Here is a 72,089-nt window from a genome sequence, read left to right on the forward strand (position 1 = left end):
TGAACCCAGTGTTTTAAATCCAAATCCGAGCCCCATTGTCCGATTTCCAAAATAAAATCGCAAAAATACCAAAAAATGATTTTGAAAGGATCGGGCGGCTCATCCGGCACTCTGTTGGATTCTCGACCCTATATTTCTCTGCTCAAGGTTGTAAACCTCGAATTTTTCTCAAAAATTCGGATATAAACCCATTTCTGAAGAAATCGTCTTAAAATAGCTTTTAAATTCTCAGAAAAATTCCTTTTTTGTAAATATTTTTATAAAAACGCAAAAAAAATAGTTTTAATCTTTGGTTTCTCGTAAAACTTTAGGATTTTATTCTAAATATACAAAAAATTGGAAATAACATAAAAAAATCAAAAAATTGGAAAAAACTACAAGAAAAGCAAATGATTCTCAAGGCTTTAAAAAGCTTCTTGCTGAAAACCTCAATTTTGAACTATCTTGCAAAAATTTCTTTTTAAGGGGAGCCTCTTTTAGGAAATATCACAAAAAGCCAACGGTTTGCTCCCGCACTTTTCCTCCTTCTCTCTCCATCGCAGATCTTCAAACGACCTCCTTCTCTCTCAGCCTTCCATCCTGAACAAACCCACTCTCGAACCCTCCATTTGCCCTTTAAGAAGGGGCTGCTATCGATTCTCAGGTGGAGAGCAATATCCATCCATCATCTATTTTTCTTTTCCGCTGGTATCGATCATCTAACCTTCACATTGCGCTATCAGCATTTCTTCATCCCAATCCTCGAGCAACTTCATCGGGTTCTTTCTCAGAACGGAAATTTTCAATCCATCCTTCATCGATACAACCCATCTTCAGGCAGGAGGTTCCTCCTCAGCATCCATCTTCTCGAGCCACGCTCACACTGAAGGAAGTTTATTAAGCCCCTGCAACAATCGATTCCTGAACATTCCTCATTCTGTGCATATTGATCTGCCTTTTTCAACCGACGGAAAAGAGTGCATCTCGTTGCAGAAATTTCTAGTAATTAGGTGAGAGCTCCTTCCATTTCCCCTTTGTAATTTTGAGCTCCTCATTTATTTTGTTTCTTTGGTTGTTATTTTCCTTAAACAAAGCACTCCTGTGATCCTGATGTTGCTTACAGCAAGATCGGGCTACACATCGTGCGATAATGAATGGAATTCTTTAGATTTCGACATTTTATTTCTGTAATCGTATATTTTCCTTTGGATTTTCTATTTTCTGTTGTATATCTCTCTATTACCTCCGTTCTGATGTGGATTTAACCCCTATTCTCTGAACACATATTCGTATCATCACTCTGACTTTGATGATACTTATTGCAAAAAAAGAAAAAAAAAAACTTAACCAGCATTGTTTTATCATCTAGGTTGTGACATATGGTATATTTCATCGTACGTTTTTCTACATTTTGTGTGATTTCAATTTCTCTTTCGATTGATGGTTTCTTTTTCTTCTTCTGTAGTTTGTTTTGAACCTCCAACTCATTGTGTATGGTCCAACATTTCCTTTCACTTTGTATCTTTTTTTTTCTTTATTATTATTTTCTTTTTTTCATTTTATTATGAGTTTGTATCAATATCCTGCATCAGACTGCTGATGGCCATTTACAGCTAGTATTAGAAAAGGGGATTCAATTTGCTGAGACCATACAGTGAAGCCGATCTACATCCTCCCATAGCAGCAAACAAGGTAGGTTTAACTGTAATGTTTGCTACAGGAATATGTGTCACGATATCATCTGTTGTGAGGACTTTAACATGTTGAGTATAACTATTAGAATCTATTAAAAGTCTCAGTTGATTTGACTGTTAAGTGAGATCAATTTTAAGATACGTTGTTACTATTTCTATTAATTCAACAATTCATTCATTCAGTTTGCTTACTGTTTTACTTAAATTCTTTTTGCTTATTTCGTTTCGGTTATTGATCTAATCCTGATTTATTTTACTTGTTTCACTTGTTGGGTTCATCGATTGTTTATCTAAATTATGATCTATTCATTGGTTTGTTGGTCTATCATTTGTTCAATCCATTGATTCATCTACTCCCCTCCCGTTTACCAGTTTCCCTCTCCTTTTCCTTCTCTCTGCTGGTATACCACACAAGAACCTGTTTGGGTGGCACTTTCTACTTTTAAACCTTTCAATACAATTTCATGATTGGATACTCTTCGTGATACTCCTCTATTACAAGTTGCCTCTGAAGCCTCAAAGTAGGAAGACTTGCTATTTTTGGATTGTGGATCATCCATGGAAAACTTCCAATGAACTCATGATTCAGGAGTTCCTTTTTAGCAGGGATGTAGAATTGGCCGAGAAACTGGACTATTCATCTCCTATGGCCTTATTATGATACAGCCTTTTCATTGCCATCCTTTGATTTTTTTTTAAATATAAAGGATAAGGCAGCAAACATGGTGGTGGCTATCCCACTTTTTCAGGGCTTCTACCTAATGATGTCATAAACAACAACCCTTGATATATGTGAGATTCCCTTTACCTGCAATGGGAACAATGGGACTGCAGGACTGACTGTTGTTACCATTACATGATGGAAGAGGAGAAAGAAAGGTATACACTAGGATTTAAGGCCTTTCTAAGCACATTCTAGACCTACAAGTGGTTTCTCCACTTAGGCTTGTAAAGCTCAAGTGAGCAATGAGTAAGTTGCTGCGATTTTGTCTGGCTGTCTGTGAAATTGCAATTTTTTTTTTCTTTTTTTTCTTCTCTAAAGCAACCTCAATTCTTCTAGTCCAATTTCAACTGTATATATATGGAAGAATCACTGTGTTTTATCATCTCCTTTGCACATTTTTTTTTTTTTTAATTCCTGCATAAATCACATTTCCATGCATAACTCCATTCTCATCACATGCCCACCACCTGTTACAGCAGGTCTAAAGCCATTTAATATCCATTTTTTTTTGTTGTTTTGTTTTTTTTTTCTTTTCATTACATACCATATCTACAGCACCATCAGCCACAATATGATCTCAAACCCCTGTTTGATCTAGAAATGTTCCAGAGTGATGAACACAAGTGTCGCCTAGCAAACTGGAATCATCTCCATAATGAGCAATTTTCCCCTTTTATTTTCTATCAGTTTTCCAATAGCCCTTTCATCCTAGGATTCAGTGGTTTAATCAGTAAGTTGTTGGACTGAAGATGATTAACCTATGTCTTTGATGACATATGTGTTGCATGCCAAATTTGATACAGGGGAGGGGCTGATCGCATGTGTTTTATCTATTCTGTAAAAAAAAAAGAAAAGAAAGAGTTATGTTATATTACCTTGTGTTGCCTGTAGTTGTGGATAACCTGCATTCCTTTTAGTGTGTTTTCAATATCAGTTGTAACCTTGTGAAATCGCACTTTTCAAATCTATCGTTGGTTTTCCAACCCTGAGCCAAGCTAGTTCAGGGAATTCTCTGAACCAACAAAGAATAAGACTTTGCCTTACTCAGTGCACTTTCCACCCTACATCACATTTATCACTGCCATGTCTCCCTGCGCTATAAAACTTATTGCACATTTTTCCCTTTTTCTATGTCAATTGTATGTTAGTCATGATACAAAATGGATATAAGTGTTGATAACCATGGTGGGTCAGTCATCATATTTGCGTATTTGCATGGCATCATGGCATGGTACTCATTCATCTTCCAGAATTTGCCCCTTTTAGTTTCAGTACACATACACATGATTTCCTCATCATCCAAAGCCATCTGCATTTAGTCCAATTATGCATTACTGAAGCAATTCAACTTATCATGTCACGCTCTGTGTATCTTGAAGTTGAATAGTGGCTGCCCATTGGAGGCTCCGGTGTTGGACTGACCAACCTTTGGCTTCAATCTCGCGTGATCAAGGAACAGGTTGTGGAAAATGTAATATCATACTAGATATCTAATTTCGTCCAAAAAAAAAAAAGAGAGAGGGGGATTCAATTTACTGAAACCCTTGTTGAAAGTGATTTGAGAAAATCGATTAGCTCATACAAATCCGTTGGCATTTACCCATGTCATACTCTATTTAATATCAGGTTTCCGATTCATTTTTAGAATGCTTTATCAGATTCGCAACTCATTTGTGATCTGCAAAACCCAGACCCTGTCGAGTTAAACTTAGATTTGCTGTGCTTCATCCCACCTGCATTAGGTATGGTATAAACATTTACCTCTTTCTTTTGCATCTTCACTTCATATATTCCAACATTACCCATACCTCCACAGGCCATAATGGTGTTGGCTGCGGTCTCCATGTTAGCATTCATAGCAGTAACAACCACTGCTATAGCTGCCATCTTTGTATTTTGAGCAAGGTTTAGCTTTGTCGAAACCTTTGTTGCATACAATTGCCACCATTTGCGGCAATGTTTGGCATCGCTGCTCCTACTATATCCTGTCATCATATGCTCCCTTAGAATGTCCGCCTGTATCACTGCTTTCCCACAGCCCCTGCCTCATTGGCTGTAGCGTATTACCACTATCATCCAGCTCCACCATTTGCAAACCACTAACTCATCTCATTTCTCAAGTCATATGTATCCATATATATAGATACATATATATACCTATATAACATATACATGTATATATATATATATATATATATGTATGAGTATATGTATCATTCTCTCTGTCTTATCATTATTCATATGAACATTTTATAGATATCCACATGATATGTGTAAAATTTTCTTCCTTTCTCATACTAACCCAGTTGTTTTGCAGGAAATATGTGAAAAGGGCTATTATTTGGAATTGTAAATTTGATCATATATGTTGTAATAGTTAGACCTTAATGAGAATTTACATTTCTTGCTGTAGGTAGAATGAATGAGCATTGTAAACATTATAAATTGCTTGTACTCATGCATTTTTCCTTTATTTCTCAAATTCTCACAATGGTAAAACACGAATGGCACCTGCACCATTTCATAAGAGATAATAAATACTAAGTTGATGATCTACATCAATGGCCATAGTCAGGGTATGGACAAAACTTAGCATTTTTATCTTTTACAAAATAACACTGGATCCATTTCCAAAATTCATCATATTTTCCTAAAATATTTTCTTCTTTTATCAGAATTTAACTTAAAATTAACTCAAAATATATACCAATGGCCATAGTCAGGGTATATTGAGGGTTAATTTCATTTTAAATTCTATAAAAGCACAAAAAAGGTATTTTATCCTTCATTTGAATTTAGATATGACTATTATATTATACATTCAATGACCATAGTCAGGAGTGTATTATATCATTAATCTTATTTAAATTCATTTGAAGAATGAAATATAATTTTCAAATCCAATTTCAACTTATTCAAATTCATTCATCATATAGGATAGAATTGCATCATATTTTCAAAATTTTCTTTTCAAAAATTTCAGGTAATTCTCCTTCTTCACTTCTCAAATCAAATCTTATTCAAATCCAATTCTATCTCATTTCAATATTCAAAAATTCAATTTCAAAGTCCAATTTGACTTTGAAATTCCAAAATCATCTTATATTCAAACTTCGAATTTCCAATTCAATTCAAAATTCAATTTCAAGGTTCAATTTAACTTTGAAGTTTCTGATTCATCTTCAAAATTCAAAAATCAAGTTTATCTTCTTATTTTCAAATTCAAAAACCACAAGTTTGAGATTGATTTTGAATCTTGACTCTTCCTAAATTTTAAATTCAATCCGGGTCTTCAAAACCCAGATCCATCTTCAAAAGTCCCATTTTTGGACTTTCAAAACCCAAATCCAAAGTCAGATCAACTTGGATCCAGATTTCCAAGTATGAATTCAATTCCACTTCGGATCTTAGACTTCAGATCCACATTTCATCTTGGATTTCAAATCTTGGATCCAATCCACTCTAGGATCCAAAATTCCACTTCTATTTTGGATCTCAGATTACAGATCCAAATTTCCTTTAGGATCCAGAATCCAATTTCACCTTGGATCTCAGACTTCAAATCCAATTCCATCTTAGGATCCACAGTCCAAATCCACCTTTGGATCTCAGATTACAAATCCAAATTTCCTTTAGGATCCAGAATCCAATTTCACTTTGGATCTCAGACTTCATATCCAATTCCATCTTAGGATCCAGAGTCCAAATCCACCTTTGGATCTCAGATTACAGATCCAAATTCCACTTAGGATCTAGATCCCCATTCTTCATTGGATCTCAGACTTCAGATCCAAATCCATTCTAGGATCCAGAATCCAATCCTACATTGAATCTCAGACTTCAGATTCAATCCCATCTTAGGGTCCAGAGTCCAACTCTATCTTGGATCTCAGATTTCAGATCCAAAAACTATCTTGGATTCCAAACCTCGAATCCAATTCCATTCAAAATTCCAGATCCAAATTCCAATCCTTAAAACCAATTCCACTTCATTTCAGATTTCAAATCAAGTTCCCGTTTCGGATCCTAAATCCAAAATTTCAAACTTTGAACCCTATTTAGAATCCAGATCTTGGATTCAGATTTCATCTTGAAATTCCAACTCTATTTTATTTCTCAAATCTATTTTCCCCATTTTTCTCCTAAAAAATTCAAAGATAGAATTCAATTCCATTCCAAATATTCATCTAAGTTCAAATTTCTAATTCAAAGTCCATTTATGACTTTGAAATTTCCTTTCTTCTCTTTTCTCTCAGTTTCAAGATCATTTTCCAAATCCAGATTCATATTCCCAAGCTCTTGATTATTCTAAAAACTTAGAACTTTAATCTTAAGTTCTAAGTTAAAATCATTTATTCACTTTATCAGATTCATCTCAGAAAGACTTGGGAATTCTTCAAAATATTTCAAAAAGAGCATACATCTTTGCATTTGCACAAGCATGATGCTTTGTGCATCTAGACTTAGGATAAATACTTAGATAATTTCTTAGCAAAGCAAAAGGCATTAATTCGACCCTTGGTTCGATTACCTTTGGTAAAGGCGCCAGGAATGGTCGAACCTCGTACCGACGAGCGGATCCCGTCTCCCAGTTTTCCCGCAAATATTTCAAAAACGGAGGCGAGTTATTTCAAAAATCTTCAAAATTAAGGTCAAGTGAGACCCGCAAAAGAGTTCCTCCCCTTCCTTTCTCTTCTTTTCTCTTCTCTCTTTCTTTCTGACCTTTTCTCCCTTCAAAAAGGAGGAAAATAAGAGGTTAGAAAGGAAAAGAGAAGGAAGAGAGAGAATATTAGAAGAGGAAAAATTTTGCGATGATCACAGGTCCTAGATCCTAAAAATGGACTTTGGACTTGAAGTCTGAGGTCCATAGTAAAGTTGGATTCTGGACCCTAAAATGGAATTGGATCTGAAGTCTGGGATCCAAAGTAGAAATGGGTTCTGGATCCTAGAATGGATTTGGATCTGAAGTCTAAGATCCAAAGTGGAATTTGAAATCTGGGTCCTAAAAATGGATTTTGGATCTATAATCTGAGATCCAAAGTAGAGATTGATACTTGGAAATCTGGATCCAAGTTGAGATTAACTTTGAGTCTGGGTTTTGAAAGTCCAAATGGGACTTTCAATTATGGATCTGGGTTTTGAAAAACCCAGATTGAATTTAAAATTTTAGGAAAGTTCAAGCTTTTGAGATTCAGAATCAATCTCAAACTGTGGTTTTTGATTTTGAAGATAAGAAGATGAACTTGATTTTGAGAATGAATAAAAAATTTCAAAGTTTAAATAGAACTTTGAAATTGAATTTTTGAATTGAATTGGAATTTTGAAGTTTGAATAAAATGGTTTTGAGATTCCAAAGTCAAATTGCACTTTGAAATTAAGATAGAATTGGAATAGAAAAGATGTTCAAAATCACTTGGGTTTTTGAAAAGAATTTTTTAAAATATGATGTAATTCTATCCTAAATGATGAATGAATTTAAATAACTTTGAATTTGGATTTGAAAAGCTACTCCATTCTTTAGATGAATTAAAATAAGATTGAAGATATAATACATCCTTGACTATGGTCATTGAATGTATTATATAATAATCTATATTTAAATTTGGGTGAAGAATGAAACACATTTTGTGCTTTTTATAGAGTTTAAAATGAAATTAACTCTCAATATACCCTGACTATGGCCATTGGTATATATATTGAATTAATTCTAAGTTAAACTCTGATAAAAGATGAAATAGTTGAAAATATGTTTATTTTTTAAAATGATCCAGTGTGGATCCAGTGTTATTTTATAAAAGATAAAAATTCTAACTTTTGTTTACATCCTGACTATGGCCATTGATGTAAATCATCAACTTAGAATTAATTTACCTCTTACGAAATGGTGCACGTGCCATTTGTGAGAATTTTGAGAAATAAAGGAAAAATGCATGAAATAAGCAATTCATGATATTTACAATGCTCATTCATTCTACCTAAAGCAGGAAATGTAGATTCTTATTAAAATCTAACTATTACAAGGCATAAAGTCGAATTTACAACTCCCAAAAATGATATTCTCCTCATATTCCCTGCAAAGCACCTGATTAATATGAAAGAAAAATAGAAGGAAATTGCATATGTCGCACAGATATCTAAAAAAAAAAGTTCATGTATCAAGATGTAAATGATGGAAAGATAGAAAATATGGTACATATGATTATGTGTGTATATATATATATATGCATATATATATATATATATATATATATATATATATATATATATATATATATATATATATGCATATATCATATATATGGGTGTATATATACGTATATATAGACATATATGTCATAAAGGGGAGGTGAGCCAAAGGGGCTGCAGTGATGACATAACAGAAGGTGGTAAAATATGAGAAGAAGATAGTACAATATGGGAAGTGAAATACAAATTTTAAGGTAGATATCAACATGTGGGCGTAATGAACAGGCATACTGAAGCCGATGACCCTATGATAGAAGCATCACATGCTGCTGGAGGACAGATCAACAGTTACTGGACCCCTTTTCAATGAGTTTTCGTGGGCTACCTTCAGCAGCCACAGGTTGGTTTACATGGGTCTCAATGGCAAAATAAACTCCCAGCAGCATCCATTTACTGATTTTAACACGTCAACCAACAGGGCTGGATGACAAGCTAATCGGATGAGCATGGGTGGGAATGTAGCCGGAGATTGTATGCTGGTAGTTTGGAATGTGTGAAAACAGAGGTTGGGTAGCAGTGTGCTTTGAACATGTGACGCTGCAGGAGGCACAAGAGTAGCAGGTGATACTCCATCAGGGATGCAGTGACTAAAAAATAATGGTCTAATGATATGCCAGACAAATTATATCAATATGACCTATACATGAATATTAGGGTGCTGATGTACACTACCTACCAACGCCTATATCAACATAACCTATATTGACCCATCATGCATGCAAACTGATACTCCAATTTTAATAGGCAATATATGCTAACCTCACGCATCGACGCTGTTTTGCTCAATATCGATGCATTGCTAGTACAGAATTATTGATCTATTCTTACCTCTAATTGCACTAAAACATAATATCTGATATAGATTAATGCATGTTGCGGAGCCAAGACTGGCCCATACACTGATACAGACTCACTAACCTACTGATTTGTTAACGGAGTAACACAAACTAACTATCAGCCTATGCTACATAATGCCAGCACATTAACTGTTAATGTGTGTACTGACTGTAAGAGGCCACCCAACACAATTTATATCAACCTTTAGTGCTCAACACTTATTCATTTATCCATTCATGCAGGTTACTTAATACTCTACTTCCCAACTTGGAGAAATTGTAATGGGGCTCATATGTGATAAAATAAAAAAAGATATCAGATGTCAAAACACACATATAACTCGCTATGAATCTGCGGCCAAACACAGATATAGCTGTTCCTTGTAGCAGCTGCTGATGAATACGAAATATGCACTACTGGAGATCAGTTATCAGATTCCCTTTGGAAAGACCATGCACATAGATGCAGTTCAGTAGTAATCAGATTACTTTAACAATAATCATTGAAGATTCCTGCAACTGGAATAAGATGGTTGATTTAACATCAACAATATTCAGTAAATTTTAACTTAAGACAGATGGTAAGACATTCAATAGCTAATACAGATATGAACATAAACAAACAAAAGGAAGAAAGGAAAGAGAGAGGAAAAAAAAGAAAAAAAAATGGTATATCAAAACTGTAGATATGGCTCTCTTTCCCGAGGCATATAGATGTGAGGGCTGAACAAGTTGTAATTCTGCTATGACTGAAGCCCTCATCCATATATCTGAATATACAATAATGGCTTATCCAAAAGCTAATACCCCACATTTCAGAAGATGCACACCCCATTTTTTAGAGAAATCAAATGAATAGAAACCAAAAAAAAACTTGACAATCATGAGACAATACAATCATCAAGTCCTAATATATACAGAATGCTGCAGGTCATGATTTGAAAGCTGGCAACCAGACTCATATTCCCCACCCCATTTTTTTTTGTAGCAAATACAATCTGAGAAGGAAAAAAAGTATATGGTATGAACAATGGAACTAACACTGCATGAATTCCAAACCACAGCATCAATAAACCAAAAAAAAAATGGAATCATTATGCTGGAACAGGAGATTGGTCCTGAATTTCCAATGACCCCATATCCCTACTTCCTTAACATTATTCCCATTACATACAAGATGAGAACAGAACTAGTCAATAGGGCTCTTGATACAAATGAAGTACTGTGTGCTTATGATGTCGATCAGGCTCGATGTTGGACGTTGATACCCATTTGACCCATGACCATGATAAAAGGTAAGAACCCCGTGGATGTATGCTAAGAATCTGAGTAATCCTTATCTCTTTTTGTTTTTTTTTTCTTTAACACACTAATCCCTCGCTCAATGTCTGGCCGACCGAATGAACCAAATCTGATGTAAAGCAAACCTCACCATCAAGATGTCAATCTGATGCAAGATATACAGTAATTTACTTGTAGTATATCAAGCCCAGCAAATATGATTTTATGCAACAATCGACTTCATGAACTGAATACGACCAAGGTGATATGAATGTGGTGAGATGCAAATAATGGATGAGTACAAACTCATGTAAATGAAACTATAAAGCTAACTCCAATCACCTACTGACGCGATGTCAAGTATGGACATGAGAATGAGATGATAAGAGATGGCTTATGACGTCAACAAGATAATGTATCTGATTTAAAATGTGATACTAACACGGAGATGCAACTAATGAGGTGAAAGAAAGAAGACAATGAGAAAAGAAAGGCAGAGGGGAGAGATTTTAAGACAGCAAGTCAGCCAACAACACCCGATTAAACATTGCCTGAAATTGGATTCATTATGAAGATCAAATGAGAATTTCATGGTAAATTGTATCGCATGGGACCCCATGATTAATTAGAACAGATGGAGCCATGCTGGGCGAATACTCAGATCTTCCTTCACGGTATATCGGGAGCTAGATGTATACGCATATGAACGAATGACAAAATTTAAACTATAGACACAAAGTAATATAGGAGTAGAAATAAATGGCAATTTTATGCGAATTAAAAAGAAGAATTCAGAAATGAACGACAAAAGGGAAAAGAAAATAAAAAAGAAAAGAATGTCGGGATTAAAGGATCCTGTTGTTATTGCACAGGATGGGTTGAGGTTGGTATAAACAACCCAACACCACCCATAGTGCGTCAAAATGGGTAAAAAAAAATGAAAAAAAAATGAATCTCAGAGGACATCACAGAAGAAATTAGAATGAAGTTGGATTGGCGACTTACCAGGGTTCTACTGAAGTTCTGAGGGATGAAGAAGAGGCTTCGTGTTTACCCTGGAGGGCTCCTCCCTTTTTGCTGAACAAAGAGACAAGTTGATTGAAGAAGGGAGGTGCGAGAACTTCAATCGATCGACGGATGGTGCTCCTTAATAGTCGATGTGAAAATGGATATTTGAAGAGGAAAACGAACGGATGCCGAAGGAGGGTTGCTACGTGAAAGTTGATAAAAAAAATGGATGCCCCGATCATTGGGGAAGGTCTCTTCTTAAAGAAGAGATGGAAGGTTCGAGTGAAGAATTCGTTGAAAATGGAAGGTGAAGATCAAAGGATTTGTTTGAGATCTGCGATGGAGAGAGGAGAAAAGAGGAGCACGGGAGGAGTCTGTTGGATCTTTTCCCTATTTCAAAAAGGTGGTTCCCTTTTTAGAAAATTTTTGAAAAATGGTTAAAAAAATGAGGTTTTTGGCAAAATGGCTTCAAAAGCTTGAAAATCATTCATTTTTCTCGTAGTTTTTCCAATTTTTTTGGTTTTTTTTGCTATTTTTCAAATTTTTTGTATTTTTAGAGTAAAATCCTAAAGTTTTACGAGAAACCAAAGATTAAAACTAATTTTTTGTGTTTTTGTAAAATATTTACAAAAGGGAGTTTTTCTGAGGAGTTAAAAGCTATTTTGAGAAAATTTCTTCAGAAATGGGTTTGAATCCGGGTTTTGAGGAAATATGGATTTAAAACACTGAATTTGGATCCGGAATTGAATTTGAATACATCAATATGGGATTTAATTCAGAAAATCTGAAGAATGTCTGAATTTTGGCTTTGAAATCGCTTTAATTTTCTCATACGGAGTCAGGGGCAAAAGGGTCATTTTGCAAATCTTTGAAAAATTTGGGGTGTTCACACTCGCCCACGGGACTTGATCAAAATGCCTATCTCTCATCATTTCGGGATCTTCACCCAAAGTCCCATCACGATTTCCTCATTTTCTACTCAGTCATATCAAAATGCCTATCTCTCATCATTTCGGGATCTTCACCCAAGGATAAAGTTTTAAACCTGAAGAACCATGTCTTTCAAATAAATTCTTCCACACCCAGTTCAGATCTGCTGACTGGGGCATTTTCAAAATTTGGAGTGTTATCTTTGCCACTAAGCTCGACTTTCAACCGGCTTAGTAGCAAAGAGGGGCATCTGTGAACACCCTAAATTTTTCAAAATCTTTTAAATATTCCCTTCTTGCCCCTAAATTCATTTTTTGAGCAAATGAGTCATTTTAATCTAAATTCCAGTTCATTTCTCAAGTTTTTACTGAAATTAAATTCATTTTATATGTTTAAATTGATTTCGGATCTGGATCCATTGTCTAGATCCAAATCTGAGTCTCATTGTTCAAATTGTAAATTAAAATTACAGAAAGTACCAAAAATAGTTTTTAAATAGCTCGGATAATCCATCCGATATCCGTTTGGATCCATCACATTGTATTTCTCGAGTCGAGTTTCAAAACTCGAACATTTTCTCAAAACTTGGGTCCAAACCCATTCTCCTGAAGAAATTTCCCCAAAATATACCTGACTTTTCAAAAAAAGCTCTGCTTTTGTAAATATTTTTGAAATTTTGTAAAAAAGTAGTCAAAATCCTTAGTTTCTAGAATTTTGTCTTCAAAAAGTACAAAAAAATATATATTTAAGAAAAGAACAAAAAAATAAGAAAATCAAAAATCCAAAATCCAAAATTTTCAGAAACTATGTAATCTACCATCTTTTTTTTTAACTTTTTGTTAAAACCCTCTCTTGAAACCTCTTTTTGAAAACAAAAACCATTTTTTTAGGAAATTTCTGAAAAGGAGCCCCCTCTTTGCAAATTGGAGAAGATGGCAACGGCCATCCGTCTCCTGCCTCCCCATTGTCATCCATCACCTCCCCTCCTCCTGCCCTTCTTCTGCTTCTTCACCTTCATTGCGTAGAATCCATTATCGACCCCTTTTTCAACTATTCGTGATCCGATCATCCACCTCTCCTTCTCTGAGAATCCCTGCAAAAGCCAAGGAGGTGCCCTTTGTATACATCCCTCCTCCAGGAATTCATTTGTCAAGTATCCTTCTTTCTTCTTTTGTTTTTTTTTTTAGTTTTCTTTCTGTTTCATCCACTTAAAGCACATTCGGTAGCATCGGATTGCCTATGGCAATGTCGATCTACCTCCGTGCAATACCAATGGAGTCTTAGAACTCCCACATTTTCTGTCTTTCCTTTTTTTTTTTTACATTGTGCAATTCCATGTCTATGCTCTGTGTTTCGATAGATTGCCCTTTCTTTTATCCATATAATTTCAAACTGAAGTTCGTCATCATCTTGCATCTGGCTATGGCTCACAAAAAGGGATGTCCGGTCTGATTCAACATCAGATCAGGCTCCTCTCGTGAAAAGCCTCAATCGGTCCCCTGATCTCTCGTTTTCTGATGGTCATAATCATCTTACTAGCTTTGTATTTCTTTTGAATTTCCTCAAGAGGACATACTCTGTCCCCCCTTTAATTATCATTTCATTATCACCTTTCATATTTTCAATCTCTTCTTCTGAGTTATTTGGTTTTCCAGCATCTCATTATAGGTATTTTACTGTTGTCGAAGTTTGTTTCATCATAGCCATATCAATATCATTCATGTTAATGCATTGACTAGCGACATTGTAAACCCTTCTCGTTCAACGTCTTCCTGAATCCAAGTCATGGTATACCATAACAAAGGCCTTCTGTGTTGCCTTTTCACTCGTTTCAATATTCAATGCTCCAGCATTCTGGCCTGTGGCTACTACACTATCGGATGACAATTTTTGTCTCTACCATGGAGTGTCAGACTCTGTATGTGAGTTAATGCAGTTATGTTTCATCCAATATCGGCAGGCAAGGGTATACTAAAAAAAAACCGTGATGGGGAAGGCCTTCTGTTAATAATAATGTTTCAAGTGAATAACCCCACGTATCCCTCTTTTGCATCCTTTCTTCGGTCCAATTTTACATCTTCTTTTGTTGCATATCCTCACCAATGAACTGCAGAGAATCAGGTTTCACTTCAGCATCAGCATCAGTCTCTGTGAAGCTCAGTTCTGAGTTTAATCACGGCCACATCTCTTTGCCTCACATGCGTGAGAATGCTGAGGAAGTATCAAGGTATTCACAAAGGGGGGGGGGGCTTGCAACAGGACATAGATATATCAGCCACATCAATGCAGTGGTGTTAAGCTGAGGCTCCAGACGCAAGTGGGTCATGCTTGAATTTTGTTTCAGTATCTTGAATCTCTGACTCTTACGTTTCCACATCGTGTAAGTATTTTTTTTTTCTTTCACTCGCTGCTTCTGAAATTCATCATGTATGTCTGGCTCAATATGAATCATCCATGTGATCAAAAGTCCCATTGTGCCATAATCTTTGTCTTTCACGTTTAACAAAAATTTTTTTAGGGAAAGATTGTACATCTAAGAGGTTTATCAGATTTTGGATGGGATACTTTATTCCAACCTGTTGGCTATGAACAGATATATGCAGAGATGCCAAAGGAGAGTAATATTTCCTGTCATCTTAAAGCACGTGAACTAGTGAAGTTCCATCGTGCCATGGAAAAAATATTGTATTCCAAGCTGACTGAATGAAAATTCATGTAGAACGGTTCAATATCTCAAGTTAGTCAGATTATATTGATTGAGAAAATCTCCTATTTCCTGCAAATTGCGTTTTACTGTCACTCATTACACTTCATTTTCACGGTATTCCACTGATCACGATACAACACCCATCCCCATCATGTTGCAATGTTGTATTCGCGTCTCTCTTTTAATTTTTTTAACATAGGTATTTCTTGCTAGAATTCTATAAATCTCATCTGCTATATATGCTCTTTTAGTGCCAGCATCATTTTATCTATTGATCTTGATATAATCCTGTAACATCTTTTAATCCCTGATCCTAGTTGACCCTGCTGTTGCTATGAAGCCCAGATCATTTACTGACCATGCTTAAAAGTTGAAACTATATTTGTATAATAACCACATAAGTTATCTATTTGATTCAATTTTAGGATATTCATGACCTGTGCAAAACAACAAATATGTGCAAAACGAAAAATATTTACAGTATAGGTTTAGGCTCAACTATAATATAAATAGATACCTTTTAGTCTACTTTAACATAGGTAGAAACTCTCACCGGCTGCCTTCTACACCGGTCATTTCATTTTAGCACTCCCTTCTATGCACAACGTTCGGCTATACCTATCACTCCACATAACCCAGGTAGATTTTCATTGATTTTATCCCATCACCACTCTAACTATTCCTACAGCCATACGTGTCATCATTTCATAGACAAATTCTAATAGCTGTAACTCCTTAGATACATTGCTGTATAGCACACAATACAGTAGCACCCTGCTACAACAGCACATGACTATGACTTCTCACCACCCCTGTTGTTCATCATCCACAGTAGATGCAACAGTTTCACTCCCTTAGCAGCCCCATTTCGATCGCCTATATATGCATTACAGCCTTCACTGCATTTGTGCATCTCTGCTTGCTGTCACAAGCCTGCTATCCACTTACATGTCGATACCATCACTTGTCACCCAATATCATCAAGTAATCTTATCACATCAGCACCTCACCCTTCACCTGGTGCACATTCACCTTCCTGCAACTACCACTCATCACTGCATCTATAACATCCCTCCACAACAGCGAACACCTCAACTTTACCTGCTGCGACATTCCAGCCTATTGCCACCTCCACTTCCCTCATTCCATTACATTTACCCTCGTTTCACTATCATCTTATTTCACCATTAGCAGGTATATAGCCCTCCATTCAATATACAATACTCATTTTTCCTGCAAATCAATCCCCTATGCATTGTTATAGCAACTTAGCCACCCATTTCGTTTAGTAATATTTAGCACTTTACCCACCCCATCGACACTTTCCTCAATATTGACATCCACTCACTTCACAAAACTTAGCTTCTCACCCCCTTGCCAACACCCACCTACCTCATCCACTACTCTCCACACCCTCACATTTGTCACCTACATTGCCACAGTTCCATCATGTGCCCTATACACTACATCACTTCATGTATGTTGTTCCCCTTTATCAACCATTTGCCAACAGCCACAATATTCATTTTCCTTTGTTACTTTATCATCCAGTTCCACTATTGCAACCCATTAACTCATCTCCTTTCTCATGCCATATGTATCCATATATATAGATATATATATATACCTATATATATAACATATACATGTATATATATATATATATATATATATATATATATATATATATATATATATATATGTATATGTATGAGCCTATATATCATTCCCTCTGTCTTGTCATCATCCATATGAACATTTTGTATATCCACATGATATGTGTAGATTTTTCTTCCCTTTTCATACTAACCCGGTTGTTTTGCAGGAAACATGTGGAAAAGACCATTATTTGAAGTTGTATATTTGATTTTAAGAATTGTAATAATTAGATTTAAATGAGAATTTACATTCCCTGCTTTAGGTAGAATGAATGAGCATTGTAAATATCATGAATTACTTGTTTTTCATGCATTTTTTCCTTTACTTCTCAAATTCACACAAATGGCAACACGAATGGCACGTGCACCATTTCGTAAGAGGTAAATTGATCCTAAGTTGATGATTTACATCAACGGCCATAGTCGGGATGTAAACAAGACTTAGGATTTTTATCTTTTACGAAATAACACTGGATCCACACTGGATCCGTTTTCAAAATTCATCATATTTTCCTTAAATATTTTCTTCTTTTATCAGAATTTAACTTAAAATTAACTCAAAATATATACCAATGGCCATAGTCAGGGTATATTGAGAGTTAATTTCATTTTAAATTCTATAAAAGCACCAAATGTGTTTCATTCTTCACCTGAATTTAAATATAGATTATTATATAATACATTTAATAACCATAGTCAAGGATGTATTATATCTTCGATCTTGTTTTAATTCATTTAAAGAATGGAATGGCTTTTCAAAATCCAATTTCAAATTCTTTAAATTCATTCATCATTTTAGGATAGAATTACATCATATTTTCAAAATTCCTTTTCATAAATCCAAGTAATTTCCTTCAGATATCTTCTTCACTTCTCAGATCAATTTTCAACTCTCATAAATTCAGATATCATTTTCAGATTCTAACTTCAAATTCAAAGTCCAATTTGACTTTGAAATCTATTTGTATATCCAAAATTCAAATTCTAAACTTCAAATTCAAAGTCCAATTTGACTTTGAAATCCATTTGTATGTCCCAAAATTTCAAAATCAAACTTCAAAGTTCAATTTAACTTCGAAGTTATCTTCTGATTTCAAAATCAGAATCAAGTTCATCCTTTCAAATCCAAAATCAAAGTTTGAGATTGTTCTTAAAATCTCAAAAGCTTGGCCTTTTCAAAGTTTTTAAATTCAATCTGAGTTTTCAAAAACCAGATCCATACTCAAAAGTCCCATCTTGGACTTTCAAAAACTCAAATCCAAAATTAGATCAACTTGGATCCAGTTTCTAAATACAATTCTACTTTGGATCTTAGACTTCAGATCCAATTCCATTTTAGGATCCAGAATCCGATTTCACCTTGGATCTCAGACTTCAGATCAAAAATTTCCTTTAGGATCCAGAATCCAATTTCACCTTGGATCTCAGACTTCAGATCCAATTCCACTTTAGGATCTAGAATCCAATTCCACTTTGGATCTTAGACTTCAGATCCAATTCCATCTTAGGGTCCAGAGTCTAACTCTACATTGGATCTCAAACTTCAGATCCAATTCCCACTTAGGATCTAGAACCCAATCATACTTTGGATCTCAAACTTCAGATCCAAATCCATCTTAGGATCCAGAACCCAATTTTACATCGGATCTCAAATCTCAGATCTTAAATCCATTTTAAGATCCAATTCCATTCCCAATTCTAGATTTCAAATCCAAGTCCATTTCCAGATCTCATTTGAACTCCCTAAATCCATTTCTATTCTTAAATACCATTTGATTTTCTCAGACCCATTCTAAGATTCAAATTCAATATCACTTCAAAACTTCATCTTCTTCTCTTGAATCCATGATTAAATTCAAAGTCCATTTCTGACTTTGAAACTTCATTTTCAAAGCTTCGAATCATTCTTTCTCAAAGTCAAGATCTATCCTTCCAAACTCTGATTTACTTCAAAAACTTGAAACTTCTCTGATCTATCTCAAGTTCTAAGTTAGATTCAATCATTTCTTCACTCCTTTACCAAGTTCATCTCAGAATACTTGGAAATTTCCAAAACATTCTTTTGAAAAGAGCATACATCCTTGCATTGCACAAGTATGATTCTTTGTGCATTTAGAGTTAGAATAAATTCTTAGATTATATTTAGGCAAAGCAAAAAGGCATAGATTTGATCCTTGGTTCGATTACCTCTGGTAAAGGCGCCAGGAACGGTCGAACCTCGTACCGACGAGCGAATCCCGTCTCTCCATTTTTTCCATAAATTTTCAAAACGGAGGCGAGTTAAATTTCTAAATACTTTTCAAATCAAGGTCAAGTGAGACCGCGCAAAATAGTTCCTTTTTCTCTTCTCTCTTTCTTTTCTCTTCTCTTCTCTCTTTCTTTTCTTTCTTTTATTTTTCTCCCTTCAAAAAGGAGGAGAATAGAAGTTAGAAAAGGGAAAGAGAAGGAAGAGGGAGAAACCACAAGAGAGGAAAAATTTTGCGATGATCACAGATATACTGAATTAACTAATGTTCGGATCACTAAAAATATATATATATATATATATATATATATATATATATATATATATATATATATATATATATATATATATATATATAAATTACAAAATCAAAGGGGAATGTTGGAATTAGGATATTCCGATTGATGTTGCATAAGCGTAGGTCGATTTTGCCATAAGCAAATCGACTCTACGATGGTTGCATTAAAAGAGAAAGAGCAGAAAAATAAAATTTAGAAAATGGAAGGGACAATGCTTACCTTGATTCTTAATTGTAGGATTAATCTGGAATGCTAGAAGATGGATCAATCGTAGCCTCGCTGGAGCTGTAGGGTTTCTAAAGGGGAAGAAGAGGAAGGGGAAATCGTGACCTCATGCTTTAAGCTCAGCTTTGGCCACCGTCGTTGGAATAGAGGCTTGGATTTGATCCTTTGAAAAGGGGGAAAATCACCATTGTTGGGTGGGCATTCATGGCTTGGCAGGGATTCTGCTGAGACTTCTTTCAATAGCTTGGGGGGGGGGGGGGGGGGGGCTTATGCTGTGTGGATGACCGCTGTCGTTATTACAAAACCATCCTCCCTTCGGCAATACCTAGAAAGGGAGAGAAAGAGGGAGGACCCGATGGAAGAGGCATAGTGGTGCTTCGTGAAAGAGGGAGTGCAGGGCGAAGAGAAGCCGAATACCGATGCTCTGAGATGGGAACCCCTTAAAAGAGAAGGCAGGAAGAAGATAAAAGAAAAAAAAAGGGATGCGTGGAGCGATGGCGGAAGGAGAAGGTGCGGGGGTGAAAACAGATGGCTCGAATGGGGCTTCCTGTATCCCTTTTTAAGGAGGAAGAGAAGGTTCGAGAGGTTTGTTTAGGGTTTTGTGGCTGTTAGAGATGGGTGGTTAATGGAGGCCGAGACGGAGAGAAGGAGAGGGAGGAGGCGGCTAAGGGTTTCGGATTTTTCCTGCCCCTTTCGCTTACGAAGGGTTTTAAAACCCTAAACAAGGATTTTGCAGATGACCCCCTCTAATTTTTGTGTTTTTACAAAAAAAGGGCTCCCAAGGCTTTTTAGAAAACTTAAATTTTAAAAAGCTTTAAACTCGTTTGTTTTTCTCATAATTTTTTAAATTTTTTGGTTTTTGGTGTTATTTTTCCATTTTTTTTGTATTTTTAAGTAGAAATCCTAAGATTTGCGAGAAAACAAAGATTAAAACAATTTTTTTTGTGTTTTTGCAAAAATATTTACAAAAAGGAATTTTTCTGAGAATTAAAGCTATTTTTGGGGCAATTTCTTCAGAAAATGCGTTTGGATCCGGATTTTGAGGAAATATGGATTTAAAGCACTGGATTCGGATCTGGAATTAAATTGGAATATATCAATATTTAATCTAGAAAATCTGAAGAACGATTGAAATTTAGCTTTGGTTTTCTCCGAAAATGGAATTAGGGGCAAAAAGGTCTTTTTTACAAAATTTTGAAAATTTTGGGGTGTTCACATATTCAGTGTTAACTTGATTGACAACAAGTAGTGAATCGCCAAAAGCATGCACTCTCTTGACATTGAAATTTTGCAAAATTTTAAGGCCTTGTATTAGAGCTTCATACTCGGCCACATTATGAGTGCATTGGAAACCAAGTTTGAGGGAATAAGGGATCATTTCTTTTTCTGAAGTGATCAGCAAGACACCAATCCCTATGCCAGACATATTTTTAGAGCCATCGAAGAACAAGTTCCAAACTGGGGGCTGTTGGATATTGCAGATGTGCTCATCAGGGAAATCATCCTCTGCTTTAATTTCTTCTGTCAAAGGAAAATTTGTCAACTGATCTGCGATCGCTTGGCCTTTAATCGACTTTTGAGAAACATACTCTAAGTCATACTGTATTAGAAGGACTTGCCACTTTGCAATCCGTCCAGTGAGAAATGGTTGTTCTAAAATGTATCTGAGAGGATTAAGTCTCGATAGAAACTTGATTTCAGAAGCCAACAAGTAATGTCTTAATTTCTGGCACATCCAAACCAGAGCTAGAAAAGTTTTTTTCATCTGAGAATACTTCTTTTCATAATCAATGAAAGTTTTGCTCACGTAGTAGATGGCGTGCTTTATCAGACTACCTTCTTCATACTGTGCGAGGAATCCACCACAGGCATTCTGATTGACAGAAATGTATAGTAAGAGAGGCTTCCCCAATTTTGGCGGCTTCAAAACTGGTGGATTAAGGAGATACTGCTTGATGCACTCAAACAAGAGCTGGCATTCTGATCCTCATTCAAATTTAACTCCTTTTCTAAGCAAATGATTGAAAGGTTCACATCTCATGGCCAAATTAAAGATGAATCTGCGAATAGACTGAATACGCCCTTGAAGGCTTCGCAGTTCCTTGAGATTAGTTGGAGGCAGCATATCAATAATGGCCTTTGCCTTGGCTGGATCCACCTCGATTCCTTTCTTGCTGATAATGAAGCCGAGCAATTTGCCAGACTCAACTCCAAAAACACATTTCTGAGGATTAAGTCTTAACTTGTAGAGGATAAGTCTTTCAAAAACTTGACTAAGAGCATCAAGGTGATCCTCTTCTTCTTTAGACTTAACCAGAATGTCATCCACATATGCATCCATATTTTTGTGCATTTGATTGTGGAAAATAATGGCCATTGCCCTTTGATAAGTCGCCCTAGCATTTTTTAGTCCAAACGGCATAACAGTATAAGAGAAGGTTCCCCACGGGGTAATAAATGAAGTCTTCGACTGATCACAAATGGCCAGCTTGATCTGATTATAGCCTGAATATCCATTCATAAAAAAGAACATGGCGTGACCTGCTGTGCTATCGATCAATAGGTCAATATTAGGAAGTGGATAATCATCTTTCGGGGTAGCCTTATTGAGATCCCTAAAATCAATGCAGATCCGAACTTTTTCGTTCTTTTTAGGGACTGCTACGATATTTGCTAACCAATCTGGGTAATCAATGGCCCGGATGAAGCCTGCTTTTAACAAATCTTCAAGTCCTTCCTTGACTTGCTGCTCAATTCGAGGGTCTAATTTCCTCAGTTTCTGTTTGATTGGTCTGGCTTCTGGTTTCAACTTGAATCGATGCTCAACCAGCTTGGGATCTAATCCTGGCATATCTTCGTAAGTCCAGGCAAATACTTCCTGATGCTACTTAAGAAATTGGACGAGTCTTGCTTTTTCAACTTCGCTTAGACCCAACCTGATTTTGAGAATTTTCGGATCATCTTCCGACCCAATGTTGACATCCTCAGTCCGATCTTGAACCAGAGATGATGGTTCATCCTGCTTCTGAATGTGAGCAAATTCTGGCAATTTCTGAATGGTGGAATCAAATTCTGCTAGCTCTTCGGTCTGCTCTGCTGCCTGGCTGACCTCTGCTTTGTCTTTCATCTCAGGAAACCTTGCTAATTTTAGATACTTAGGATTGATAACGAATTTCGTCATTGATTCAGGAGTTAATTGTCCTGAAAATGTAAGAAAGGTTTTTAAGAGAAAGTACAAGTCAAAAATAAGCCTTTTATACAAAGCAAAGAATAATGTAAGATAAGAATGATAGATGCTCAAATGTGAAGAGAAAATTGATCTTTCATTGATTGGAAATGAAGCATTTACAAGATTGACAAAAAGATGGGACTGTGTTGTCCCTACAAGATTTAGCAAAAAAGAAAGGACAGAAAGCAGGAAAAACTAAGGCATCATCTTCTTCATTTGCTTCCTCTGACAAATATTATTTTCTGGTTGGAATCTTGGCCGGTGAACCCCAACCCTGAGTTGTCCGCATGCTGAACTGAGATGATAGGCTCTATTATGCCGTCCTCATTTTCCCCCATGCCTTGGAATGACTGATATTCGTGTTTTATCAACAGATCGAATCCCTTTCTGGCTTTGTAAAACTGAGGAAATAAGGGATGATCTTTGAAGGAGGCATAATTGATGCATCCTCCTAACTTGAAGAAACAATGTCCCTGCCATTGGACCGTGGCTGCAACGTTCTCTTCTTCCTTAACATCTTTTAATTTCAGCATCTCTAAGCTCTCACTGAGATTGATTTCATCTGCTTCTCGGATGCTAGGAATATCAGCTGTAAATGTCGGACGGGGAATCATAGGCTGTGGCAGCCTTTCTTCAGGGTCTTCACCCAGAATGGTGGTAATCATTCCGCCCTTGGACCACTTGATGCACTGGTGGAGGGTTGATGGAACGGCATTGGCGTTATGGATCCATGTTCGTCCTAACAAAAGATTGTAAGTTGGCGGCACATTGACAACATGGAATAATACCGTATGCACTGAATAGTTGATAAAAATTTCCAGGAAGATCTTGCCCTTTGTAGTCTGCCCGTGATTGTCAAAGCCATAGATGGTAATAGGATCAGGCATGTATTCTTCTTCCTTCAATCCCAGGGCTTTTGCTGTCATTTTTGGGCAAATGTTTAAACTGCTGCCTCCATCGACAAGTACGTGCGGGACAGTCATGCCCCTGGTCCTGACTACGATGTACAACACATTGTTGTGAAAATAATGAGGCTTTGGCAGGTCCTCATCTCAAAAGGTAATAGGCGCATTGGTCATTGTCTGATTTACAATATGCGCTATGTCTTCGGGCGTAGTGCCCGGCTTTACTTTGATCTTTCTCAATAGATCATCCAACTTTTCCCGATGCTTAGGAGAATCATGGGTTAATTCAAAGATGGAAATGTTGGAGAGCGCTGTAATTGGCTTCTGAAGGCTTTTAGCCCGCTCTTCTGCTGCCTCAGAGGTTTCTGCTTCCTCCGCACCGGTCTCTTTCTTGAGGAATCTTCTCGGAAAAACTTGAGTTTTTACATTCTCAACTGGTACACTCACTTGGTTAAGCAGCGAGAAGATATCCATCTTTTGAGATACAGGTTGATCCTGATGTAGAACCATTACCTGATGTTGGAGATTTAGTTCCTCACTAGAGCATGGATTTATATGGCTTTGTGGGAGGAATGAATGTTCTGAAATGGTTGATGTGGAATTGTGATCATCGCAAAATTTTTCCTCTGTCCTTTGGTTTCTCTCTCTTCCTTCTCTTTTCCTTTTCTAACCTCTATTTTTCTCCTTTTTGAAGGGAGAAGAATAAAAGAAAGAAAAGAGAAAGAGAAGAGAAAAGAAAGAAAGAAAGAGAGAAGAGGAACTATTTTGCGCGGTCTCACTTGACCTTGATTTGAAAATATTTAGAAAATTACTCACCTCCGTTTTTTAAATATATTGCGGGAAAAATTGGAGAGACGGGATTCGCTCGTCGGTACGAGGTTCAACCGTTCCTGGCGCCTTTACCAGGGGTAATCGAACCAAGGATCGAATCTATGCCTTTTGCTTTGCCTAAATATAATCTAAGAATTTATTCTAACTCTAAATGCACAAAGAATCATGCTTGTGCAATGCAAGGATGTATGCTCTTTTCAAAAATTGATTTGGAAATTTCCAAGTATTCTGAGATGAACTTGGTAAAGGAGTGAAGAAAGGATTGAATCTAACTTAGAACTTGAGATAGATCAAAGAAGTTCTAAGTCTTTGAAGTAAATTAGAGTTGGAAGAATAAATGAGAAAGAATGATTTGAAACTTTTGAAAATGAAATTTTAAAGTCAGAAAGGGACTTTGAATTTGAACTTTGGATTTAGGAAGGGAAATGAATACTTGAGATGGAATTGAATTTAGTTTTTTGAAGTTTGGAATGGATCTGAGATAATCAAATGGTATTTAAGAATAGAATGGATTTAGGGAGTTCAGATGAGATCTGAAAATGGAATTGGAATTGGATCTAAAGATGGATTTAAGATCTGAGATCTGAGATCCGATATAAATTTGGGTTCTGGATCCTAGAATGGATTTGGATCTGAAGTCTAAGATCCAAAGTAGAATTGGGTTCTGGATCCTAGAATGGATTTTGGATCTGAAGTTTAAGATTCAAAATAGAATTGGATTCCGGATCCTAAGATGGTTTTGGATCTGAAGTCTGAGATCCAAGGTAAAGTTGAATTCTGGATCCTAAGATGGATTTGGATCTGAAGTCTGAGATCCAATGTAGAGTTGGATTCTCGATCCTATAACAAAATTGGATCTGAAGTCTGAGATCCAATGTGAAGGTTGAATACTGTGTTGAATATTGGATCCTAAAATGGATTTGGAGTTTATATTCAGAAGATGAGTCAAAAACTTCCAAGTTAGATTTGAACTTGGAAAATGAATTCTGAATATACAGATGAATCCCAAAGTCAATTTGGACCTTAAATTTGAAGTTTTGAATTTGAAATTTAGAAAAATGAATCAAGAATCTCAAAGTTAATTTGAACTTTGAGTTTGATTAGAGCTTTTGAAAAATGAATTTAAAATTTTAAAGTCAATTTGAACTTTGAAATCTGATTTGAATTTGAATATATAAAAATGAACTTGAAATCTCAAAGTTGGATTGAACTTTGAGATTAAAAATAGAATTTCGAAAAATGAAAGGATGAATTGGATTTGAGAGGGATTGAAGATAGATTGAGGAAGATATTTACATTACTTGGAGTTTTGAAGAAGGAATTTTGGAAAATATGATGCAGTTCTATCCTAAATGATGAATGAATTTGAATAATTTTTGAAATTGGGTTTTGAAAAGCTATTCCATTCTTTAAATGAATCAAAATAAGATTGAAGATATAATACATTCTTGACTATGGTCATTGAATGTATTATATAATAATCTATATTTAAATTCAGGTGAAGAATGAAACACATTTGGTGCTTTTATAGAATTTAAAATGAAATTAATTCTCAATATACCCTGACTATGGCCATTGGTATATATTTTGAATTAATTTTAAGTTGAATTCTGATAAAAAGAAGAAAATATTTGAGTAAATATGATGAATTTTGAAAACGGATCCAATGTGGATCCAGTGTTATTTCATAAAAGATAAAAATACTAAATTTTGTCCACACCCTGACTATGGCCATTGGTGTGGATCATCAACTTAGGATTAATTTACCCCTTACGAAATGGTGCACGTGCCATTCGTGTTTCACCCATGTGAGATTTTGAGAAATAAAGGCAAAAGCATGAAAACAAGTAATTCATAGTATTTTACAATGCTCATTCATTCTATCTAAAGCCGGAAATGTAAATTCTCATTATATCTAGCTATTACAATACATGAAATCAAATATACAATTCTAAATAATGATATTTTCCATCCATTTCCTGCAAAAACAAAAATAGTAAGAGAATTTGCACATATCACATGAATTTCAGAAATGTAAGTAATGAGATATTCACATTACCTACTTTATGCTTAATACTGGATGAAAATAATATTGACAGCCTAAGCTAGGGAAAGATAGCCATTAATGTGTTTACACACACACACACACACATATATATATATACGTGGTATGAATGTTGAGTAGATGAATTGGGGTAAGTGAATGGAACATGCAGCAACTATGTGAAGGCTATGCTAAAGGGGTATGGTGAAAAATACAGCAGAATGATGGAGAAGGGTGATTGATGGTAAATGAAATATTGAAGGGAAATGTAGTAGGATATACTGTATATATGAAGTGGAGAATGGAACAATAGGCCTGAAGAGATATGAGAGATAGCCAAAGGGGATATACACAGGTGGCAAATGTAAGTGTGTTGTGAAAAAGAGCTGATTATATCCAGGCTACTGCAAATAATACTGTAGCAGCAAAAATAATCAATGACAGGGGTGGCAAAGCGCAGAGAGAGGTAAAATGACAGGTAGGTGAGTGTGCAGAGGGCTGATATGATGATGAAGACAAGATTTTGCTGTAATTGCAGTATACTGCAAACCGCTACAGATGTGATGCTGCAGTGCTGAAGTGATGATGGCAGAAGACCGGTGATGTGTTTATGGTAAGGTAAGGTGGATTGCAACAAGATGCTATTGCAACTTCAGGGGAAAGATAAGGTGCAAGGGTATACCAGGTGAATGTCAGTGATTGCGCCTATACTTAACAAATGTTATGTGTCATAACATTCGGCAAGGTTGCTAAGCCTAAATGAATAGGTATGTCACTAAAATACAGGTGACTAAATGCAGAGTGCTTGTTGTATTTCAGCAAGTAGATGCTGTAGCAAGCAAAGGGCGCAGCAAGGTGCTGCTGGCGCTAATGGTGGAATGGAGTAGGGCACTTTCCTATGCAAAGAGAGCTACAGCAATGCTCGACATTGCTGTAGGTGGTAAAAAAAAAAAATATAGGATGTATCCTATTACAGACCGCATGCTGGGTGATCTCAGACATCACGAAGGCAAAGGCAACTGCTTGTTGTCTTGCTTAAGTCACAACCTGATATTGACTGCAGCCTCCATGGCTGCGTAACTTTTGCCCACCAGTTGACACAGGCTGGAAGCTTGTGCACATCAAGATTTGTTGCAGAAGTATCTTGCAATTTCTGTCAGAGAGATAGCTGGATATCACGGCCATTCTTGGTTTGATTCCCTCAGAATCTGATTTACCTGGGGATTATGATGGGGCTAGTGGAGATGATGACAAAAAAAAAAATTATTAATCATACAATCATGTAGTGAAGATGTGCAAATTCTTTGGTCCTTCTTCAGGGGATCTTGCTTCAGCTAACCTTTTTACCATTGCGCCTCCCACAATAACGTCGGTGGCCTCCCATGCTGATGTTTGAGACATATGCTCTGTCTTTGAGATGCAAAAACCAACAACCACAATTTTACCTATTGCCTCTTTTATGTCATACGAAAGAGTTAAAACAGATAAACTTACAGAAGTGTGAACACCAGTGACATTTATTGAACTCACAGGGCATATGAACCCCTATGAAGCATCAACAATGGCTTCCATTTGATACTTTGGTGTAGTAAGTGTCATCAATGGCACTAAGTCAATGCTATTTTTAGCGGCTCCCTTTCTCAGAATTTCAATCCCTTCTAGAGGAACATTTGGCACAACTAAGCCATGGACACCAACTTCTTTAACCAGAGCCTGCATAGTAACTGTCTGGAGAACTGACCCATTTGCCCAAGGGTCGGAGGATGGTACATCCATTTCAATCATGTAAGAATCAAGAATTTTCAATGCCTCTGTTATGGCTGAAAGGTCAAGGCCACCTGCAGTAGTGCAAAGCATGAAGGCTGCTCTGCCCTGTTTTCTCAATCTACCAAAGGTTTCTGAGATACTCACAGCAGAAGCAGAAGAGACTTCAAGGAATCCATAGCGTTACAAGAGGTATGTCTTGTGGTGAAGGCATGGTTAACAGGTAGAGGTTGCAGGTGTGGATCCACTGTAACATTCATAGGGATATCCACAGATGTATACGGTGAAGAGGATAACCATAATAAACTTGAAAAAGGGTAGAAAAAAAAATGAAAAAAAATGAAATGCTTATATAATTTATGAGATGCTGATGAAGAAATGGCAGGAAAATGGGGAGCAGTGAATATTGGGCTTTCTCAGATAACTGTAAAGGTGAATCGGATGTATAAACACACTAATAAATAACAACTATATGATTTACATTGTATGGTATGCAGGTATGTCTTATGGAATTGAGGGATGAGGAACCAATGAGGATATAAACTCAAATAAGAGGAAGATCCCTTCATTACTAAACAGAACGTTACTGATAAAAAAAAAACCTTAAATAGCAATATCAACAGGGATGGATATAATGTAAATTATGATGATCAGATGCATCCGATATATATATGATGTTCCCAAAGCTATCAAAACAAAAAGGAAACCAAACATAAACGATATTATGCGATATTGAACTACATGATAAACGCAGAAGAGGTAAATTGTATTATATGTATATATAAAAGAGGAACTAATAAAAAAAAACTGGACAGGATGCCAAACACACCCATGATGAAGACATTGGCTAAGCTATGCAGGTAAAAAAAAAAAAAAATACAACCATGAATGAAAAAGATCGTAACGAACCCATATACCCATGCCATATTACAGAAATTAAACAGGGGAATAGAAGGAAAATGGAAGCAATACGATGAAAGGGGAGGAACAAAACAAGAAAACAAAATAAAAAAAAAATGTATGAATGAAGTCGGCTAATGAAATGAATTAATAGAGACAAGTGAATGATGCATTTCTTCAGTGAATGTGGGTGATACACAGATACTGCGTATCAAAACCAGAAATCCAGATTGGTGGAAAAAGCAAACATGACATTTGAAAATCAATAGAAGATAAAAGGAAGAAAAAGAAGAAGAAGAAGAAAGAGAAAAAAAAAATCACAGACTTAATTATCAAAACTAAATTGAAAATGGGATGTAATGCAGGAATTGCAATAAGACAGGGGATCAAAAGTAAAACAGGATATAAATTGGAGTTACAATATACAACACTGTCAAAAATCTATCATGGAAAAGAAAGGGCGATAACAACGAAATTAAATAATAAATAAAAAATGTTGGAGTTAATCTATTCCATTGTTGTTGCACAGAGATGAGCCGAGATTGCATAAGCAATTCGACGCCATCGATGTTGCGATGAAATGGTGACCCCAAAAATAGAGTAAAAAAAAAGAAAACTAGGAAATGAAGAAGAGCACTCACCTGGTTCGCAGCGATTCTGAAGAAAGGGGAAGGAGATACTGATGAAACTTGGTGATGCCGTAGCTTTGCTCTGGCTTTCTATTACTGCTAAGATTGGAAGCCCAGCTGAACGAAATGGCCTTCCACAGATAGGATTTCTGAGTGGTTTCTGATTTGCTGGGGCTTCAATCGTGGGCTTGCAGATATTCTGAAGGAGGGGAGAAAGAAGAAGACTCTGCTGCAGAATTTTCTCCGGACCAAGGAAAAATGTTCAGAATAGAAAAGGGAAGGAGGGGAAGAGGCTCAGGAGGCCAATGGGGAGGTGAATCACGGATCCTGAATCCTTCTACGTGCTCTCCTCTTAAAGGGGAAGAGGATCCTTCGAGAGAGGGAGGTGGTTGAAGATCAGGGGTTGAGGGAGAAGAAGTTGGTTTGGAGATGAAGGGTCGGCAAGTGAGAGGGAGGATGCGCGGGAAAGAGGTCGTTGCCTCTTTTCCAAATTTCCAAAAGAAGGCCCCTTTGAAAAATCTTTTGTAAAAAAATGTTTAAAAGGAGGTTTTTGGCAAAAATTCCATTCTTTAAGTTTTAAAACCATTTGCTTTTTTCAAATTTTTTTTTTTATTTTTGTATTGCTTTCCCATTTTTTGTATTTTGTAGTAGAAAAACTAAAATTTTAAACAAACAAAGTTTAAACACTAAAATTTTGTATTTTTCTGAGAAATATTTATAAAGAGTGTTTCTCCGAGAATTTCAGACCATTTTGGAGAAATTTCTTCAGAAAGTGGGTTTGGACCCAGGTTTTGAGAAAATGTTCGAGTTTTGGCACTCGAATCGAGAAATACAATGTGATGGATCCAAACGGATGTCGAATGGACTATCCGAGCTATTTAAAGGCTATTTTTGGTATTTTCTATAATTTTAATTTAAAATTTGAACAATGAGACTCAGATTTGGATCTGGACAATGGACCGAGATCCGAAATCAATTTAAACATATAAAATGAATTTAATTTCAGTAAAACTTGAGAAATGAACTGGAATTTATATTCAAAAAGTGGCTTAATTTCTCAGAAAATGATATCAAGGGCAAAAAGGGAATATTTAAAAGATTTTGAAAAATTTGGGGTGTTCACAGATGCCCCTCTTTGCTACTAAGTCGGTTGAAAGCCGAGCTTAGTGGCAAAGAAAACACTCCAAATTTTGAAAAATGCCCCAGTCAACAGATCTGAACTGGGTGTGGAAGAATTTATTTGAAAGACATGGTTTCAGGCTTAATACCTTATCCTGAATGGCTTGGGGGAGCGAAATCCTCGACCATGATATGACTGAATGATAGAGATGAGGAAATCGTGATGGGACTTTGGGCGATGATCCCGAAATGATGAAAGGTAAGAATTTAGATCAAGTCTCGTGGGCAAGACAAGATCAATCTTTTGAAATGACTCAAGTTTTGTCCTTAACCTGGATGGGACGAAGATATATCAAAATAACCTGAATGGGGAAAGGAATATATGAGGACTTTGATGGGACATTTTTGAGAAAATGTCTCATGAGATGAAGCACAAGTAGGATTTTATTCCGGATGGATATACAAAGCGTGGACTCCTTGATGAGAAGAGTCATGATGGGACTTGGGAGGAAACACCTCGTCAAAACGAGAAACTTCTTTAGAACGAGACTCAGGTTTAACCCAAACCTGAAAAAGGAAGATACCTCGATGCACGAGGTTCAGGCTTAACCCTTAACCTGAAGGGGACGACCATACGAAATCCTCGAGTGAAGAGACCATGATGGGACCTTTGGAGTTTGAACGAACAAATCCGAAAAGGGTTTCGCGAAAGGAGGAAGGAAATGGGGTTCCCTGGAGCTTGAAAAAGGGATGAACTTGGACGTCTCATTGCTAAGACTAAATCGGCTTTTGAATTTAATGACCTCTCGCAGGAAGTACAGGTTTTGACCCTTAACTTGAGTGGGAACAACCATACGGATTTCTTGAAACCGTGATAGGACAGGAGAGATACTTCAACTGAATGGGGTAACTCTTCTAGAAGATATGAACAACGCTAGGTTGCATCAAAATGGATATTGACTACTTATTTCATTCTTAGAATATCTAGAAAATTTTGCCAATAAGATAAATTTATAGTTGACTTCACCGCTTGAAAAATGTATATATGTGTGCAAAGATATTCCTTTTTTTTTACCTAGAGTATTTCCTCCAACGAGGTTAACTTCTCGGTCTTAAGAGTCAAATTCAAAATTTTAACGCTGATGATTTTCTTCAAGGAAGCTATCCATTTCCTTGATATAAGAAGAGAACAAATATTCTCAATTTCGTAAAAAAACAAGTAGTGAAAAGACATTGATAAAAGATATTTTGCATAAGAAATGATGATTTCTGGCAATTTAGGCAGTTTGATATCTGAGTGTTTTCTCATGATGATCTTCTTGCACTCTTTTTGAGTCATTGGGCTTTTTTTTTTTTTTTCAGGCTTTTTACATCATCCTTCATTTTGGAGATGTCCTGACTTTTCTCTCTTTTTCAGGGAAGGGTACGTTGCAAACTCCTTCATCTCGGAGATGCTTCGATCCTTCTTTTTCTCAGGGATTATATATGATATTGGCTCAAAGGTCTTTAGATGATAGCTGAAATCAAATATCATTTAGGGTTTGTCGGTAGGTCCATCATATCCGCCTTCATCTCGACGGTGATCCGAACTTTCCCTAGAAGGATCCGTCACAAACTCCGTCATCTTGGAGATGTTTCAAATCTTTTTTTGGCCCCGGGGGTCTACTCGCTTAATTCGCCTTCATCTCAACAAAAATTGAGAGATCCCTTTTGCCGATATTTGATCGCAGCTTTGAACTGGATAAGGTGATATGGATTAAGTGGATTCTTTTATGGCTCAGGATATTTCCACAGTCTAATTGCCAGGAAATCGTCTTTAAACATGCATCATAGCTATGATCAATATCAATTCGCTTCCGGCTTTTCAATGTCATCGAATATTTATTTCACTAATCATACCGAGGATATTTCTTTCATCCTTTTGGTTGATCAACAGGAAAAAGATTTGAATTTTACCTCTTTTTCCCAAAGAGTTTCACCTTTTATGAAGAAAATACTAGAGGTAATCCGAGGTAATTCTTTTGTGCAGTAAGATTTATTTGGAAATCAACAAATATTTTTAGCAAATTGGCAAAGTTTTTATGACTTCTATGTGAAATATTTACTCAATATAGATTTTGATGCGACCCTTAGTTGCAATTTATGATTTTGGATATTTTGACCAGTGAACTGAGACCTTTCATTTAACGACCAGCGAAGTAGCTGGAACCTTTCATTTAACGACCAGTAAAAACTGGGACCTTTCATTTAACGACCAGCAAAGTAGTTGGAACCTTTCATTTAATGACCAGCGAAGTAGCTGGGACATTTCATTTAAAGACCAGCAAAGTAGCTGAGACATTTCATTTAACGACCAACGAAGTAGTTGGGACATTTCATTTAACGACCAGTAAAAACCGGGACCTTTCATTTAACGACCAGCGAAGTAGTTGGGACATTTCATTTAACGACCAGCGAAGTAGCCGGGACATTTCATTTAGCGACCAGCGAAGTAGCTGGAACATTTCATTTAACGACCAACGAAGTAGCTGGAACATTTCATTTAACGACCAGCGAAGTAGCTGGGACATTTCATTTAACGACTAACGAATGAGTTGGAACATTTCATTTAACGACCAGCGAAGTAGCTGGGACATTTTATTTAACGACCAACAAAGTAGTTGGGACATTTCATTTAATCATTTAACGACCAACGAAGTAGCTGGGACATTTCATTTAATCATTTAACGACCAGCGAAGTAGCTGTGACATTTCATTTAATCATTTAACGACCAGCGAAGTAGCTGAGACATTTTATTTAATGACCAGCGAAGTAGCTGGGACATTTCATTTAATCATTTAACGACCAACGAAGTAGCTGGGACATTTCATTTAATCATTTAACGACCAGCGAAGTAGCTGGGACATTTCATTTAATTTTTAACGTCCTGATTTAAGATTGAGACTTTTGAAAGACAACCAATACGAGGACTGAATTTGATCTTTAGATTTAAAAACTTTAGCAAAATAACCAGTGCGAGCACCAGGTTTTTCCAACCGAGAATCGGGAAGGAGATTGGCCTATTTAAGATATTTAGAGATTGAAGCAAGAAGCATGGCCGGGGTTTCAGGATTATCCCTTATCCTGAAGGGGAAATAGAATAGACATTTTTGAAGAGAATTTAGAAAAAGAATGATTCAGGTTTATCCCTTAACCTGAAGGGGAAATGCAATAGACATTTGATGAGAATTTAGGAAAAGAATGATTCAGGTTTATCCCTTAACCTGAAGGGGAGATAGAAGATTTTATAAAGAGATAACCTCAGACTTGAATTTAGAAGGGATATGACAAGATTTAGAATTTATGATCTATGATTTAGATGGAACAGGTATGTGACGGGGAAAAAAGAATAAACTTTGAGAAGACAAAAGGATATAGAACTTTGAAAAAAAGTGTAGAACATTTGGGGAAATTGATTTATTTTTGTAAAAAGAATTCTCACAGGTAGCATGGTTGCCCCTATGAGTGATCTCAGGATTATCCCTTATCCTGAATGGAAAAAAGAATAGAATTTAAAGAGATTTAATGAAGGGAAATTGATATAAATCTAGAAAATCAACAAAGATTAACAAACTTGTATTTACAAAAGAATCCTCATAGGTAGCGTTGTGGCTCCTACGAGGGGTCTCAGGATTTTCCCTTATCCTGAATGGGAACAGAATAGATTTTAAGAAAATTTAGCGAAGGCAAATTGATATAAATCTAGAAAATCAATAAAGATTGGCAAAACTTGTATTTACAAAAGAATCCTCATAGGTAGCGTTGTTGCTCCTACAAGGGGTCTCAGGATTATCCCTTATCCTGAATGGGAACACCTCGGACAACGAGGGTCAGGTTTATCCCTTAACCTGAGCGGGAACACCTCGGACAACGAGGGTCAGGTTTATCCCTTAACCTGAAAGGGGGGTGAAGAATATTTAGAAAATACCTCATGGGAAAGAGGCATCAGGTTTATCCCTTAACCTGAAAGGGAAGGGAATTGATAAAATTTAATGGAATTTTGAGAAAATATTTGATAAACTTGATAAAACTTGATAAAATTGATGTAAACTTGATAAAAATATGAATAAAATGAATGAAACTGATAAAGATATCAAAATTAACTGAAGATTTACAAGATTTGAGAAAAAGGAGTTTTTCTGATCCTGCCTGCATATGGGATCTTGGAAGGAAAATGTTTATTTAAAAGATAAATGAGAAATCATTTTGGGGGAAGAAAATCCACCACAAGAAGAATGATCAACGCGAGATCTGATCCTTTAAACCAAACATGAGAGATCATCATGAGGGTTAATTTTTGAAGGCAATGGTTTTGAATACCTAATTTTGAAGAAGAAGATCAACAATAGATCTAATTTCTAAAAATAACAGTTCGAAATTGATAATAAGATCAACACAAGGGTTGATCTTTGAAGGTAATGCTTAAAAACCAATCTTGGAAGATAAGACCAACACAGGGTCGATTTTTTAATATAATGATTTAAAACCCATTTTTGGAAGATAAGACCAATGCAATGATTGATCTTTGAATATAATGATTTATAACCCATTTTAAAGAATAAGAACAACGTCGGGGTTGAACTTTGAAAAGTTTTGAGATCAATTTTGGAGGATAAGACCAACGCAAGGGTTGATCTTTTGAATAAAAAAGATTTGAAATCCATTTTGGAAGATAAGATCAATACAATGACTGATCTTTGAATATAAAGGTTTTGAAATCCACTTTGAAAGATAAGGGTTGATCTATAAAGATTTGAAATTCATTTTGAAAGATAAGACCAACACAAAGGTTGATCTTTGAATATAAAGATTAAAAATCCATTTTGAAAGATAAGATCAACACAAGGATTGATCTTTGAATATAAAAGTTTAAAATTCATTTTGGAAGATAAGACCAACACAAGGGTTGATCTTTCAATATAATGGTTTGAAAAACTTATTTTTGAAGACATGATCAACACGAGGGTTGATTTTTTGTCAAAGGTCGGACCAAGAAATATTTGAACTCCTTGGTCATAACGAGATTTTTTTTTTATTAAAATTTCATGATTTTTGAAAAAGCCCTCATAGGTAATATCATTTCTCTCATGAATGATGTCAGGATTGTCCCGCATTCTGGAAAGAACAGGAATTTAAATGCCTCAGTATAGCGAAAGAAGGAAGTATTTGAATATCAAAGATATAAAGAAAAATTGACATTTCATTGAGAAGCAAAAGGTTTGATAACAACTGAATATTTACAAGAACTTGAAAAAGGAAAGGACTCATAGAAGACTGGGCTTACTAGCCCCTACAAGACAACTGACAAAAAGAGACGACAGCAAACAAGAACTTTGGCTTTATCAGTTCTTTGAGTGGTCCAGGAATGGTTCTGTCAGGACTGCTGGCTGCTTTTCTTCCTCGTCCTCGATCAACTCACTTCTGTCAATGCAGTCTTGTATCATGTGCTTGAGGATGAAACAGTGTTTTGTGTCGTGCCCCGTTGCTCTATGGAACTTGCAGAATCGATCTTTGAATTTTCCCAAGATTACGGGAGGATCCGCTATTTTAGGGAGTTTGATTATCCCGTGCTTTAACAGGTAATCCAGAATTACTTCCATAGTTTGATCTAAAGGAGTGAAGACTCGATCTTTCTCCCACTTGATGTACTTGGGCTTCTCTTGAAGATCCCCTTTCTGTTGGATGCCAATTGGAAGCGGCTTGTCATTGTTTTTAAAGGATTTCTCCTTCTGCCCCTTGCCCTGCTCTACTCTTGGACCACTGCTACTGTTGTTCTTGTTTCCTTTGCTGCTACTGCCAAGATTATTGCAGGAGGCATCAACTAAATGAGCAAACTGCGCCTTCTTCTTTTGGTCTTGGACATTCTTGACCAGAGGCGTACCCTCGTAAAGCCCACTTTCTATTCCTGCTTCGAGCCATTCAGCTCGCTCAATTAACTTGATGAAGGATTTCGCCGGGGAAGTGGCGATGAGGCTTCTTATGGGCTGAGAGAAATTGTTGAGGATCACCTGCAATGCGTGCTCCTCTGGAATGGGTACCTTCATCTTATTACAGGTGCTTCTCCACCTGTGAATAAAATCACCTGCTCTTTCATTCTCTCCTTGCTTCAGGTTGTAAAGATGATTTAATGTAGGTGAGGCTTCAGTGTTGAATAAGAAGCGCTCGATGAACAAATTTACTACCTTATCGAACTCTCATAGTTCGATAGGATTCACATGATCAGCATACCATCTGGCTGCTACACCCTCCAGACTGCGGGGAACGCAAATGAACAGAGCCCTGTTGTCTTTCCTGAAACGGATGCACTCTGCATAAAATGTGGCTAAATGGGCTTTAGGGTTACCAGTTCCATCAAATTTGAGAAATTTACGAGGAAGATTCTCCAGGTTATCATCTCCATCTAGACCATCATAAAAATCTTCGCCGGTGTAGGTCTGTTTGCCCTTACCCTTGGCTTGAATATCCTTAATAGCTCGATTCATCTCCTTCATCTGCTTGCTCATTAGGTCCTCTGCTGGAGTTCCAGACTTGGGCTTATTGACGGATTCAGGCTCTTCTGCAGCTATTTTTACGGATTGCCTTGGAGGATTCTGCTTGTACACAATCTGCTCTTCTTCTTTTGATTCTTCCTCGACTGACTCTGATTCCTCAGAAGTAGTGTCTGGCTGTACCTTCTTCCTGATGATTCTGACTTGCTTCTTTACAGGCTTCTTCCTCAGCTTGCTTTTAGGAACTGCCTCTTTCAGCTTGGCCTCGGCTTGCTCCGACATCATCCTCGCCATCATCTTTTGGAACATATCATACATAGTGGGGTCGATGTCATCTCTCTTGTTCTGACCCTGTCCCCTGGCCGATTTGGGAGAGCTCGTCTCTTCCGCCTCACTGTCGCTGAGTTGAGGATCTATTTCTTTTCCTGCTCTTGTCGTGACCATTTTCAGATATCAACTCTCTCTGTAGAGAAAAGTGGAGGTTTTTTAGATCAAAGAAACTTTTTTGGAGAAGTTTTGACAAGAGAGAGGATTTATGTTGGAAAAAATTGTATCCCATTACTTGGGATTGAGTATTGTGACAATTGCGCTGTTTACTCTACGAGGGAGAGTAACCAACTAAAATATGAAAGAAAATACCATTTCGAAAAGGATATCTCTTTGACGGAAAGAGATTTTTATGAGAATATAAACAAGAACATAAAAACAGAAGAAAATAAAAGAAAAAAATGGAATTTGAGAATAAATGGTAAGGATTTAAAATTTTAAGAACTTGCAGGCAGGATCAAAAGAATTCTTGAAGAAATTTTAGAAGGATAGAAAGAAGAAAAGGATAAAGAAAAATACACCTGGGTTTTAAAAATAAAGAGGACATTTTGAAATATATACCCAGGATTTTCGAAAATATAAGGAAGATATAAAATATCACACAATCATAGATATACAAGCAAGGATACACAAACAACACTCCCTAAAGCTGACTCTATATGCAATATTTGAAATGGCAAATAGGATCTTAATCCTAACTCTAAGATTTAGATCATCTGATTTCCATCAAGGTACGCCGATATACTCAAGCCGAAGCTCGAAGTACGTGGCATAAAATATCTCTCCGGTTCTAAGGTAAAGGCTTTCCAACATCCTTGAGCACCTACCGATATACCTCGGACTATGGCCCTTAGGTACGTGGTAGGGGGCGCGAACCCAAATAAGTGGTCCAGTTGTGAGGCTCTCTCCCAAACTATGGTTCAGTGAGACAGCCCAGCAACGTGAAGATCGGGACAAATATAGGTAGGGATGTTTTCAAAATATGATCAACATGCAATAAGATCAGAAGGCTCTAATGCAAGTCCTAAAGAGATAGATTTAAATGAGAAGAAGCATACACTTGCATACATTGTTTTGCATTCAATCCCTAAAATTGAGGAGAGTTGTATTTAAAACCTAAATCTAATGTGAACATGGATAATATCCTCAATATGGTCCTACTAAACCATACTTAGATCCTATATGCAAAGATGTCAGCTTAGGACAGAGTCTAGGCTCCTAAGGTTTGCATAAAAATGTAGCTGACATATGTTAGAATAAAGACTTAGATTATATAAGAGCAAAGCAAAGGCATAATTCGACCAGATGGAGACGGGTCCCATCTCGGTCGCCAAAACTGTGATCATCGCAAAATTTTTCCTCTGTCCTTTGGTTTCTCTCTCTTCCTTTTCTTTTCCTTTTCTAACCTCTATTTTCCTCCTTTTTAAAGGGAGAAGAATAAAAGAAAGAAAAGAGAAAGAGAAGAGAAAAGAAAGAAAGAAAGAGAGAAGAGAAACTATTTTGCGCAGTCTCACTTGACCTTGATTTGAAAATATTTAGAAAATTACTCGCCTCCGTTTTTGAAATATATTGCGGGAAAAATTGGAGAGACGGGATTCGCTCGTCGGTACGAGGTTCAACCGTTCCTGGCGCCTTTACCAGGGGTAATCGAACCAAGGATCGAATCTACGCCTTTTGCTTTGCCTAAATATAATCTAAGAATTTATTCTAACTCTAAATGCACAAAGAATCATGCTTGTGCAATGCAAGGATGTATGCTCTTTTCGAAAATTGATTTGGAAATTTCCAAGTATTCTGAGATGAACTTGGTAAAGTGTTATCATCGCAAAATTTTTCCCCTCCCTTGCGAGAAAGAAACGAATTTCGTGAGTCAAACTCGACCAAAGTTTTGAAAATTACTCGCCTCCGTTTTGAAAATTTGCGGGAAAATTCTATGGAATGGGATCCGCCTGTCGGTACGAGATTCAACCGTTCCTGACGTCTTTACCAGGGGTAATTGAACCAAGGATCAATTACGTGCTTTAACTTGACTCAAATATCTAAATTATGCTCTATTTTTCCTAGAATGCACAAAGAATCAGGCTTGTGCTATGGAATTTTGAAAAATGCAAGTTTGAGAAAATATGATGTTTGCTTTGGAAAATTGAAATGCATTTAGAAAATTACTGGAAAATGCTTGAAAATGGAATTCCTGGGGAAATCATTGAATTTTATTGGAAATCAGAAATTTGCATTGGAAAGTGATTTCTCAGGAAAATTTGAACTTTAGAAAATCGATTTTGAAATTTTGAATTGCTTTTCTGAGAAAATGGATTTGAGAATTCTGAGAAAATCTAAGAAATTCATTGGAAAATGACTTTTGAGATGGAAAATGAATTCTCAAGAAAACTGGAAATATGAGAAAATGAATTTCTGAAAACTTGGGTTTTTGAAATTTGAGAATTTGAAAACATAGGAAAATCTTGATTTGAACTTGGGAAATGCTTTGAAATGTCATTTGAAAACTTAGGATTTTGAGAAAATCAGATCCTGAGAAAGACTTGGAAATTCTTGAGAAAATTGAATTTTCTGAAATTAAAATTGGTAAATGAGTTTGAAAATAATGCAATTTGAATGATATGAATGAATGAATATAAATTTGAAAAGGGAATTTCATTGAGGAATTGGGAAATCCTTTTGAAACATTGAGAAATGCAGTGCATTTTTGAAGTTAGCCTAAGAGTGTAGGCTGAATGTGGCTAATATGAAGATCATAAATCTTGGTTTTCTTTGTATTCTGACTATGGCCATAAATACGAATCTCACCGAGTTTATAAACTCCATAAGAGCTTGTGCATGTGCCATTCGTGTAAACCATAGTGAATTTGAAATAACTATGCATGAATCATACATCACATATTGAAATTTGCAGAAATTAAACTATATGCAATGCAGTCCTATTCTAAGCAGAAAATGTAACTCTTATTCCAAATATTACATTGCTTTTTACATTGAATTGAATAAGATAAATAAATGAAATAACTAAGTCTTCTTCTTGAATGTTCCTGCAAAAATAGAAAACAAGGTTAGCACAAAAATGTAGGTTTTTCTGAATTTATCCGAAAATATGGGAAATTATCGGATATTATTCAGATATAAACCCAAATTCATACCCCCTTTGATATAAACATGATAAATAATGAATAAATTTCGAAAATAAACTTGAAAATTCGAAATTGGGGTCAAAATGACCAAAATACCCCTGATGACCTTGAAATCAAGGTTTTCTGAAAGAATTTTTGTAAATTTTGGAATTTTGAAAATCAAATGAAATAAATCAAACATAATATGATAAAATATGATGATATGCATGAAATTTTGGAGAATTAGAAATTGAAATTTCGAAATTTAGGTCAAAATGACCAAAATACCCCTGATAACAAGACTATGGCCTTGAAACCAGGGTTTTCTGAAATAAACTTTGCAAAATTGAAAAATATGAAATGCAAATGAGATTAAAATTAACCCTAATATGATTCTACATGCTTCTGTACATGATAAAACCCTAAAATGACAAAATATCATAAAAAATCAAATTTAACTTGATTTTCGCCTGATTTTCGCTTCTGAATTTAAAGATAAACTAACACATGGAGCAAATGAACTTGAAATTAAACCAAATTTGGCATGGACACCTAAAAGAACCCTATAAACATAATGGAGCTCGAAAATCTAATTTTTTTTGTATTTTCAAATATGCAAATTCAAATAAAAACCCTAAATTTTGTGATTTTTGTCTAAAATGTTGATTCTAAAGGGGATTTAGGATATCAAATTTCCATAAAAATTTCCCAAATTTTATGGGGTGACAGAGGACAGTAATTCAAAGATTTTTTACTTTTACACTTTCTGGTTTTGACCTATGGTCGGATCTGTGCCACTCCGGCAAGTCGGATCGGAATCCGGCGACTCTAGGATTTAGGGAAAACAGACAGGTTTCGGTAGAAAACATGGGAAAAATAAAAGAATGATGGGAAAAAGGTTGAAATTGTGGGACAATGTCCCTGACAAACAGAAAAATATTTGATATTTTGACACCCTTGGAATTCGAATTATGGTTTGGAAAAGGTCATGCTGTTATCAGAGACCTAAATCTCTGAGATTTCTGGACATTAGAATCTGTTAGACAGAAAGGGAAAATCCGGGAAAAATAATGAAACAGATCCAAAAATTCCCAAATTTTGTAAAATGATAGGAAATTATGTTAGGAACAACTTTCATGTTGAAAGTTTTTTCAGAAAGGTTACAGATTGGATGTACTCAGAGCATTAAGGTATGTCTATACCCTGACAAAAGAAAATCAATATTTTCCCAGAGGTCTGAGAAATCCGATTTTTTTCAAAGGTCAAAACTACTTGTAAAAACCTAAAAATTTCCAGATCACTAGTAGATTAAATTATAAATCTAATGTGATTTTTGGAGGATGATCCGGTTCTTCCACAAGGGTGGTTTCGAAGGTTAAAGTCTGCTAAAGTAGAAACTGGAAGTTCAGAGAAGCAGAAAACCCGATTTAGAGTTTGATTTGTTCAAAGGGGTTTAAAAACCCAAAATAATCCAGATTTTTGGCATGGAATCACAGACACGTAGATGTATTTACACTAAAAATACAAAGATTTATTAGTGAAACATTATGCATAAAATAATAATTGAAATATGTGCCTAAAATCAAAATTATGTGTTATCAATGAGATCATACTAAATAGCTAAAAAAATAAAACGAAATAAATGTAACATCAAGAAAGACATGGAATATATTTAAAACTATGAGAAAAAAATAAAAAAAATAAAAATAAAAAAATCAGGGGGATGACATTCATTTGATGTTGGCTGCAAGTGAGAGGGACCCAATCCATCCATCGGATGGATCCCCTCACCTAGATGGCCTTGACATAAAAAATAGAAAAACTCAAAAACCCAGTCTTAAACTGATTTTTATATTACGTTTTAAAAAAAGAAAAAAGAAAAAACATTCATAACAGTACGAAGAAAGAGGAATATCAAACAAGCACCAATGAGACAAGGGCCTTACCTTGCAACGGATGGGCTGGGAGCAGATATTTGCAATGGAGGCTACGGCAGCAAGTGGTGGGCGTTTCCTTTGGTATGCTGTGTGAGGAACCGGCTGGTGCTGCTGGAAGCGAGGAGGAGCCAGCTGGTGCTACTGGGCGTGGAGGAGGAGCCGTGGCTGGTGTCTTATGTGGTGGCTGCAGTGGCTGTCACGAAGAAAGAAGTTGCTGGTGACTGTTGGCTGGATGGAGATGCAGCAAGAAGAGCTGCAACAATGGAGGCTTCAAAGGGGTAGATGCTACTCCAAAGCCTGCTGGAACCGTAGGTTGAAGGTGGCTCCAAGAGAGGCTGGTTGTTGCTGTGATGGTGACTGTCAAGGTGAGTCGGCTGGCAGCTGAACCTTGAGGTGGGAGGTTGGAAGCTGTGGTGGTGTACTGGCTGGAAGTGCACCTGTTGGATGCCACCAAGGAGGTAGCTGGAGAGGCTACAAGATGGCTGAAACAAGGCTTGAGGGTAGCTGGATGAAGGCTGTCACCAAAGGGTGAGGCGTCTCTTGGAGAAGGGCTGGAACCAAATGAACGTTGGCTGCATGGAGATAGCTACAACCATGGATATTTGCTGCAGTTGGTGGGCTTCCTTGTGGCTGCTAGAAGGAGCTTGTTGAGGCTGCTAAAGGTGCCAGGGCTGCTGCAAAGGGGAACCCAAAGAGAGAGAGAGAGAGAGAGAGAGAGAGAGAGAGAGAGAGAGAGAGACGTGAATCTGTAGAATGGGCTGCCTTTCTTTTTTTTTCCTTTTTGTATTGAACTTAGGTTTTGATTTTCATCAAAACCTAAGTTTCCATTGTTATCTAATGAGCCATACGTGAATGGCTATGGCTGCAGCTTTTGCTTTGAAAAAGATGGAAAGGAAGTAAGGAAGAAAGGGGAAAGAAGGAAGGGAAGGAAAAGGAAAGAAGAGGGGAAGAAGAAAAAGGAAAGAAAGAAAGGAGAGGCTGTACGTGAGTGGCTGGGAGAGGAAAGAAAGAGGAGAAAAAAAAAAAAAAAAAAAGAAAAAGGAAGAAAAAAAAAAAAAAGAAAGAGGGAAAGAAAAGAAAATAGAAAAAAGAAAGGAAGTGGGCTGGATTGAGGGCTAGGGTGGTTGACCCCCTTGTGGGTCCCACCTTAGGAAAATAAAATAATAAAATAAAATAAAGAAATAAAACAAACAAAACAAAAAAAAATAAAGGAAAAAGGTAATTTTTTTTTCTTTTTTATAAATTAAAACAGAAAATGCAAATGGATGGGCCATCTCAGAGCGGGTCCAAATTCCACTTTTGAAATTCATTTTGATGATTAAAGGGGTAAAATAGTCTTTTCAAAAAATTTCTAGACGAAACGAGCTATTTTTGGCAGTTTTTGAAACAAGCTCGGATTTTGAAGTTCAATACCTCGTTGCGAAGCAAATCCAATGTAGAATTTAAAAATTTAATTTTGAAAGAAATCCAGATTGTTTTTCTTGAGAAAATGCTTCCAAATCTATTTTCAGACAAAATGAGTTTTTTTGGCAGTTTTTTAAACGAGCTCAGATTTTGAAGTTCAATACCCCGTTGCGAAGCAAATCCAGTGTAGAATTTGAAAACTTGAGTTTGAATTAAATCCAGATTGTTTTTCTCGAAAAAAATATTTCCAAATTTAGAATCATGAGGGTAAAAATGTGGTTTGAAATTGATTTCTGAAAACTTTTAAAACTCAATCTGGATTGAAATTTATAAAACTGGAGTTCTGGACTTCGAAAATGAAATGTGATGAAATGTTATGAAATGCTGAGAAATGATATGAAATGATGAGAAATGACATGCGAAATGCAGCCCCTGAATGCAGAATTTTGGATATTAGACCCCAATTGGCAGTTGTACCAGTTTAATAAGCACAAAAGCTGATAAAATTTGTAAAATGGTTAAAAAAATGATTTTTGGACTCTACTGGATTAGAGTGACACTGAAAATCAGGGTTTGAGCTGAAATGAACTAAAACGAGTTGGATTGAACTGGGTTTTATAGTTTCAGAACTCCCATGAGCTGACAATGATACTGACTCAACTGACCTTTCCGACTGATTTTTCAAGAAAAGCTGTCATTTTTAGAGAAATGGTACGGAATGGTCATTGGATTGAAGTGAATTGCAGACCAGAGTTGGGTTTGAACTAGAACAAAAGTCAGTAATAGTGACATGAACTAAAATCAAAGCTTGAACACTAGCTCAATTGACTGGACTCAGCTCAATTTCAGCTGAAAGAGCTGAAATGGACTAAAATGGGTTCCTGGACACTTCGAAATGGTTTTGAACTGAAACTGGAGCGCTTGAACTTCTGGTGAGCTCAAGTTAGACTCTGGGGAACATGACTGACTGGGAACGACTGACTCGAAGACAATTGGTTTGGATTTGAGTGAGAAATGAGCTCATTTCTGAAGAAATGATCCCATTCTGGCAGGAATGGTCAGAAATGAAAATGGTTTATTCATTATGAGCTCAAATGAGCTTGAGATGGCTGATATTCTAACTGTCTTGAACTGACCAATGAGCTTGGTTGACTCTGACTGACTGGGGTCCGGGATGACCTAGGGGTAAAATGATAATTTTCCTAATGAAAATGGGTAAAATGGTGATTTTCTGAAACTGACTCGGGGTTTGACTCCTACACTGACCTAACAGGGTTGGCACTGCACGAGGAGGGTTATTTGAGAATGGATGATGAAAATTTGGGGTGTTTACAGATGCCCCTCTTTACTACTAAGCCGGCTTGAAGACGAGCTTAGTGGCAAAGAAAAACACACCAAAATTGGGATATAAAAATGCCCCAGTTAGAAGGATCTGACTGGTTGTAAAGAGATTAGCCCTGATGAAAATGGTAGATATGAAATGGAGAATAAAGAAGAAAATTTTTACCTCAAAAGAAGTGAGATTCAGGTTTTTGCCCTTAACCTGGATGGGACAGAAAATACCTCGTGTAGAAACGAAGCTCAGGTTTAACCCTTAACCTGACCTGGAAATGAAATACCTCATCAAAATGAGGCTCAGGTTTGTACCCTTATCCTGATTGGGCAGAAAATAAAATACCTCATCAAAGGAGGCTCAGGTTTGTACCCTTAACCTGATTGGGAAACGAAATACCTCATCAAAATGAGGCTCAGGTTTAACCCTTAACCTGACCGGGAAATGAAAATGGTAAGTTGGATGGTGAATAAGACAATTTTCTTGAAGAGGAATAAGGTGACCCTTCAACAACATGAAAGATGAATTCTTTCGACAACGCGAAAGATAACAAGGCGATCCAAAGGAACAAGGCGATTCTTTCAACAACGCGAAAGATGACAAGGCGATCCAAAGGAGTAAGGCGATTCTTTTGACAACGCAAAAGATGAATTCTTTCGACAATGCGAAAGATGGGAAAGGCGATCCAAAGGAACAAGGCGATTCTTTCAACAACGCGAAAGATGACAAGGCGATCCAAAGGAGCAAGGCGATTCTTTTGACAACGCAAAAGATAAATTCTTTCGACAACGCGAAAGATGGAAAAAGGCGATCCAAAGGAACAAGGCGATTCTTTCAACAACGCGAAAGATGACAAGGCGATCCAAAGGAGTAAGGCGATTCTTTTGACAACGCAAAAGATGAATTCTTTCGACAACGCGAAAGATGGAAAAAGGCGATCCAAAGGAACAAGGTGATTCTTTCAACAACGCGAAAGATGACAAGGCGATCCAAAGGAGTAAGGCGATTCTTTTGACAACGCAAAAGATGAATTCTTTCAACAACGCGAAAGATGACAAGGCGATCCAAAGGAACAAGGAAATTCTTTCAACAACGCGAAAGATGACAAGGCGATCCAAAGGAGCAAGGCGATTCTTTTGACAACGCAAAAGATGAATTCTTTCGACAACGCGAAAGATAACAAAGGTTACTCTCTCAAGGAGGTAAAAGGTGATATCAGGATGTGTCAAGATGGACATCGAGCTCTTCACTTCATGTCAAGATAGTAAGAAAATATTGCCAAAATGTTAAAAATTGTTTGTTGATTCAAAATGCTTGAAATTGATGTATATTGGTATGAAAATCTTTCCTCTTTTCTACCTGAAGTATTACCTTCGACTGAGCTTAACTCCGTAGAATCAAGATTCGAATTCAAATTGCTTGCAATTGGCTTTCTTTCAAGGAAGCTATCAATTTTCTTGATATGAGCAGAAAAGAGAGTATTCTTGATATTGTGAGAGCAATTGGTGAAAGAATATTGATAATAGAATTTCATAAAATTAAAGAAGATTCTTTGGCAAATTTGGCAGTCTGATATCCTGGGATTCTTTTCTCATGATGATCTTTCTGCCCATTTTTTTTCTTTATTGGCAGAATTAGAGCTCTCTTGGGCTTTTTGGGGAATACATCATCCTTCATTTTGGAGATGTTCTGACTTTTCTCTCTCTCTCTTTTTTTTTTGGGAAGGGTACGTCACAAACTCCTTCATCTCAGAGATGCTCCGATCCTTCTTTTCTCTCAGGGATTATATTGACGGTTATTGGCTCTTTGGTTGGAAATCTCTTGATGATAGCAGAAATTAAATATCCTTTAGGGTTTGTCGGGAAGCTTATCGCAGTCGCCTTCATCTTGACGGTGCTCTGAACTTTCCCTAGAAGGATCCGTCACAAACTTCGTCATCTTGGAGATGATTCAAATCTTCTTTGGCCCCGGGGGTCTACTCGCCTAATTCGCCTTCATCTTGACGACAATTGAGAGATCCCTTTTGCAGATATTTAATTGCAGCTTAGGTGATTGAGGAGATATAGGGATTTAATGGATTTTTCTGTATCACCCAGGATATTTTGACTGCTTTATTTTCCAAGAATGATCTTTAAAAATGTGTTATTGACTGCGATCAATACCGATCACTTATGGCTTTGCAACAACATTAAATTTCCTTTTGCTGGCCATATCGAGGATTTATTCTTCATCCTTTTGGTTGGCCAATAGAAAGAATTTGAATTTTGAATCCTTTTTCACAAAAGCTTTGACCTTTCGAAAATAATATTGAAGGTATTCTGAGGTAATGTTTTTGTGCAATAAAAATTTTGAAATCAACAAATATTTAATGGCAAATTGGCAGAATGTTCTTGAAATCCTTGGTGAAAGAAATTGCTTGAGGTCTAATTGACACATCCATGACCAAATTGAGTCCTGAAAAGACTCAGTGAAAGATCAACTTGAAAGTTGGGTTTTGTTTTGACTAACCAGCTCAAAAGCAGGATTTATTGACCGACCGTCTCGAAAGCAGGATTTATTGAACTACCAGTTCGAAAGCAGGATTTGTTGAACTACCAGCTCGAAAGCAGGATTTGTTGACCGACCAGCTAGAAAGCAGGATTTGTTGACCGACCAGCTCGAAAGCAGGATTTGTTGACCGACCAGCTCGAAAGCAGGATTTGTTGACCGACCGGCTCGAAAGCAGGATTTGTTGAATTACCAGCTCGAAAGCAGAATTTTGATTGAGAGGTTGAATTTGATGATTTGAAATTGATTGACATTGATGAAGTTGTAACCCGAAAGCTTAGAAATTGATAGATGTTGATAGAGTTGTAACCCGAAGGCAGGAAAATGACTGATGTTGGTAAGATTGTAACCCGAAGGCTTGAATTTGGAAATTGATTGACCCGAAGGTCGAAATTAGAAATTAGTTTACTGGGAACGTCATGGGTTCAATTGAGAACGACATTGGTTCTCTGGGAACAACATGGGTTCAATAGGGATTCAGCCTAAGAACTTGGATCAGGAGTACTTCAACCTACAAACCACAATTCTAAAAAATACCAATCCAAAAGGGGTTCGACCTAAGGACTGTAAAGAATATTGGATCAGGAGGACTTCAACCTACAGATCAAATTTTTGAAAAATACCAATCCAAAAATGGTTTGACCTAAGAATCTGGGATCAATAGGAACTCCACCGACAGATCAAACTTTTGAGAATGAGATTAATTCGAAAGGGGTTCAACCTAAGAATCACTGGGTTGAGAAGGACTTTTGGTTTATAAAGAGGTTCAACCTATGAGCCATATTGGTTTGACAAGCATTCAACCTACAAATCACATTGGTTCCGCAGGGGTTCGACCTACAAACGATCAATTCCATAGGGATTTAACCTAAGAATCACAGTTTAAGAAGGAAGGATTCAACTTGTGAGCTTTGAATGTACCAGGTGCTAAACTGGGTTTTGAGGGAAGATTCGAATCGGAATTCAAATCTTCAAGGAAAAACTAAATTAATTGGGTTTTGAAAGAAAATTCGAGTCGAAACTTGGATATTCTAGACCAATTACTAAATTGCAGAAAAGTTTGAGTAGGAGTTCAAACCTTTAAAGAAAAGCCAAGTGAATTGGATTTGGAAGAAAATTCGAGTCGAAACTCTAATTTTCTAGACCGATTCTAGGCATTTGAATTGGATTTGGAAGAAAATTTGAGTTGTAACTCTAATTTTTTAAACCAAGTCTAGGACATTTGAATTGGATTTGGAAGAAAATTCGAGTTAGAACTCTAATTTTCTAGACCAATTCTAGGACATTTGAATTGGATTTGGAAGAAAATTGGAGTCGAAACTCTAATCTTCTAGACCAATTCTAGAACATTTGAATTGGATTTGAAAGAAAATTTTAGTCGGAACTCTAATTTTCTAGACCAATTCAGAAGGGAAAGAAATTCGAGTTGAAACTCGAATCCCGGAGGAAAGAAAATTCGAGTCGAAACTCGAATCCCGCAAGAAGACTAGACCAGCATGGATTAGGTTTGAAAACATTAACCAGTAAAACCGGATTTAGAAAGTTTGACCAATAAAAATTAGATTTTGAAAGTCCGACCAATAACAATTGGATTTTGAAAGATGTACCAGTGTGAATACCGGATTTTGGAAATAAACCAGTATAAGTACTGGATTTTGAAAATGGATCAGTACGAATACTGTTTTTGGAAGAATTACCAGCATGAACACTGGATTTTGAAGATTTACCAGCACGAACACTGGATTTAGAAAATCTTACCAGCACGAACACTGGATTTAGAAAATCTTACCAGCACGAACACTGGATTTAGAAAATTTTACCAGCACGAACACTGGATTTTGAAAATCTTACCAGCACGAACACTGGATTTTTTTTTTTTTGAAAATTTACCAGCATGAACACTGGATTTAGAAAATCTTACCAGCATGAACACTGGATTTAGAAAATCTTACCAGCACGAACACTGGATTTTTTTGAAAATTTACCAGCACGAACACTGGATTTAGAAAATTTTACCCAACTGATTCTGATGAGAGATTTTCAGTCTTCATTCTCACAATGACTTAAACAACTGTCAGGGTCTCAGGATTTATCCCTTATCCTGAATGGGTGGTTCAGGTTTATCCCTTAACCTGAAGGGGAAATTCAGGTTTATCCCTTAACCTGAAGGGGATGTTCAGGTTTATCCATTAATCTGAAGGGGAAATGAATTTGATACATATGGATGCAAATGAATGCGAATGAATGCATGCAAATGCAAATAAATGCAAATGAATGCAAAATGATGTAAATGGATGCACATGCATGCAAAATGAGAGATTTGTTTGATCCTGCCTGCATACAGAATGTTTTGAAGACAAATTTTAAAATAATGCCCCAGTGTAACTGGGAAAGAAGGATTTGACCATTATTGAGGAAAATATATTGAGAAATTACAAAGGATGGAATAGAGGATTTAAGTATAGAAAATTTTCAAATGTTGATCATTGATGGGGTCTAATAATTCCACACCATCGGCATTGATGAGCAGATATGAATTGCAGAGTAATGCTTCCTCAACAGCATTGGGCCCTTCTCAATTCGACGGCCATTTGCCACCTGGGCGATGCTGGAGATAAGCCACGGATCTGAGTACTAGATCATTGACTCAGAATTTCCTTTCAATAAAAAATTTTGCATATTGCCTGACTATTCTCTGACGATATGATTGAGCGTGCTCTGCTGCTTTGAGTCTTCTTTCATCAAGCAAATCAAGTTGTATCAGTCGTTGTTGCTGATACTGATCAAGAGGTAATTCTAAAAGTGATGCAAATTTTAGAGCAGGTTTCTGAACTTGTAGAGGCAAGTACTACTTCAGTTCCGTAGACAAGTTCTGACGAAGTAGCATTAGTTGGAGTTCGAATGATGATTCCGTATGCTCACAATGCATCATGGATCTTCTCATGCCAGTCACGAACTGTTTTTAAAGTTCGCTCCAAGATTCTAATAAGAATCTTACTGGTGGCCTCTGCTTGACCATTCCCTTGAGGATAATAAAGAGCGAAGAAATGATGATGGATTCTGAATTTTGAGCAGAATGTCCTCATTCTCTCATTCTTGAAATAACTGTCATTGTCCAACACAATATCATGTGGTATGCCAAAACGACATAGGATATTCTTGTGGATGAATGAGACCACATGTCGACCTTCTACTGTGCGTAGAGTGACTGCTTCTACGCATTTAGTAAAATATTCTGTTGCGGCAAGAAAATTTTTTGTTGCCATTTGAAGCAGAAGGAGTAATGGGGCCTACAACATCAAAAGCCCACATAGAAAATGGCCATGGCGAAACGACAGATTGTAAATATGTTGCTGGCGCATGAATGGAAGGTGCATGCATCTGACATTGAACGCACTTCTTCACAAAACGATAGCAATCTTGTTGCATAGTTCTCCAGTAATATCCTGCTCGAATGATTTGTTTGACAAGAGTTTGGTAGCCAACGTGACCACCACAAATGCCTTCATGTGCTTCTTGCACAACTTCTTTGGCTTCTTCTTCGTCTAGGCATTTGGAATATTCAGAACTGAATCCACGATGATAGAGGACATCGGCGAGAATAAAATATCGGGCAGACATGCACTGAATCGCTCGTTGCTCTTACCAGTGATACTCTGAGAGAAGGAGACAGATGTCTTCTCCTTGATGGGAGCCTTTCTGAAACTGTCTTCAGCTTGCTCAGACATCATCCTAATCATCATTTTCTTGAACATCTGATATGTAGCAGGATCAATGTCATCCCTATCATTCAGACTCTGTCTTCTGGCAGATCTTGGAGAATCCATTTCTTCTTGTCTGCTTCTAAAATCACTGATGCCCTGATACAGTGGTGTCTTCTTGCTTGATTTGATCTGAACCACTTGGGAATACTGATGCTCTCTACAAAATGGATGATTAAATTTCGATGATGAAGATTCAGGATAGAAATGAATATAGAAAAAAATATTTGATGAGAATTTGGTAGACAATTGAAAGAGTATCCCATTACTAGGGATTGAGTCATCGCTGGGATTACAACAATTGCGTTGTCATTCCTTTGCAAAGAAAATAAACAACTGAAAATCATGCCTTGTTACCTAGGCGAGGTCGTCAAACCAAGAATGAAGAATTTGAAAGATTTTTATTCATTGAAGGGAAAACATGATTGTATTAATAATAAACTTGAGAAAGAGGGGGCGGACAAACAATTTGCCACCACTCTTTATGATCAGCAGAGACATGAGGATTGGAGAAAAGAGTGGGAATGATGAAAGAATCCCAGCCATATTTGGCAGAATGGTATATTTCGGATCACTGCGCTGATGCAAGGTCAAACTCTGGCATAACCCCTGATAGTAGCCGAGCTTCTACGTGCTTCTGTCTCTGAGAAAATTGTCTGACACATCACTCTGGATAGTAGTAGGTACAAGAAAATGGGCCGAGTAGCTTGAATATCTTACCATATGCATAGGTGTATCTAGGAGGTGATAACTCTCGATCAAAATAGTCTCACACCACTTCTTCTTGCAGTAATCGATCAAGAATCAGTACCGTGCAATTGGAAGGAGCTCCTTGCCGTTATATCTAAATGAACTAGCTTTGATCAGTACATGCTGAAGGAACCAAGACTGAAGAGCATAGGTACATCCCTCGACTAAGATGGACTCTCCAAGCGTGAAACAAGTCAATCCTTTGTATAGAAAAGCAAGCGTGGCCATGGCTATCGAGAGACGGCTGGTCTGTCAACTTCCCCATCTTCTCAAAAGCTGAACTATTCTGACATCCACTTAACTCTGTCCATCTGGAAAGAAAGCAAGTCCCACAGTACATAGAACCATCGCATGCTGAATTCTCTCTCAAGCTGTTCTGGACAGCGAGCTGACTTCTGCGAATTTTTCATGCTGTCGGTAGATCTCGATCAGGCTCACGTACTCATTCTCATTTTCTTCAATCAGTGGCCAAGACTTGCCCCCTGTCATGCGAGCTACGACATCTTTGGGGTCCAGACCCTTGACATTGGTCAGAAATTGCTGCTCTAATGGATCTCCAGGCTGACCGACTGGCTCGGGCAGTCCCATAATCTCTGAAAATTCATCCATCAATAGTGTTATCTCGCCCCACGGGAACCAGAACGTGCAAGTGCGCGGATTCCACCGCTCTGCCAGTGCATGAATCAGATTGCCGTTGACTGTCAACTTTCCCACTGCAGATGCCAATTCCAACCCGCAATCGCTCAAGTGGTCCGGAAACATACGAGAGAAGTTTTTGAACCAGACATAGTACCACCGGAGGAAGAAGGGTCCGGTGCTAAGAGATCGATGCTCAGGAAGACTTTGTCGCACCTCGTAGGAGATGTGACCCTCAGGAAAAACAGAATCGAGCTGACTAGATGCCATTGGACTGAAAGACAAGAAGACTGGAATTAGACTTTGGAAAAATACAAGAATTTTGAAAATTGCAGGCAGGATAAAATGAAAGCTGGAAATTCGAAGTCCAGAGGAACGAAAGAATGGAAAATCTCCTGAAGTTTTGAAGGAAAAGGTGGATAATTTAGAAAAATCATCCAGGGTTTTGGAGAAAAAAAAGATATTTCATAAAAGATAAAAAAATGAGGTATTTTGAAAAATTGTTTGGTATTTTGGAAAAATTGGAAAAATATGAGAAAATAAGGCGAAAATGAATATCATATATTCAATCACAAACAATTATGCACATACAACAATCCCTAAGAAGCCAACTCTAAATGCATTGATTTTGAAAGAGCTTTAGGACCCTAATCCTGACTCTAGGCTCAGATCAACTGTGTCCAATCATGTTATGCCGATATACTCGAGCCGAGGCTCGATGTACGTGGCATAAAACTCATCTCCGGGTCTAGGCTTGTGTTTTCCCAACATCCTTGAGCGCCTGCCGATATACGTTGGACTATGGCCCTTGGTACGTGGCACGGGGGCGTTAGCCCAAATAAGTGGCCCAGTTGTGAGGCTCTGTCCCGAACTATGGTTCTGGAAGAGAGCCCAGCAACGTGAAGACCGGGTAGACATAGGTGGGGTGGTTTTTGAAATATGATCACATACAGGCAAACAGAGGGCTCTAAGTCCTAAAGAGATAGAATTTTGAAAACTTTTGAAGAAGCAAACATTGTTTTCATACAATTCCTAGATTGAGGAGTGTTGTATTTCAGACCTAAGTCTAAGTGAGCATGCATAATTCTCCTCAATATGGTCCTACCAAACCATGCCTAGTCTACATGCAATCCATGTCAGCTGGGTTCAAGTCTAGGCTCCTAGGTTCACATGATATCAGGAATTAAAAGCTGACACTTCATAGAGCACGATTTTGATAATTAAGCTAAGTCAAAACACATAATTGATCAGACGAAGACAGGTCCCATCACGGTTGCCAAACCTGTTATCATCGCAAAAATTTTCCCCTCCCTTGCGAGAAAGAAACGAATTTCGCGAGTCAAACTCGACCAAAGTTTTAAAAATTACTCGCCTCCGTTTTGAAAATTTGCGGGAAAATTCTATGGAATGGGATCCGCCTGTCGGTACGAGATTCAACCGTTCCTGGCGTCTTTACCAGGGGTAATTGAACCAAGGATCAATTACGTGCTTTAACTTGACTCAAATATCTAAATTATGCTCTATTTTTCCTAGAATGCACAAAGAATCAGGCTTGTGCTATGGAATTTTGAAAAATGCAAGTTTGAGAAAATATGATGTTTGCTTTGAAAAATTGAAATGCATTTAGAAAATGACTGGAAAATGCTTGAAAATGGAATTCCTGGGGAAATCATTGAATTTTATTGGAAATCAGAAATTTGCATTGGAAAGTGATTTCTCAGGAAAATTTGAACTTTAGAAAATCGATTTTGAAATTTTGAATTGCTTTTCTGAGAAAATGGATTTGAGAATTCTGAGAAAATCTAAGAAATTCATTGGAAAATGACTTTTGAAATGGAAAATGAATTCTCAAGAAAACTGGAAATATGAGAAAATGAATTTCTGAAAACTTGGGATTTTGAAATTTGAGAATTTGAAAACATAGGAAAATCTTGATTTGAACTTGGGAAATGCTTTGAAATGTCATTTGAAAACTTAGGATTTTGAGAAAATCAGATCTTGAGAAAGACTTGGAAATTCTTGAGAAAATTGAATTTTCTGAAATTGAAATTGGTAAATGAGTTTGAAAATAATGCAATTTGAATGATATGAATGAATGAATATAAATTTGAAAAGGGAATTTCATTGAGGAATTGGGAAATCCTTTTGAAACTTTGAGAAATGCAGTGCATTTTTGAAGTTAGCCTAAGAGTGTAGGCTGAATGTGGCTAATATGAAGATCATAAATCTTGGTTTTCTTCGTATTCTGACTATGGCCATAAATACGAATCCCACCGAGTTTATAAACTCCATAAGAGCTTGTGCACGTGCCATTCGTGTAAACCATAGTGAATTTGAAATAAGTATGCATGAATCATACATCACATATTGAAATTCGCAGAAATTAAACTATATGCAATGCAGTCCTATTCTAAGCAGAAAATGTAACTCTTATTCCAAATATTACATTGCTTTTTACATTGAATTGAATAAGATAAATAAATGAAATAACTAAGTCTTCTTCTTGAATGTTCCTGCAAAACTAGAAAACAAGGTTAGCACAAAAATGTAGGTTTTTCTGAATTTATCCGAAAATATGGGAAATTATCGGATATTATTCAGATATAAACCCAAATTCATACCCCCTTTGATATAAACATGATAAATAATGAATAAATTTCGAAAATAAACTTGAAAATTCGAAATTGGGGTCAAAATGACCAAAATACCCCTGATGACCTTGAAATCAAGGTTTTCTGAAAGAATTTTTGTAAATTTTGGAATTTTGAAAATCAAATGAAATAAATCAAACATAATATGATAAAATATGATGATATGCATGAAATTTTGGAGAATTAGAAATTGAAATTTCGAAATTTAGGTCAAAATGACCAAAATACCCCTGATAACAAGACTATGGCCTTGAAACTAGGGTTTTTTGAAATAAATTTTGCAAAATTGAAAAATATGAAATGAAAATGAGATTAAAATTAACCCTAATATGATTCTACATACTTATGTACATGATAAAACCCTAAAATGACAAAAATATCATAAAAAATCAAATTTAACCTGATTTTCGCCTGATTTTCGCTTCTAAATTTAAAGATAAACTAACACATGGAGCAAATGAACTTGAAATTTAACCAAATTTGGCATGGACACCTAAAAAACCCTATAAACATAATGGAGCTCGAAAATCTATTTTTTTTTGTATTTTCAAATATGCAAATTCAAATAAAAACCCTAAATTTTGTGATTTTTGTCTAAAATGTTGATTCTAAAGGGGATTTAGGATATCAAATTTCCATAAAAATTTCTCAAATTTTATGGGGTGACAGAGGACAGTAAGGCAAAGATTTTTTCCTTTTACACTTTATGGTTTTGACCTATGGTCGGAGCTGTGCCACTCCGGCAAGTCGGATCGAAATCCGGCGACTCTAGGATTTAGGGGAAACAGAAAGGTTTCGGTAGAAAACATGAGAAAAATGGAAGACTAATGGGAAAAAGGCTGAAATTGTGGGACAATGTCCCTGACAAACAGATAAAGATTTGATATTTTGACACCCTTGGAATTCGAATTATGGTTTGGAAAAGGTCATGCTGTTATCAGAGACCTAAATCTCTGAGATTTCTGGACATTAGAATCTGTTAGACAGAAAAAGAAAATCTGGGAAAAATAATTAAACAGATCCAAAAATTTCCAAATTTTGGAAAATGATAGGAAATTATGTTAGGAACAACTTTCATGTCAAAAGTTTTTGTAGACGGGCTACAGATTGGATGGACTCAGTGCATTAAGGTATGTCTATACCCTGACGAAAGAAAACCGATATTTTCCCAGAGGTCTGAGAAATCCGATTTTTTTCAAAGGTCAAAACTACTTGGAAAAACCTAACAATTTCCAGATCACTAGTAGATTTAATTATAAATCTACTGTGATTTTTTGAGGATGATCCGGTTCTTCCACAAGGGTGGTTCCGAAGGTTAAAGTCTGCTAAAGTAGAAACTGGAAGTTCAGAGAAGCAGAAAACCCGATTTAGAGTTTGATTTGTTCAAAGGGGTTTAAAAACCCAAAATAATCCGGATTTTTGGCATGGAATCACAGACACGTAGATGTATTTACACTAAAAATACAAAGATTTATTAGTGAAACATTATGCATAAAATAATAATTGAAATATGTGCCTAAAATCAAAATTATGTGCTATCAATGAGATCATACTAAATAGCTAAAAAAATAAAACGAAATAAATGTAACATCAAGAAAGACATGAAATATATTTAAAACTATGAGAAAAAAATAAAAAAAATAAAAATAAAAAAATCAGGGGGATGACATTCACTTGATGTTGGCTGCAAGTGAGAGGGACCCAATCCATCCATCAGATGGATCCCCTCACCTAGATGGCCTTGACATAAAAAATAGAAAAACTCAAAAACCCAGTCTTAAACTGATTTTTATATTACGTTTTAAAAAAAGAAAAAAGAAAAAACATTCATAACAGTACGAAGAAAGAGGAAAATCAAACAAGCACCAATAAAACCGTAGGTTGAAGGTGGCTCCAAGAGAGGCTGGTTGTTGCTGTGATGGTGACTGCCAAGGTGAGTCGGCTGGCAGCTGAACCTTGAGGTGGGAGGTTGGAAGCTGTGGTGGTGTACTGGCTGGAAGTGCACCTGTTGGATGCCACCAAGGAGGTAGCTGGAGAGGCTACAAGATGGCTGAAACAAGGCTTGAGGGTAGCTGAATGAAGGCTGTCACCAAAGGGTGAGGCGTCTCTTGGAAAAGGGCTGGAACCAAATGAACGTTGGCTGCATGGAGATAGCTACAACCATGGAAATTTGCTGCAGTTGGTGGGCTTCCTTGTGGCTGTTAGAAGGAGCTTGTTGAGGCTGCTAAAGGTGCCAGGGCTGCTGCAAAGGGGAACCCAAAGAGAGAGAGAGAGAGAGAGAGAGAGAGACGTGAATCTGTAGAATGGGCTGCCTTTCTTCTTTTTTTCCTTTTTGTATTGAACTTAGGTTTTGATTTTCATCAAAACCTAAGTTTCCATTGTTATCTAATGAGCCATACGTGAATGGCTATGGCTGCAGCTTTTGCTTTGAAAAAGATGGAAAGGAAGTAAGGAAGAAAGCGGAAAGAAGGAAGGGAAGGAAAAGGAAAGAAGAGGGAAAGAAGAAAAAGGAAAGAAAGAAAGGAGAGGCTGTACGTGAGTGGCTGGGAGAGGAAAGAAAGAGGAGAAAAAAAAAAAAGGAAGAAAAAAAAAAAAAAGAAAGAAAGAGGGAAAGAAAAGAAATAAAAAAAAAGAAAATAGAAAAAAGAAAGGAAGTGGGCTGGATTGAGGGCTAGGGTGGTTGACCCCCTTGTGGGTCCCACCTTAGGAAAATAAAATAATAAAATAAAATAAAGAAATAAAACAAACAAAACAAAAAAAAAAAAGGTAATTTTTTTTTCTTTTTTATAAATTAAAACAGAAAATGCAAATGGATGGGCCATCTCAGAGCGGGTCCAAATTCCGCTTTTGAAACTCATTTTGATGATTAAAGGGGTAAAATAGTCTTTTCAGAAAATTTCTAGACGAAACGAACTATTTTTGGCAGTTTTTGAAACGAGCTCGGATTTTGAAGTTCAATACCTCGTTGCGAAGCAAATCCAATGTAGAATTTAAAATTTTAATTTTGAAAGAAATCCAGATTGTTTTTCTCGAGAAAATGCTTCCAAATCTATTTTCAGACAAAATGAGCTCTTTTTGGCAGTTTTTGAAACGAGCTCAGATTTTGAAGTTCAATACCCCGTTGCGAAGCAAATCCAATGTAGAATTTGAAAATTTGAGTTTGAAATAAATCCAGATTGTTTTTCTCGAAAAAAATATTTCCAAATTTAGAATCATGAGGGTAAAAATGTCAATTTTGAAAACCCGGGGTTTGAAATTGATTTCTGAAAACTTTTACAACTCAATCTGGATTGAAATTTATAAAACTGGAGTTCTGGACTTCGAAAATGAAATGAAATGTGATGAAATGTGATGAAATGTTATGAAATGCTGAGAAATGATATGAAATGATGAGAAATGACATGCGAAATGCAGCCCCTGAATGCAGAATTTTGGATATTAGACCCCAATTGGCAGTTGTACCAGTTTAAAAAGCACAAAAGCTGATAAAATTTGCAAAATGGTTAAAGAAATGATTTTTGGACTCTACTGGATTAGAGTGACACTGAAAATCAGGGTTTGAGCTGAAATGAACTGAAACGAGTTGGATTGAAGAGGGTTTTATAGTTTCAGAACTCCCATGAGGTGACAATGATACTGACTCAACTGACCTTTCCGACTGATTTTTCAAGAAAAGCTGCCATTTTTAGAGAAATGGTACGGAATGGTCATTGGATTGAAGTGAATTACAGACCAGAGCTGGGTTTGAACTAGAACAAAAGTCAGTAATACTGACATGAACTAAAATCAAAGCTTGAACACTAGCTCAATTGACTGGACTCAGCTCAATTTCAGCTGAAAGAGCTGAAATGGACTAAAATGGGTTCCTGGACACTTCGAAATGGTTTTGAACTGAAACTGGAGCGCTTGAACTTCTGGTGAGCTCAAGTTAGACTCTGGGGAACATGACTGACTGGAAACGACTGACTCGAAGACAATTGGTTTGGATTTGAGTGAGAAATGAGCTCATTTCTGAAGAAATGATCTCATTCTGGCAGGAATGGCCAGAAATGAAAATGGTTTATTCATTATGAGCTCAAATGAGCTTGAGATGGCTGATATTCTAACTGTCTTGAACTGACCAATGAGCTTGGTTGACTCTGACTGACTAGGGTCCGGGATGACCTAGGGGTAAAATGATAATTTTCCTAATGAAAATGGGTAAAATGGTGATTTTCTGAAACTGACTCGGGGTTTGACTCCTACACTGACCTAACAGGGTTGGCACTGCACGAGGAGGGTTATTTGAGAATGGATGATGAAAATTTGGGGTGTTTACATAAAGGAGTGAAGAAAGGATTGAATCTAACTTAGAACTTGAGATAGATCAAAGAAGTTCTAAGTCTTTGAAGTAAATTAGAGTTGGAAGAATAAATGAGAAAGAATGATTTGAAACTTTTGAAAATGAAATTTTAAAGTCAGAAAGGGACTTTGAATTTGAACTTTGGATTTAGGAAGGGAAATGAATACTTGAGATGGAATTGAATTTAGTTTTTTGAAGTTTGGAATGGATCTGAGATAATCAAATGGTATTTAAGAATAGAATGGATTTAGGGAGTTCAGATGAGATCTGAAAATGGAATTGGATTTGAAATCTAGAATTGGAATTGGATCTAAAGATGGATTTAAGATCTGAGATCTGAGATCAGATATAAATTTGGGTTCTGGATCCTAGAATGGATTTGGATCTGAAGTCTAAGATCCAAAGTAGAATTGGGTTCTGGATCCTAGAATGGATTTTGGATCTGAAGTTTAAGATTCAAAATAGAATTGGATTCTGGATCCTAAGATGGTTTTGGATCTGAAGTCTGAGATCCAAGGTAAAGTTGAATTCTGGATCCTAAGATGGATTTGGATCTGAAGTCTGAGATCCAATGTAGAGTTGGATTCTGGATCCTATAACGAAATTGGATTTGAAGTCTGAGATCCAATGTGAAGGTTGAATACTGTGTTGAATATTGGATCCTAAAATGGATTTGGAGTTTATATTCAGAAGATGAGTCAAAAACTTCCAAGTTAGATTTGAACTTGGAAAATGAATTCTGAATATACAGATGAATCCCAAAGTCAATTTGGACCTTAAATTTGAAGTTTTGAATTTGAAATTTAGAAAAATGAATCAAGAATTTCAAAGTTAATTTGAACTTTGAGTTTGATTAGAGCTTTTGAAAAATGAATTTGAAATTTTAAAGTCAATTTGAACTTTGAAATCTGATTTGAATTTGAATATATAAAAATGAACTTGAAATCTCAAAGTTGGATTGAACTTTGAGATTAAAAATAGAATTTCGAAAAATGAAAGGATGAATTGAATTTGAGAAAGATTGAAGATAGATTGAGGAAGATATTTACATTACTTGGAGTTTTGAAGAAGGAATTTTGGAAAATATGATGCAGTTCTATCCTAAATGATGAATGAATTTGAATAATTTTTGAAATTGGGTTTTGAAAAGCTATTCCATTCTTTAAATGAATCAAAATAAGATTGAAGATATAATACATTCTTGACTATGGTCATTGAATGTATTATATAATAATCTATATTTAAATTCAGGTGAAGAATGAAACACATTTGGTGCTTTTATAGAATTTAAAATGAAATTAATTCTCAATATACCCTGACTATGACCATTGGTATATATTTTGAATTAATTTTAAGTTGAATTCTGATAAAAAGAAGAAAATATTTGAGTAAATATGATGAATTTTGAAAACGGATCCAATGTGGATCCAGTGTTATTTCGTAAAAGATAAAAATACTAAATTTTGTCCACACCCTGACTATGGCCATTGGTGTGGATCATCAACTTAGGATTAATTTACCTCTTACGAAATGGTGCACGTGCCATTCGTGTTTCACCCATGTGAGATTTTGAGAAATAAAGGCAAAAGCATGAAAACAAGTAATTCATAGTATTTTACAATGCTCATTCATTCTATCTAAAGCCGGAAATGTAAATTCTCATTATATCTAGCTATTACAATACATGGAATCAAATATACAATTCTAAATAATGATATTTTCCATCCATTTCCTGCAAAAACAAAAATAGTAAGAGAATTTGCACATATCACATGGATTTCAGAAATGTAAGTAATGAGATATTCACATTACCTACTTTATGCTTAATACTGGATGAAAATAATATTGACAGCCTAAGCTAGGGAAACATAGCCATTAATGTGTTTACACACACACACACACACATATATATATATATATATATATATATATATATACGTGGTATGAATGTAGAGTAGATGAATTGGGGTAAGTGAATGGAACATGCAGCAACTATGTGAAGGCTATGCTAAAGGGGTATGGTGAAAAATACAGCAGAATGATGGAGAAGGGTGATTGATGGTAAATGAAATATTGAAGGGAAATGTAGTAGGATATACTGTATATATGAAGTGGAGAATGGAACAATAGGCCTGAAGAGATATGAGAGATAGCCAAAGGGGATATACACAGGTGGCAAATGTAAGTGTGTTGTGAAAAAGAGCTGATTATATCCAGGCTACTGCAAATAATACTGTAGCAGCAAAAATAATCAATGACAGGGGTGGCAAAGCGCAGAGAGAGGTAAAATGACAGGTAGGTGAGTGTGCAGAGGGCTGATATGATGATGAAGACAAGATTTTGCTGTAATTGCAGTATACTGCAAACCGCTACAGATGTGATGCCGCAGTGCTGAAGTGATGATGGCAGAAGACCGGTGATGTGTTTATGGTAAGGTAAGGTGGATTGCAACAAGATGCTATTGCAACTTCAGGGGAAAGATAAGGTGCAAGGGTATACCAGGTGAATGTCAGTGATTGCGCCTATACTTAACAAATGTTATGTGTCATAACATTCGGCAAGGTTGCTAAGCCTAAATGAATAGGTATGTCACTAAAATACAGGTGACTAAATGCAGAGTGCCTGTTGTATTTCAGCAAGTAGATGTTGTAGCAGGCAAAGGGCGCAGCAAGGTGCTGCTGGCGCTAATGGTGGAATGGAGTAGGGCACTTTCCTGTGCAAAGAGAGCTACAACAATGCTCGACATTGCTGTAGGTGGTAAAAAAAAAAAATATAGGATGTATCTTATTACAGACCGCATGCTGGGTGATCTCAGACATCACGAAGGCAAAGGCAACTGCTTGTTGTCTTGCTTAAGTCACAACCTGATATTGACTGCAGCCTCCATGGCTGCGTAACTTTTGCCCACCAGTTGACACAGGCTGGAAGCTTGTGCACATCAAGATTTGTTGCAGAAGTATCTTGCAATTTCTGTCAGAGAGATAGCTGGATATCACGGCCAATCTTGGTTTGATTCCCTCAGAATCTGATTTACCTGGGGATTATGATGGGGCTAGTGGAGATGATGACAAAAAAAAAAAAATTATTAATCATACAATCATGTAGTGAAGATGTGCAAATTCTTCGGTCCTTCTTCAGGGGATCTTGCTTCAGCTAACCTCTTTACCATTGCGCCTCCCACAATAACGCCGTTGGCCTCCCATGCTGATGTTTGAGACATATGCTCTGTCTTTGAGATGCAAAAACCAACAACCACAATTTTACCTATTGCCTCTTTTATGTCATACGAAAGAGTTAAAACAGATAAACTTACAGAAGTGTGAACACCAGTGACATTTATTGAACTCATAGGGCATATGAACCCCTATGAAGCATCAACAATGGCTTCCATTTGATACTTTGGTGTAGTAAGTGTCATCAATGGCACTAAGTCAATGTTATTTTTAGCGGCTCCCTTTCTCAGAATTTCAATCCCTTCTAGAGGAACATTTGGCACAACTAAGCCATGGACACCAACTTCTTTAACCAGAGCCTTCATAGTAACTGTCTGGAGAACTGACCCATTTGCCCAAGGGTCGGAGGATGGTACATCCATTTCAATCATGTAAGAATCAAGAATTTTCAATGCCTCGGTTATGGCTGAAAGGTCAAGGTCACCTGCAGTAGTGCAAAGCATGAAGGCTGCTCTGCCCTGTTTTCTCAATCTACCAAAGGTTTCTGAGATACTCACAGCAGAAGCAGGAGAGGCCTTTAAGGAATCCATAGCGTTACAAGAGGTATGTCTTGTGGTGAAGGCATGGTTAACAGGTAGGGGTTGCAGGTGTGGATCCACCGTAACATTCATAGGGATATCCACAGATGTATACGGTGAAGAGGATAACCATAATAAACTTGAAAAAGGGTAGAAAAAAAATGAAATGCTTATATAATTTATGAGATGCTGATGAAGAAATGGCAGGAAAATGGGGAGCAGTGAATATTGGGCTTTCTCAGATAACTGTAAAGGTGAATCAGATGTATAAACACACTAATAAATAACAACTATATGATTTACATTGTATGGTATAAAGGTATGTCTTATGGAATTGAGGGATGAGGAACCAATGAGGATATAAACTCAAATAAGAGGAAGATCCCTTCATTACTAAACAGAACGTTACTGATAAAAAAAAAAACCTTAAATAGCAATATCAACAGGGATGGATATAATGTAAATTATGATGATCAGATGCATCCGATATATATATGATGTGCCCAAAGCTATCAAAACAAAAAGGAAACCAAACATAAACGATATTATGCGATATTGAACTACATGATAAACGCAGAAGAGGTAAATTGTATTATATGTATATATAAAAGAGTAACTAATAAAAAAAAAACTGGACAGGATGCCAAACACACCCATGATGAAGACATTGGCTAAGCTATGCTGGTAAAAAAAAAAAAATACAACCATGAATGAAAGGGATCGTAACGAACCCATATTACAGAAATTAAACAGGGGAATAGAAGGAAAATGGAAGCAATACGATGAAAGGGGAGGAACAAAACAAGAAAACAAAATAAAAAAAAATGTATGAATGAAGTCGTCTAATGAAATGAATTAATATAGACAAGTGAATGATGCATTTCTTCAGTGAATGTGGGTGATACACAGATACTGCGTATCAAAACCAGAAATCCAGATTGGTGGAAAAAGCAAACATGGCATTTGAAAATCAATAGAAGATAAAAGGAAGAAAAAGAAGAAGAAGAAGAAAGAGAAAAAAAAAATCACAGACTTAATTATCAAAACTAAATTGAAAATGGGATGTAACGCAGGAATTGCAATAAGACAGGGGATCAAAAGTAAAACAGGATATAAATTGGAGTTACAATATACAACACTGTCAAAAATCTATCATGGAAAAGAAAGGGCGATAACAACGAAATTAAATAATAAATAAAAAATGTTGGAGTTAATCTATTCCATTGTTGTTGCACAGAGATGAGCCGAGATTGCATAAGCAATTCGACGCCATCGATGGCGCGATGAAATGGTGGCCCCAAAGATAGAGTAAAAAAAAAAGAAAACTAGGAAATGAAGAAGAGCACTCACCTGGTTCGCAGCGATTCTGAAGAAAGGGGAAGGAGATACTGATGAAACTTGGTGATGCCGTAGCTTTGCTCTGGCTTTCTATTACTGCTAAGATTGGAAGCCCAGCTGAACGAAATGGCCTTCCACAGATAGGCTTCTTGAGTGGTTTCTGATTTGCTGGGGCTTCAATCGTGGGCTTGCAGATATTCTGAAGGAGGGGAGAAAGAAGAAGACTCTGTTGCAGAATTTTCTCCGGACCAAGGAAAAATGTTCAGAATAGAAAAGGGAAGGAGGGGAAGAGGCTCAGGAGGCCAATGGGGATGTGAATCACGGATCCTGAATCCTTCTACGTGCTCTCCTCTTAAAGGGGAAGAGGATCCTTCGAGAGAGGGAGGTGGTTGAAGATCAGGGGTTGAGGGAGAAGAAGTTGGTTTGGAGATGAAGGGTCGGCAAGTGAGAGGGAGGATGCGTGGGAAAGAGGTCGTTGCCTCTTTTCCAAATTTCCAAAAGAAGGCCCCTTTGAAAAATCTTTTGTAAAAAAATGTTTAAAAGGAGGTTTTTTGCAAAAATTCCATTTTCAAGTTTTAAAACCATTTGCTTTCCTCAATTTTTTTTTTTTGATTTTTGTATTGCTTTCCCATTTTTTGTATTTTGTAGTAGAAAAACTAAAATTTTAAACAAAACAAAGTTTAAACACTAAAATTTTATATTTTTCTGAGAAATATTTACAAAGAGTGTTTCTCCGAGAATTTCAGACCATTTTGGAGAAATTTCTTCAGAAAGTGGGTTTGGACCCAGGTTTTGAGAAAATGTTCGAGTTTTAGCACTCGAATCGAGAAATACAATGTGATGGATCCAAACGGATGTCAAATGGACTATTCGAGCTATTTAAAGGCTATTTTTGGTATTTTCTATAATTTTAATTTAAAATTTGAACAATGAGACTCAGATTTGGATCTGGACAATGGACCCAGATCCGAAATCAATTTAAACATATAAAATGAATTTAATTTCAGTAAAACTTGAGAAATGAACTGGAATTTCTATTCAAAAAGTGGCTTAATTTCTTAGAAAATGATATCAAGGGCAAAAAGGGAATATTTAAAAGATTTTGAAAAATTTGGGGTGTTCACAGGAATGTTTTGGGAATGGAGCAGATAAAATTTCCAGTTTGCCTTCCTCTTCATCTTCTACGAGGATGCTTTTGTCGATACAGTCCTGGACTAAGTGCTTCAAGACGAAGCAATGCTTTGTATCATGCCCCATGGCTCTATGGAATTTGCAATATTGCTCTCTGCACTTTCCCATGATTACTGAAGGATCTGCGATTTTGGGCAGTTTTACCATCCCGTGGGACAGTAGGTATTCCAACACCTTTTTCAGAGGCTGGTCCAAAGGAGTGAATTTCTGATCCCTACTCCAATTGATGTGCTTAGGTCTTTCCTGAAAGTCTCCTTTTTGTTGAGGACCGTTGGGGAGAGGCTTATCACTGTTCTTAAAGAACTTTCCCTTTCTACCTATATTCTGCTCTGGCTTCGTGCCACTTCCACTGCCATTTTTGCTGCTACTGCCCTGATTATCTTCGGGAACATCAGCTGAGTAGGTAAAATGGGCCTTTTTCTTTGGGTCCGAGATATTCTTGGCCAAAGCAACACCTTCATACATTCTGTTTTCTACCCCCATCTCGAGCCATTCTGCTCGCTCTGTCAGTTCGATAAACGACTTGGAGGGGTATGGGAAAAGGAGACTTTTTAGAGGCTGACAGAAGTTGTTTAGGATGACTTGAAGGGCATGCTCTTCAGAAATGGGATTCCTTATCTTGTTACAAATGCTCCTCCACTTATGAATGAAATCCCTGGCTTTCTCATTGGGCTCCTGTTTGAGGTTGCATAAATGGTTCAAGGTAGGTAGGGCTTCCGTGTTGAACAGGAAGCGCTCAACAAACATGTTGACGACTTTGTCAAAATCCCTTAATTTGATGGGATTGACGTGCTCAGCGTACCACTTGGCCGCTATCTCATCCAGGCTGCGGGGAAAACAAAGGAAAAGGGCGCGGTTATCTTCACTGAACCGGGCACATTCTACGAAAAACATTGCCAAATGAGCCTTGGGGTCTCCGGATCCATCAAACTTAATGAACTTCCGGTGGAGGTTCTCCAGATTGTTGTCCCCTTCCAAGCTGAGGTAAAAGTTCTGCCTGGTGTATGACCTCTTTCCTTTATCACAGATTTGCATGTCTTTGACTATCTTTGTCAAGGCTTGGATCGAATCCTCTGTGTGGGGCCCATACTTGGGCTTGTTCACTGACAATGGCTCTTCCACTGGCCTCTTGGATTGTCGCAGATGCTTCGTGATGTAAATCAGCTGCTCTTATTCTTCGAAGACTTCTTCTGCTGACCCGGAATCCTCAGAAGTACTGTCACGCTGTACCTTCTGTTTGCTGATCTTGACGAGCTTTTTCATGGGCTTCTTCTTAACTTTGCTCTTAGAAGCCGCCTTCTTGGGACCGGCCTTAGCCTGCTCGGCCATCATCTTGGTCATCATTTTTTGAAAGACTCGGTACATGGCCGGATCAACGTTGCTCTCCTCCCCTGAGTCATGCTTCTAGGATAATCTAGAAGAATTTATCTCCTCTGGTTCGCTGTCATTGTGTCGTTGAGCAGCCTGCTTACCAGCTCTTGTCTGAACCATCTTTGGATGCCCAAGTTTTTCTGCAGAATATGTGAATGTTTAGAGTATGGAGAAGCTTTTGAAAACCAAAATTTTAAGGAAAAGGAATGAAGGATTTTGGCTGACAATTTTGAGAGATTATCCCGTTACCCGGGATCGGGTCATCACAAGATTTGTGACAATTGTGTTACCATTTTGATGATAACGGAAAAATATGCCTTGTTACCTAGGCGAGGTCGTCAACCATGATAAAATATATGGAAGAAATGCGGAAGGAATATCCCTTTTACCCGGGATGAGGTTGTCATAAAGATTGTGACTATTTGTGCTACAAGCAAAATACAAGAAATAAATTTTTGGCCAAAAGTAATTTTTATTGATAGTTATCATTCAAAGACAAAGAGAGGGTGGGCAAACAGTTTGCCACCACTCTTGATATTAAGAAGATACATTTGGCCTAGGAAATGCAGACAGAGAAACAAAGGAGTCCCAGGTATATTTAGTGACATGGTATGCCCCCGACCACTAATCCGACTGCAGGTTGAATTCTGACATGTTGCCTATCGGAAAGCGGGTGTTGGCACAAACCTGCCGCTGCGAAAACTGCCTAAGACATCATTCCGGCTGATAGTCAACACAAAAGATAGGGCCAAGCAATCTGTAGCGCTTGCTGCAAGCATAGATGTATCGAGGAATGGTCTCTCTTCTGTCGAAGAAGTCCCAAAAAATCTCCTCCTGATGCAGTTTCTCGATCAAAGCTCGGCATTGAATGACTGTCTTCGGCTGCTTACTGTTGAACCTGAAAGAACTGGCCTTCGAGAGAACATGTCGCAGGAACGACGACTGCAGGGCGTAAGTGCATCCTTCTACTAGAATGGTCTCTCTGAGGGCAAATCGAGCCAAGCCTCTGTAAAGAAAAGCCAAGGCTGCCATAGAAACTGATAGCTGACGGGTTTGCTTGTTTCTCCATCTTCGAAAGAGCTGGGCAACTATGATATCTATGAAATTCTAGCCATCTTGGAAGAAAGTTGATCCCACTGTGCGCAGGATCATGGCATGCTGAATTCTGTCTTTTGCTGCTCGAGACAGAGTGTCAACCTCTTCGTAAGCTCCGTACTTGTGATAGAGTCCGAACAGGTCGATGAATTGATTCTCATTGATCTCAGTAAGAGGCCAGGATCTGCTCCCTGTTGCTCTGGCCAAGGCTTTTCGAACATCTACCCCTTTGATGTTGATAAAAAACTGCTGCTCGACAGGATCATCTGACTGGCCAGCTGGTTCGGGCAATCCCATAATATCATTGAATTCGTCCATCAGTAGAGTCATCTCTTCCCAAGGAAACCAGAATGTGCAGGTACGTGGATTCCACCGTTCTGCCATAGCCTGAATCAGAGCCCCGTTGATAGTTCGCTTGCCTATTGCCGATGCCATCTCCAACCCACAGTCATCCAAGTGGTCTGGGAACATACGTGAGAAGGTGGCGAACCAAGAACAATACCACCGAGGGAAGAAAGGGTGAGACTAGATGACCCGTTGATCCGAGGATCCATCCTGAATCTGATAGAAGGCATGATCTTGGGGAAAAACTGCATCGAGAAAATTAGACGCCATCAAAATGATACTGGGGCAAAGAAGAAATGAGGAGAATTAGATAAGATGTAGGACTTACGGATAGACTCTTGAAGAATAAAACCTAAAAATTTTGGAAAGGTTTGAGGAAATTTTTAAAGGAATTTTCCAGGGTTTTTGAAAATTTGATCTAAAAGGAGAAAAGAAATGTAGGTAGAGAAAAATATACACCTGGGGTTTTTGAAAATAAGAGAAAGTTTTGAATAATACACCCAGGGTTTTTGAAAAGGATTTGATACATATATATGAGAAAACATCACAAAAAGTTGCACAAACAAGGATGCGCACACAACACTCCCTAAAGGCTGACTCTAAATGCAATGTTTGAAATGGCTTATAGGACCTTAATCCTAACTCTAAGGTTCAGATCATCTGATTTCAATCAAGATATGCCGATATACCCAAGCCGAAGCTCGAAGTACGTGGCATAGAAATATTCCTCCGGTTCTAAGGTAATGGCTTCCCAACATCCTTGAGCACCTACCGATATACCTCGGACTATGGCCCTTAGGTACGTGGTAGGGGGCGCGAACCCAAATAAGTAGTCCAGTTGTGAGGCTCTCTCCCAAACTATGGTTCAGTGAGACAGCCCAACAACATGAAGACCAGGACAATATAGGTGGGGATGTTTTCAAAAATATGTTCAACATGCAATAAATCAGATGTTTCTAATGCAAGTCCCAAAGAGATAGATTAAAATAAAGAGAAGCATACACTTGCACACATTGTTTGCATTCAATCCCTAGAATTGAGGAGAGTTGTATTTCAGGCCTAAGTCTAATGTGAGCATGGAATAATCTCCTCAATATGGTCCTACCAAACCATACTTAAATCCTATATGCAATGATGTCAGCTTAGGACAGAGTCTAGGCTCCTAAGGTTTGCATGGAAATGAAGCTGACATATGTAGAATAAAAACTTAGATAATATCAAAGCAAAGGAAAAAGCATTAAATTCGACAAGACGAAGACGAGTCCCATCTCGGTCGCCAAAACTGTGATCATCGCAAAAAAATTCTTCTCTTAATATTCTCTCTCTTCCTTCTCTTTTCCTTTCCAACCTCTATTTCCTCCTTTTTGAAGGGAGAAAATAAAAGACAGAAAGAAAGAGAGAAGAGAAAAGAAAAGAAAAGAAGAGAAAGAGGAACTCTTTTGCGGGGTCTCACTTGACCTTAATTTGAAAATATCTGAGAAAATAACTCGCCTCCGTTTTGAAATATTTGCGGGAAAAATGGGAGACGGGATCCGCTCGTCAGTACGAGGTTCGACCGTTCCTGGCACCTTTACCAGGGGTAATCGAACCATGGGTCGAATTTATGCCTCTTGCTTTGCTAAAAATATTTATCTAAGAATTTATCCTAAGTCTAAATGCATAAAGAATCATGTTTGTGCAAATGCAAGGATATATGCTCTTTTTGAAAATGATTTGAAATTTTCCAAATTTTTCTGATATGAATCTGATGAAGGAAATGGTTTTTAACTCAGAACTTAAGATTTAAAGTTCTAAATTTTTGGAATAATCAGAGTTTGGGAAATTAATCTAGATCTTGAGAGAAATGATTTTTGAAATTGAGATAAAAGGAGAAGAAAGGAAATTTTAAAGTCATAAATGGACTTTGAATTAGAGTTTTGAATCAGAATGGAGATGAAGATGGAATTTGGATTCTAACTTTGAAGTTTGAAATCAAAATGAAATGTGGGAAATCTAAATAGAGTTGAGAAATGGGATTGATTTGAAAGTTGGAGTTCAAGATGAAATTTGAATCCAAAGTCTGGATTCTAAATAGAGCTGAAATTCAGGATGAGATTGAATTCTGGATTTAGAATCCTAAATAGGAGTTGGATTTGAAATTTGGGATAAAATGGAATTGGATTTAAGAATTGGAATTGATAATGGAAATTGGTTTGAAATCTGGAATTCAAGATGGGATTTGAATCCAAAGTTTGGATTCTAAAATAGAGTTGAGATTTAACATTGAATTCTGGACTTAGAATCTGAAATGGGAATTGGATCTGAGATTTGAGATCCAAGATGAAATTGGATACTATATCCTAAAATGGAATTGGATCTAAAGTCTGAGATCCAAAGTAAAATTGGGTTCTGGATCCTAGAATGGATT

At 36.9% G+C, this 72,089-nt stretch overlaps 2 pseudogenes; both read right to left on the reverse strand.

The window, feature by feature from the left end:
- Positions 1–28,119: 28,119 nt before the first annotated feature.
- Positions 28,120–28,698, reverse strand: LOC149813232 (tryptophan synthase alpha chain pseudogene; annotated as a pseudogene).
- Positions 28,699–63,688: 34,990 nt separating this feature from the next.
- LOC149813233 (tryptophan synthase alpha chain pseudogene) lies at positions 63,689–64,354 on the reverse strand (annotated as a pseudogene).
- Positions 64,355–72,089: the final 7,735 nt, after the last annotated feature.

The sequence above is a fragment of the Nuphar pumila genome, chromosome 16 (assembly GCF_984573655.1).
Source record: "Nuphar pumila chromosome 16, dmNupPumi1.hap1.1, whole genome shotgun sequence".
NCBI lineage: Eukaryota > Viridiplantae > Streptophyta > Magnoliopsida > Nymphaeales > Nymphaeaceae > Nuphar > Nuphar pumila.